The sequence below is a fragment of the Rosa rugosa genome, chromosome 5, assembly GCF_958449725.1.
Source record: "Rosa rugosa chromosome 5, drRosRugo1.1, whole genome shotgun sequence".
NCBI lineage: Eukaryota > Viridiplantae > Streptophyta > Magnoliopsida > Rosales > Rosaceae > Rosa > Rosa rugosa.
In genome coordinates, this window is record NC_084824.1 from 6,016,025 (window position 1) to 6,080,621 (window position 64,597).

Consider the following 64,597-nt stretch of genomic DNA (forward strand, 5'->3'; position numbering starts at 1 on the left):
ATTATATATACAACACCCCAAACTCTTAATACACATCCCTTTAAAAATTCAGCCAATTTTTAGTTTGAACTTCCTCTTTTGCCCCTCTCTATCCGTTTTGCCTTCCTAACACAGATGTTCAGTTTTTTTTTTCTTTCTCTTCTCTTGTCTGTTCGGCTTTTACTTTCTACATCCCACAGGATGTAGCAAAATTTAAATTACGAAAAAGAATATATATGTCAGGGAGGTTGATACAACAACCCTCCTAGATATCAAAGGCTGACTTTTCTTTTCCATTCCATTCCTTCTACTTGTTTCATCTGGCTCACAACTTATTGTTTGTGGAATTCTATAAGAAAATCTAAAAATCTTATCATTCAAAAAATCAAAGTATTTATGATCAAATCAAATCCAATCCCTTAGTTACTCGTCGCTAGCCATGTAATTGAAATAAGATATACAGTTTAGAAATTTCGTTAATTGAATCTAACTCAAATCTAATTAATGAAAATTATTGCATGTATAAAGTCGAAAATTAAGAGATGTGTATTAAGTAAATAAGAATGTGTATATAAAATTTCTCAAACTAGATACATAAATATATTTTTTTTTTTTAGTCCAACACAAAATAGTTGAGACACATTTGTCTAATTGGCCAAAGACGTACATATTGTAATTATAATATGCGGACCACCAGGGGCAAAATCGTCCGGATGAAAACAACAGTACATAGCACCAAGGTCCCAAGTCCAGTGCCTGATCGACACGTAGAAACCCTAAAGTTGGGAATGTACAATAGGAGTTGACATTAGTGTCCTTTTTGTAGCAATAAGCAGTCGCAAACAATTATGAATCCTTTCAGAAAGACTGAAAAGGAGAGAAACAAAGTAACCATATTTCATCAGTCATAAACCAGTAAAGAAAATAGGGCGTTGTGTATAGTGCGTTCTGGTTCCGAGAATCGTTAGATTGCAAGTAGCCCTCAGAATACATTAGAAATTATAATAAAAACAGTACATATTCTAACTCCTTATTCCCCTCTTATTATCCTAACCTTAATGAAAGTAAAGCCTAGCTATTTGAGGTAGCTTAGCCCCAGAGAACAAGAATAAAGGGAAAACTAAAACCTAGTACCATGTCAAACAGTATTTATATATTAATAAAATATTAGAAGCTAAGGCGGTGCTATTGAGCGAGACAAAAAGAGAGATGGGAAGAGGGAAGGTGGAGCTGAAGAGGATCGAGAACAAGATAAATCGACAAGTAACATTCGCAAAGAGAAGGAACGGGCTGCTGAAGAAGGCGTACGAGCTCTCCCTTCTCTGTGATGCAGAGGTTGCTCTCATCATCTTCTCTAGCCGTGGCAAGCTCTATGAGTTCTGCAGCGGGCCCAGGTACCTTCACACCCGCCGGCCTCTAATCTATAAATACATACTTACATTTGAGGATTAATCTTCGGGTTTAAGGGTAACCTATAATATAATAGGGAAATTGATCGTTTGCTTTTGGAGATGATTATATACAGGTACTGTTAATTTAAAGATATATTGATTTACTGCACGTATTGTAACTTTCCACTTTGATATTTGGGGGATTCCAATATCTGGTAATTCCCTTTAATATGTTTGTAGAGTTGTTTAACTTCGGTGCAGATCGAGTAATCCCTCTTGAAATTCTAATTAATATTAGATTTGGATTTAAAACAACATTTTAGATTAATGGCTTTTGTTATACACGAATTAATTATGTGTAATGAACCTCCAAATACTCCTGATTTTACTAGTATCACTTGTGTTTCAACCAGTGAGAAAATTTCAGTTCATAGACATTCTCTCTTTGTCAAACCACAAGTTAGAATAATCTTCAGTAGAATCATATATATTTAATTATTTGAATGTGATTATGGTAGATATAATATATATGAAATATTGTTAACTAAACCACATTTTTAGGCTTCGTTTGGTTCGCGGAAAGTAAGCATAGTGAAAGGAAATTTGTTCATTTCTTGCGTTTGAGATGCAAAAGAAAAGGAAATATTTTCGTGAAGCAAAATAAAATAGGGGAAAAATGGTTTCTTCCATACTTCAAATTAATCTCTTTTCCCTTTTTTTTTCTTACATTTATTACTCACAACACATTATTTTATTGCATTATTTACAAATTTTTTTAGTAACTTTTCGGAAAACTTTTCTTATGTTACCAAACATCGAATTGAAAGTTTTTTAGAAATTCCATTTCTCTTCTCAAGAGAAAGACAAATGAATTAATTTTCTTTCTGCGAACCAAACAAAACCTTAAATTTTATCTTATGTGACAGCTGATGTGACATTATCACATTATTTAATGAAATGTTTTAATAGTTAATAATTTATTGTGAACTTACTCGATAACTCTTGTAAGGTTTTTTATGATCATTTTCTCCTCTCATAATTTTCTACATAAGATATCAAGTTTTGAATGTTCAATGAGAAAGTGATTGTGTCTACATTCCTTGTTTTGCCTATCATATATATCTTATCAAATTTACAATATGCACAAGGATCCGTTCCATGCCCTAATCAACTGTACCGATGATTAAGATGCTTTGAGCAATTTGTAAATTAATTACTTTCCTAGCAGTGGTGCATGCCCTCATTCTAATTGTCGTACATTTATTGGTGGTTGCTTAATTTCATTTCAGCATGGAGAAGACACTTGAGAAATATCAAAGATACACTTATGCAGCACTGGAAGCGGGTCAACCTGCTCAGAATACACAGGTTAATTAGTTAGGTTATATGAAGCACTTGCCTGTTTCTTGTTCTTAGTTACCAAATCCAAAATCTCTCAATCTGTGTTAGCTGTATGTTGGTAATGACATTTCATCCACCATACAGCTTCTTTTCCAAATCTCGCATGTCCTATTTATGCCTTGTTGATTTTGATGGAACTGCTTTCATGTTATCTAGCAGAGCAGATATGAAGAATATGAGAACCTTAAAGTGAAAGTTGAGGTCCTACAACGTACGCAGAGGTAGATCGATCCTGATACCAAATTGATAGATTTGAACTCTAGCTAGGACTCTGCACATAATGCACCTTATTGATACGTTCCAAAATGATAGATCACATGAAAAAGATACTGGTCATTAGTACTAATTTGTGGATTTTCACTTGGTATTCTTAGACGCTTTCTTGGGGAAGATTTGGAAAATTTAGACACAGAGGAGCTTGGGCAGCTTGAGAATGAACTAGATTTGTCGTTGAAGCGAGTTAGGTCAAGACAGGTATCAATTTTGTTTCCTGACTACGAAATATAGTAGTTGTGAATGGCTAATCTAGTTGTAACAGTTAGTTTAAGGACAATGAGTTTCACCGATCAGTTTCTAATTAGCGGAGGCTAATCTCTTTTTGAGTACCGTCAACAGACTTACTCTTGAGACTGAAATTCGACAAGTATGCGGTTTTAGCATATCTGTTGCTTAATTATTTATTATTATACTTATTTTTTGTGCTATTTATCTTAATGCATCCAATGATTGGTGAGATTAGAGTTTCAATTATCAACCTGGTTGATTGTATATCTTCTGTGCTTGTGGTTATCATCTTCAAACGAGTTTTTGGCTGCCTAGAAACCATCATTTTCAGACACTATCTATATGAATACTTTTATAAAAGTTACCCTGATTCGTTTGCAGGGCCAACACATACTTGAACAGCTTTCAGATCTTCAGAGGAAGGTATACTAATCTTAATCTTTTGCATAATGCTAGATGAACCATATTTCTGGAACTCGTTTTCATCCTATCTTATATGACACCTAATATAGTATAAAAGCGGAAAAGCCTCCATATTAGAGTATTTCATTTATCGATGTTGTCATATAAGGTAGGATTCAAGTGGGATCAAAAATAGTAATTCACATAGCATTACTCTAATATGTTATCATCAATCAATTAATATATATACATGTATTTATATCAGGCTTGCTATGCGCGCTAAGGAGGTCCGTTCCTTAGCTAAGGAACGGATTTTCATATTTTGACAACTTTTCAATCACATATTCACATCTTAACCGTTCAGTTTTTAGACCCTAATGTATAGATCACTTATGCAAATTTTCAGCCAAAATGATGATCGTTAAGACATCCAAAACTGCAATTTACAATTATGAACACAAACTGTTCAGGTTGGACAGATTCAGTTCGTTCATTGATTTAATCGAGTTCGATACCTTAACGATCATCAATTTGGCTGAAAATTTGTAGAAGTGATCTATACATTAGGACCTAAAAACTGAACGATTAAGATGTGAATATGTGATCAAAAAGTTGTCAAAATATGGAAATTCTTTCCTTAGCTAAGGAACGGACCTCCTTAGCATAGCAAACCTACACACACACACACACAGTCCTTCTTGGTTAAGGATGTCCTTACCATAGCTTAGGAAAGGATTTCAAGTTTTTGATCATTTTTCGATCACATATTCACATCTTATCGTTCAGTATTTAGGTCCTAATGTATAGATCATCTCTGCAAAATTTCAGCCAACTTTATGATCGTTAAGGCATTCAAAACTGCAATTTACAATAGTGAACACGAACGGGTCCGGTTCGACAGATTCAGTTCATTAATTGGTTTAATCGAGTTTGATATCTTAACGATCATCAATTTGGCTGAAAATTTGCATAAGTGATCTATACATTAGAACATAAAAACTGAACGGTTAAGATGTGAATATGTGATCGAAAAGTGGTCAAAAACTGAAAATCTGTTCCTAAGGCTAAGGTAAGGATATCCTTACCTGAGAAGGACTATATATATGACTGCGCTATTTTACCAATCTAAGTCTTTCAAGAATTGCATATGCAGGAAAAGATGCTGCTAGAAGCAAACGATGAATTGAGAATTAAGGTATACATTAGCCGTAATAATTAATATCATATACTTGGTCTTTCATATATATATATATATATTAAATCATACACAATCTTCATTACTTGAGTCTTGTCCTTCCACTTGATAGAATTTTCAAACTAATATCCAAAATGGCCGGAGCCCTATACTTGAATCTGGAATTTAATCAATGTACGTATTTTGGTTCTGACTTTTCATGTTGGTCACAGTTGGAAGAAAGTAATGAAGGCCTTCAACGTTCCTGGAAAGCAAAGCAGCCAAGTATTCCAAATGGCCACCCGTCTACTGCTCAATCAGATCAAGTTTTATTTGAGCGTTTACAATGCAACAACATTACACTGCAGATAGGGTAACTACATAATTGACTTATGGGGTTTTATAATCAACAATGATTAAAATATTCTCCTTTTGATCTTTGTGTTCTACATTTGGATTTACAGCCACAGTCGTGAGGTAACAAGTGAGGTAAATGTAGCAACCTCAACCCAAACTCGTAGCGGATTTGTCCCAGAATGGATGCTGTGAAGTCTTGGAGCTATCTAATATGGTGGTTCTACGGACCAATCGATCAAACACAAGTGAACTATAGTGCTAGTGTTGTTCGATTGTATATGATTATCGAACCAGCGTGAATAGGTATAAAAGTCAAATAACCAACTTGATACTATTCCACTTCTTTTCACCAAATTGTCAATTTATCCCAACAAAAGAAAGACATTAGAAAAATCACAGAAACACCGATTGTTGAAAGACTTGCCATTATCTTTTTATCTGTCAATTTGTAGTGTTTCTTCAATATTTCATCTAAAATTCCAAATTTTGAGCCATTTACTATTTATTCAAAATGGCAATGGAACCTTAATAATGGTCTAGCGGACATCACTACGCCAATATTTGAATCAGACAACACGCATCAGACAACTACGCACATTTTTTCTGTCGTCTGAAATAGGGGCATTTCATTATACACCCAATTTCTAGAAAATTTAATGGAAAAAACCCATCTATTATTTCTTTTCAATCTACACCCAATTATTGCCAACTAGGATAAAATATTAGATTTCATTTTTCAAACAATTACACAAATTGTCATAATTTAAATCTGACAAACATAAGTCAACTAGCAAAATTAACGTCATCTTTAAATACCTTAATTGTAGATCTTTTTTATTGATCCCATTATTATCGCAATTTTCATTAAATTCATCATGATTGCTAGAACTATGGATCTTTTTTTACATAATTTTCTGAATTCAAAAGTTATATAGATTTAAGTGAATGTGATATTTACTTTTTAATAATTTAAACTTTCTATTTTAAAAGTAACTTTATGTTTTACTTGCAACCTAACCTAAAGGTAGAAGTTTAAAGTTTTTAACCCAACTAATAGATTGTATTTTTTTTTAAATTACAACCTAAAGATTAGACAGGTATGTTTAGCTAACTTGATTTCTAGAAATTTTCATATCAACAACCTATTTATTAGAATCATTTTTAACATCAACCTCTTTCTTAGGTACTCTATCCGTGCGAATTGACCATGTTTATTAGGTTGAAAGTCTCTATATTATACCTATATGCGTATACCTATATAATAAGCTAGGTACCTGATCATCAAAACACTTTTTCTAGTTAATTTGATTTCAAGTATGTATCTGATATATAGGAGGTTTTTTTTTTGTATGACACGGACACCTCTATATTACAATCATTTTTTTTTTGTATCATACCTCTTTATTAGGTTTTCTACTATATTATACCTATGATCGTAGAAGATACGATCTTTTTTAGCTTGAAGGTTTATGGTATTCAAGCATCACTTTCATTTAATTACTTAGTAGGTAAATTAGAAATGTAGTAGTTGAGAGTAAAAAGCTATCATGAGATTAATATGACAATATACCTAAAAAGAAGAAGAAAGTAATCCAAGAACAAGATACATACCTTACAATTAGAAATCTTTCGAGAATATAGAGAGGCACCGAATGTGAGCCTAGGAGTGAAAACACAATAACAAAAGCTTTTTTCCCATTTCTTGTGCCCATCTTGAATCCTTTTCTTTTCTTTAAGAACATTTCTTTAGTTCTTCTTCATAGACACAAGCGAGAAGTATCATATACCTGCTTGCCCCTCGCCCTTTCTTTCAAGCAAGAAAAACATTTTCTCCCAGTGATTGAATCAAAATCTCTTTCCATCTTTTGAAACAATAATTGACCCCATCAAGGAAAAGAAAATTGAAAATCTATTCAAAAAGAAAATACCTACATATAAGGAAAACAAGAATTGAAATTTGTGCTGGAAATGAACTACTATTGTAATGAGCATATATAGAAATATATACTCAAGTCAGTAATCAAAATATAAAGTCAGGAAGAAATTAAGGACGTAATTGATTATGATAAAGTCAAAATTTTAGCTTAATATTTCAAATTCAAATGGATGATAAGTTTAAGCAAGATACTTAATTTAACTCTCCATAATCAGAAGGGCATATTAGATATATCAAAGAATGAGAAAAACTATTAATTATAGACATATACTCTATATGGAAGGTTTGCTTATGTAGAATGGGTGTAAATTGAAAAAAAATATATATGGGTTTTTCTCAAAAGAAGCTTATATTTTTGGATTTATATCTAATTTTCTCTCTGAAATATTCAGACGACAACAAGAATTATTCTATTGTGTAAGATTCAATCATACAACAGTTATTGTCAAATAGGTGTGATGTTGTCCGCATTTCTTAAAGGGACAACATATTTTCAGATTGCTGTTGTTCAAATAGCTAGTTTCAGATAACATAATAAATGTTGATGTTGTTTCATTGTTATTCAGACAATGGTTGAAATTTGATGTTGTCTGAATGAATTTACTCAGACAGCTCTTATTACATTGCCATTGTGCAGTTACTATTAATACAATGGTTGAAAAAGATGTCGTCTGATTGTTTTGATTCGCGCAACAGTTTTTTAGTTGTCTATTGTGCCACTCTCTTTCAAACAGTGTACTTAAATTGATGTTGCATGAGTTTTAGGATTCAAAATGTTTGTGCGCTCAAGTTAAGTTTAACACTTAGCCAAATTTTTAATTTTCACTATTTCCCTCCGTTCGACCAAATTTTACTTTGATGTTGACTAGTATTTAAAGGAACTAACTCTAGAAACCCAACACACTCTCTCTCTTCCTTAGCCGCATGACTAATTCTCTCTTCTCTCTCCCTTCCACTTCTCTTTGACATCATCGGAGGCCACCATTTCCGGTCACCAATGCACGACACCGCCACCACTGATCGAACTAGTGACTCAATCTGATCAAAACTCAAGCCCAGCACCACCGTGCACCCACTCCTGCCTCCGCAAGTGATCTCCAATCCGCGACGCTGCTGCTCCCTAGCCTTTGTCAGTTTCGGGCGGCCATCTCGCAACACCTCCACCATCGCTTTGATTCAGTAAGCTTTGAACTCTCTTTTTTGTCAAGAAGCTTCAGTTCTAAAGATTATGGATTTTGATTTGCGCTTTCTGAATTTAGAGGTCCTGTGGATCTTATCATTCATACCCATGACCACTTGATTTTATTATTCAAGCGTTGCAAGCTCACCCAGCATGAGCGCTTCTTGATACGTCTTTCTTTCATTCTCATTATTCATACCCATGCCCACTTGATTTTATTATCTATTCTATGATTCATAGATGTAATAGTAGATGTCTGGCAGCTTAAATATGTTATCAAGTAATAGAAACTAAATATGTCATGTTTGCAGTGATTGGGTGATTTATGAGAACTTGAAATTGTAAACATGCCTTTCATAAGCAAGCATGGTTCTTTTTAGTCTTTAGGGCTGCCAGAACTCCAAATGTTATGGTTGGTGTCCTCAGGGCTGGTATAACAAGTGTATTTGAGAAGGTACTGCAGCCATCAAAGAAATCCCTCAGTCTTGCCTTTGTGCATCAAAAGGTAGTTTTGTCATGCTTCTACATTACTCTAGGCAAGATTCTGTACAAATTGTAGTACTACCTCTTATGCTTTAGTCACTCAGAAGACCCAAAAAGAAACATCATGACATTAAGACTATCTGGAAAACACTGGAGAATACTATTAAATTGAAATTTCGATCTCCAAATGAAAATGCATTGAGTATGCATGAAAAGGTTTTATTGTGCTGAAGTTAGATGCTATTGAAACATGATGGATTTTGGATTGCTTAGTTTGATTTTGATACATCCAGGTGGCTTTTTAGCCACTTCATTTTGGTGGTACTCAGTTGTTGTGTTGGGGATAGCTCTGCATCCTAACATTTGTCTTGCATTTCTTTTACTTAAAAGTGAGACGATAGAATCTATGCATTTGAACTAAGTGGTTTATTGTTATTTTCTTTTGTTCAAGATCAGTCAATCTTGTGGGATCACTTATTATATCTTTTCTTTTTGATTTAGTATTGGATTTTAATCATGGGCTAAGTTAGTAATAGACAAAATCATGACCATTTGAAGCAGTGCTTCTAAGTTAGTAATAGACAAAATCATGACTTTGAACACAAATCTGGTTGTGAAGCAATACCAAAACCCTGCTGCTACTCAAGCCACAAATCATGAAAGTTTATAGCAGCAGAATGCATATTCTTTCTCCATTTTGAAAGGTCAATATGAGTATAAAGGTGTTAAGTTGTCCTCATCACAAGTAATGCAACTACTTCCGAGGAGCTGATATCGCCTCATCCCTTATTTAAAAAAAAAAAAAAAAAAAAAAAAAAGTAATGCAAGCAACAATTTTAAGAAGGATTATACTTTTTCACATATTAATCAAACTTTAAATTATCTTCCTTCAGTTGTTCATCACTAACCTAACATGTACTTGAATTGTAAGTTGGGTTGGTTCAAGTATCAATTTCATTTTGGCTTCTCGATCGCTTGTTTTGAATTGTAAAATCACTTGTTGTTGAGGTCGATAAATCCAAAAGATCGATCTTTTTTGTCATCTTTTATTGTATTTCATTTGTTTTTTTTTTTTTTATAATAAATTGTCTTTGGTTTATTAAATATTGCAGTTGCTGATGTGTTCTTGTGGAGGAAGAAGAAAATTTCTAAGGGGGTTCTTGGAAAAGCTACTGCCATTTGGGTCCTTTTTGAGTTTCTTGAATACCACTTGCTTACAACCCCATTCTGGTTGGTACCTTAGTAACTCCGGTATGGTCAAAATTCCATTGCTATTAGTCTTAATCAATTTTGGGATTGTATTTTCAACCTAATTGCAAATTGTGATTGAATTCATCCCCTAGTTGATTTCTTCTCAGCAAATTGTTTTTGTTTTTGGAAGTGTGTCAACAAATTTGGAAGTGATATTAGCAAGTGCCAGTTGTACATTGATATGCTCTCTGCCATGGTCATGGAATATTACACAGTGGAAAAGCGAGCACCCTATGCAGTGAATGCTTACGCCAAGGATGAACCATCCAAGCCTGCAAGCTGACTGCTTCCCATATATGGAACAATTGTTACATTTATGGAAGTCCAAATGTTGTTCATAGTAGTTTTATTATTATTTTTCCAATGCTATTGCATTGCCCCATGTACTCTTTAGTTTCATTTAATAAATATTGGCGTTCTTTGATACAAGAAAAAAATACATCATGATTCACTTTCAGACCACTCTCAACTAAGTAAAAACAATTGTCAGAGAGAGTTAAACACAACTAAAAAGATAACAAAAACTATTGTTGGAGCCATTTTAGCACAACGAGACATCAAAAATCATTGTCCAGTAAAAACTCAGACAACAGTTATTTAGAGAAATCTATAGTATCAAAAGTGGACAGCCAGTGCCATTTTTAGCAACCTATTGTCTTGTTTAAATTCAGTCAACAGACTAAAGCTAATCCTTTGATATAGAAGTTTGACAGAGACAACAGTAAGCATATAAGACGTTGTTTTTTCTGGTGTTAAGACAACATTCATGTTAGTCGTTGCTCTTGTGCAGAACAATCTCCGACAACAGTTACGGTGCTGTTGTCTGTTTGAGCCATCAGACAGTAGGAGCTCAGTCAACAGCAAAGAGGGTCATCAGACGACAGCGAAAAACTGTCGTCTGATCGTATTATTGGTGTAGTGATATGCGTGGACAAGTTTTCAAAATTTTACATATTGTTTCTGCATCTCTTTGTTAGGGATAAATTAGCAGTGAAAAGTTTTTTTTTATTATAATCACATGGTTTTCTCAAAGACTTCATAGGCCTAGAAACTAATCCGTACTGGGGGATCATGTCAGAACACTTCCTCCCTCTGGTCACCAAGAATAGATTGGGATTTAACTCCAATCAACATCGGCGGGATTCAAACCCGAGTGTGGGGGTTCCAAACCTGGAGCCTCTCACCAACTCAACCACTTGTGATGGTTAGTGAAAAGTTAAGCATAGAAATAAGTTAACGACTTGTGTTATGTGATTACCAAAAGAGTTCATCATTACTGAATGCTTTCTCCCCCCTCATCTTTTCAAATTTCGGAAAAGAAAGAAATTCATTCTCATATAGCTCTAGGTAACCAAACACAAATAGTGTACATATACTGGCAGCCGTTCACTACGAAAAATGATGAAATCGATGGCGTTGCCTGTGTCTATACCTCGCCTATAATTTTTATAACTGGAGCCTACTCCAAGTATATATGAACGAGGAATGAAGAATTCACCTTGAAATGTTTTAGGCCAAAAATTTCCAATTATATATGTTTTCTCTCTCTACAGATTGATTTGTTGTGCATGGTTGGTGGAGTTGGAACCGCAAGGAAGAGAAAAACACAGCTCAAATGGTGGCGGAGCATGAGGTGGCCAGAGGAGGAAAAACCCAATTGGAACCCGTTTTAATTTCTTCATTCGATGCGCCGCAGTGGAATCGATTTGATGTGCATAGTTGGTGACATTGTCACATTAGAACTGCAAGGAAGAGAGGAACACAACGTCACAACCCAAGTGGTGGTGGAGCTCGAGGTGGCTGAGAAAGAAAAAAACTCGGTTACAGCCCGTTTTACGCTGTCGTGGAACATGTTCTTGTCTATATTTGAGTGGCTATATAACCTTGGGGACAACTGGACAAGAATTCCTAAAGAGATAAGGTTTTGTGCAAGGACTGAAAAATCGATAATATCCTCGAAATATCCTTGATATTTCTGTTTTTTTAGGGTCTCGATATATCTTTGACTTACCAAGAGAATATCGTGAGAAATTTTCGAAATTTCCAGAAATATTCAAAATTTTTGAGATATGTCCAGAAATTCAGAGATTATTGTCACCTCTCGAGATATGTGGGTTGGTAAGAAAGTATTTTGACTAAAATTGAAGCTAAATTTTGACGAGGTTGGGGTTCGAACCTGATACCTCATGAAAACTAGCCATTGTCCTTATCCAATCCGACTAGACTGTATAACATCTAAAGAGGAAAACTTTAAAAAAATTATAGGGTCATGTATCACGATTTGAGTCTTTTCCCTCCATGCTTATAAATCTTCTGATTATCGAATTTGCTAACTAGTAAACATTTGGCTCTATTTAAAAAAAAAAAAGTTTTTCTATGTATTTCTATGGACCATTTTCTACTTCTTTTCCTGTTTGTTTGAAGACCGATATTCATTTTAACATATCTATTTAATTGTAAAATATTATTATAATTGATAATTAACTTTACAATCTCAAACACTTTTTTTGAAATATTATAGATAAGTGATCATGTAAATATTTCATGAAAATTCATTAATGATTTTCATGTTACTTTCTAAATTTCCATCATTTTTTTCAAAAATTTACTTAGATATAAATTTTCTCAATATTTTCATTGAAATTTTCATTTTTTAGACTATCGATATTTGATATTTTAGTCATTGATTTTGTGAATGGGAAGTATGTGAGTACTTGGACTACTCCCCTCAACACATGACTTTCCCAAGATCTCAAGGAAAACAGACATGCAAAGAATAAGGAGGGTATCTCTCCTAATTGCTCGGTGACTTAAAGCAAGGAAAAGAAGATCGCAGAATCATATCATGAAGAGAGATTCAAAGAAGTTAATTCACTGATCTTGAGATAGAGGTGTCTTTAATTCATATCATATTTGCATGATTCTAAATTGATATGCATTGATTGTACTTATGCTCAAAATCTCTTTATGCATATCCGATTACTTGTTCAAAACAGTTTTAAAAACCTTTCTATATTTATCTTATTTTGTAATTAAGATAAGATTTGATTGAGGGGGAGTTTTGCTTCCCTATAAAAGGTTTTGAAAACTATTTTCAAGGTAGAGATTTTTCGTTGCAAAAATTGTGTCTATTGAATCACTAGTATTCGTGTTTCAATTGTTTTCTGAAAACTCTCATTATGTGTTTCATATGTTCACTTGCATAATCAATCATGCTCATAAATCATTCTCAAGATCAGTGATTCGATCGAGTGCAATGAAGGATTGAAGATAGATTGTCTAGAAAGGTCTATTGATTTAGTTAGGAGTTAGAACAATTATAAATCAAGTTAGCATTTGTTGCTAAGTGAAAGTGTTTGTTATGAACAACACTACTTGTATATTGTAAACTCCTTTTATTCATATTGGATTGATTATTCGTGTTGGCTACGTTAAAAGCCACGCAGTGAAGTTTCCTCAGTGGAGAGGTTTACACTGCGTTAGCAAATCTCGTGTTGTGAATCGTATTTTCTCTAGATAAATTCATAGAAGTAAAACAATTCATCAACACTTGTTCCGGCAGGATGTGGGCCATTCTTTCCCTTATAGATTGTCGGCAGGTATGACATAATCTGTTTAATTTCTAGGGCTAGAATATATGGACAGGAATTGGATCACTTAAATTACATATCCTACACCTGCTTGGAAGGCAGGCATCCACACATGGCTTTTCTTATTAGTATAGTAAAATGTTTATATAAAATTTGTCGAAAAAGGCAAAAAGAATCCCATAACAAAAAAATTACCTGTACAGCACATATATACAGTTATTATCAAAATGTACTAATTAAATAGCACTACTCGCGTTACTCGATAGATTTTCTTTTACCTTCGAAGGCCAGATGAATGGTTTTCAACTCAAATTTTTTTTTTTTTTTGAACGATCCGTATACGTTTTGTTAGTCGTATTTCCGAATCTATCCTTTGCAATAGTACGAGTGATGAAGTGAACCCACCGAACTATTACCTTACTGTAATAACTATTCCTACTGTTCATAGTTAACCGCGCAATGACGTACACATGTCACAAGTCCGTCCGTACCAATGTGCGAGCTGTCAATCGTAGGGAAACGACTGCATAGTACTTGCAGCGAATGGGAAGTCGACAGCGCATCCTTAAAAACCACACCGGTTTTTTATTTTCCACCAAAACCACCCTATTCTCTATGAAACCGCTTTTAAGCTCCCATTTTCCTTTTCCATATATACATTCTGCACATGCTCTTTTCCTCAGACAATCCTCTCTCATATATATGGCTAATTTATAAGCTACAAGAAGAAAAAACCCATTAAATTTTTCTCACTGCCTTTTGCAGTTTTGCTAGAAACTTTCAGTTTCAGGTTAGTCTTTGTTTTTTGGTGCTTCAACTTGTTTGGGTAGTTATCAGAAAGACTGAAATCAAAAAGGAAAGTCATTGATTCAGGAGGAAGCTAGCAGGTAGCTTTGTATATCATCACTATGGGAAGGGGTAGGGTTCAGCTGAAGAGGATAGAGAACAAGATCAACAGACAGGTCACCTTTTCGAAACGAAGAACTGGGTTGCTGAAGAAGGCGCATGAGATCTCTGTCTTGTGCGATGCTCAGGTTGCTTTGATTGTCTTCTCTAACAAAGGGAAGCTCTTTGAATACGCAACTGATTCATGGTACTAATCTCTCATAACCTAGCCATCTGCTTCTTCTCCTCCTCCTGCTTCGTTTTCTTTTAGTAGTTTTATTTTTTCTTATCTGTCATTTTAAATTCAAGCTTGGTGACTATCATGCAAGTACAATGGTGCTTATTAAGAAGTTCCTATTGTCAGAAAAATAAAAAAATAAAAATAATAAGATCAAGTTCTTATTAAAGTTGTGAATTTATCATGTGGATTCAAGCTAGCTGGGAAATGATATGATGGTCAAGTGTACTTAATTTGATATGAAGCAGGACTCCAGCTAGCTTAAGTAGAAGTGTGAATGACCTAGAAAAAATCCTATATGAATGTGAGATTTATGAGTACTTCATCTGCTTTTGGAATACTCAGGCATATATGGCCTGGGTTTGGGTTGATGTGCAACTTCCTATATTAGTATATCATTTTGTTTCACTGCTATTGACACAAAATTTAACTATGGAATTGAACCCAGATCATAATTTAAAATGTTTGATAATTTTTTTTCAGCAAATTAAGAAAGAAATTATGAAAAAGGCAGAAATCTATCAACACAGAAAACAAAAATAAAGGAGTGGGAAGCTGGAATATTCCATCATCACACATGTCCTCAAGAGAACAGGACAGCACAGTCAAAAGTTAAAAGAAATTAAATGCAACTTGAAATCATGGACTGTTTGGTGTACAAATCTAAACCGTTGTTTACTGATTTTTGTAAATTGTGTAATGTTTTTTTGAGTATTAAAAATTAAATCTAAAGAATGAAATATACTAACTCTTAGTTCTTAGTTTCTTACATCATTGTTTCCTTTGTTGCCAATTAACATGTAATTCAGTGTTTTCTCAATAAATCTTTGACAGAAGTCCCTATTATTGTTCATCAAACAAAAAGAGTCTCATTTTGTTTGTGTAATGCACTTGTATAGTCTTTAAACAATAAAGTTCAAATAACTATCGGTAAGAATTATGGAAGTTCACATAGTCTATAAATTTGCCTGGGATTTATATTTCGGACTACAAAAAGGTGTGGTATATATGAAGATGCCTTAGAATAACCTTTAACAAGTAATTATACCACTTTAATTAATATAATAGATTTTTACTGACCAATCTTTGACGAGGATATTCATATGTGTTTCTTATTGTTAAGTTGAATTACCCATAGAGTGTGGGACTATATATTGATCCTAGTATGCTATATATCTTCGTGTAAATTCAACAACCAATTGAATCAACACGATCGACTTCATAATCTGCAGTGCCTCACTCTCTGCACTTATCCTTAATACGGTTAAGTACAGAGAGTGAGGCACGTAGATTAGCTCTTTTTTTTGCATATATGAGTTAAGTACTTGTTAGATATATATGGTCATGCTCCGTAATGGCTGTGCAGCATGGAGAATATACTTGAACGCTATGAGCGGTACTCGTACGCAGAGAGACAGCTAGTCGAACCTGATTTGGAATCACAGGTACTTGCCATTTTGCCTTCACTTGACTGAGGTCTTCATGCGTTCTATGCTAAATTAGTTAGGTCACTTGGTAATTAATGCAGGGTAACTGGACCTTCGAACATGCTAGACTGAAGGTGAAAGTTGAGCTTCTGCAAAGAAACCTTAGGTATATGTGGTTAATTTACTACTCTCGTAATAACTTGCCCCGACTAATTAAGTTTTCCTGTCCTGAATTGATTATTTCATTGTATATGTCTACTTAAACCAATCGATCTGCAGGCACTATTTGGGAGAAGATCTGGATTCATTGAGTATCAAAGAGATCCAAAGTTTGGAGCAACAGCTTGACAATTCTCTTAAGCAAATTCGATCAAGAAAGGTATGCTAGCTGGGTTGATTAATGATGGTCTACAGCCAGCTAGTTTGATTATAGCACTAAATATTTTCTGACTTCTTGCAGAACCAACTCATGCATGAGTCTATCTCCGAGCTTCAGAGAAAGGTTCGGCTATTTCGCATATACTTAATAACTAAACTTAATATTAAGCAAATGTTATTCATGGTAATTACTTAAGGGCTTTGTTTCATATAAGTCAATTATACATTACTTTTTTTTTTGACTGTGAAAGGAGAGGACAATTATACTTGACTTGTAAGTTGTATGCATGCATACATATATATGTATATACATCCATTAAATTGAACTTTCGCAGTCTCAGAATCTGTTCATAATTTTCTTTCTGTTCTGCACTGTGACAGGAGAAGGCAATGCAGGAGCAAAATAACTTCCTTTCAAAGAAGGTCATCAACTTAAAAATATGCTAGCAAAGTCTTTTCTACTTAATGTGATAATGCATGGCTCATCTTTTCATTAGGTTCTGAAACCCTAAACATTACCAATATAGATTAAGGAGAAAGAGAAGAATGTAGCGGAAGCTCAGGAGGTTCATAATTGGGAGCAGCAGCAACAGCAGCAAAACCATGGCCTTAACCTGGTAGCACAGGCTCCACTTCCATGTTTGAACATGGGGTAATATATTAAAACCATTCTTCATAGTTAAATAATAAAATTTTGGGCCTGTGTATAATAAGGTATATGGTTTTGATATATGCAGTGGCACTCAGCAAAATGATCAGTTCCTTCAAGTGAGGAGGAACCAGCTCGACCTTACTCTCGAGCCATCGTTGTACTCATGCCACCTTGGATGCTTTGGTTCATGAATATCATCACCAAGTAATATTATTAATTGCTAAGTGCACTAGCTTGTAGCATGATGCTAAGGTATTATATACTCAATGTATAATTGGTGAAAGGTAGATTTTCAGACAAAGCCAATGATCGATTCTCTAGCTCTGTCGATGATGCTAATTATTATGTATTGCCAAACTTTATTCGGCTTGCAAAAAATTTCACAATATCTTATTTAGTGAATTTGATGACTGATGACTTGACGAAGTGATGTTAGCTCAGTGGTTAGAGCGCTCACTACTTAGGATCTAGGTCTTGGGTTCGAGTCACCGTGGGGGTAAGAGTGAAATCTTTTGATCCTCTTTTAAAGAGAAGAACAAAAAAAAAAAAAAAAGAACCTTGATGACCTCCTATAAATTTCTACAGATTTCTGCATATCAATTGTGCAGTAACTTTCGGGAAATTGTTTTGTGACTTCTCTGTTAACTTGTAGATGATCCTGTCTATTTAAGCGAACTACATTCAGGGCTGGGCTTTTCTACATTAAGGTGACCAATCAAGGTTCTATCTTAGTGGAAGTAAAAACCCCTTGCGACATAATATATATATACCCTACGTTGTCTAATTTGGCAAATAATGTCACAAGGTAGGAAAAGAAAACAAAGACAAGTATTCATGCACACAAGTGACTATCATGAAAGAAAAAACTAATGAAAACAGAAATCATGTACAAGATGTTAGTATATTCTATGGGACTAAATGGTTGTTTCTAGTTGTTTAAAGAAAGATATTTTTTTGGTCTGAGTTTAAGAAAAATGTGTGTGTGTGTGTGTGTGTTTGTGTGTGAATGAAGATATTATGTGGAATGTGGATGGAGTTTACATACATATATCTATAGAATTAAATTGAGTTGGAATGTGTATGGAGTTTACATACATATATCTATAGAATTAAATTGAGTTGATGTATTTCCCCATGGAAAAATGAATTTAAGCCCAGAATTATTGTATTTACAGCTTCACTCTTTCTGAAGAAATGGAACATATAGAGATCATTCAAAAGGCTTCTTAATCCTTAGAATTTTGATTGCTTAACCAATCCTCTTCTGCGTTTATATACGACTGTCTCTACTTTGGTAGCTGTTGCCTGTTGCAGTTGCTGTGTGATCTCAGAGATCATTAAATGACATCACCTACAAAATCAATTTGAACTTTAGTCAAAATCAAGACGAAGCTATTTTGTTACAAAGTCAACCCCACTTTTTTCTCCCAATACTTTCACCGGAAAATGCATGAGCTAATCTGCCACTATATGGAAAATTTGAAAATGTATATATGATAAGACCCCCAACATTCATGATTAACTTTTCTCCAGCAAGAATTCATAGAGTAGTCATCAATTTGAAGGCAGTTTTATAAATAGTTATAAACAGTGCGAAGCTAGCTAGAGAAATTGGTTACCTGGCTGCAAACTGGACATGTTTGGTTTCTCTCCAACCATTCATATATACAAGCAAGGTGGAAATGGTGAGAACACTTTGCTGTTATCTTTGGATTTTCAGGTGTGTATTCTGCCGCAATTTTCAAGGAGCCTCAGCATATATTCAGCGTTGCATAATTAAGAAACCAAACCAAAGTGAAAATGTATCACCACAACCATCTAAATAGTATTTGCAACAATTCTTAAGAGAAATGCTTACCTTCAAGACATGTAGGACATTCTTCCTCTTCCATGGTGGAAGGATAGAGAAACCGGTGTCCTCCAATCTTCTTTTCGATAAGCAAAGGACCAGGAAGGGATTGAATAGTAGTATTAGTAGCAGCATCCGTGCCAGTCCCAGATTGTGTATTTCCATGTTCCATAATAACAGCATTCGGTGCTACTTGAGTAGATGAATGTGTTTCCTCATTGCCGAACCCAACCTGCTTAACCTCAAATTGGTTATCACACACTCACGAGGAAAGCAAATTAAAAGGCGAAAGTAATGGAAATTCTAAAACCTAGTTACCTTGTTGTACAAGTTAGGGATGATTCGGTTATCATTGTTGGCATTGTTAGCATTGTGCGTGTTATCCAAAGGATCGTCCGCATTAAAGCAGGAACAAAAAGAACCCATCAAGAAATCGCTTCAAATTTTGCTAGCTTCTATTTGAATTTTCAGTCACACCCTGCACAGATCGTCAAGAAAATAAAAATAAAAATATTAATAAAAATACAATGCAACAGAACAAAAAAAAAGAAAAAAAAAAAGAAAGAGGAAAACCATTCTATTAATCAATGATCAAAATCTGACATGAACCATTCTATAATCATGAACATGAACATTGTTGGATTTATAAACGCTTGAAGACTAAGACGAAACTAATCCAGAGTTCCAGACCCACAAAAGACTGAAGAAAATTGAAATTAAAATACACAGGTTGAGCTTGAAATTTAGGCAACATACTCGATCCGAGTCTTTGAAACTGGAGCAGATTGCGATGGTCTCTTTGACGACCAAGAGTCCCAGAAATATTAAACGATGATAAAAGAGAACCGAAGAAGCAGAAAGATGATCGGGTAGCAGTGATAAAGATAAGAGCTAATGAAGGCGCTTCTTTATTAATTAATTAAAATAGAAAAAAAAAAGATAGAGATAATATCAGAACTCAGAAGGGTCGAATATTGGAGTCAATTGAAATTCAAAAGTCGTAACTTAATGGGAAATCCTTAGTTGAGTTGCGTAGGGATTTACGGTGAAATCCGGAATTCGGGGAGCCCATTTGTCTTGTGGGTAATCTTTGATTACATCGAATCTCAATCTCAATCTCAATCTCAATCTCAATCTCTTGCTTCTCCTATTGCAACTTGGATTCTCCAAAACGTTTTTAGTTGATGTTTCTTCTGTTCCCTTCCTACATTGATTAATTTTTTTTTTAATTCTTTTTTTTGTTGAGAGAGTGGGCGTCAATCCATTATAATGAAACAGTAAGTAACATTACACAGAAACAGTAAGTAACTGTAATCAATGACCCACCCCAATAGGGCTACGTCAATATTGAATCACTGCCTAGACTAAGAGCTAGCCTAGATGAATGTCGCTATAAGAATAAGCACTGATAAAGTAACCAGACAAGTAGGGTCGCAATCCGAAGACGATGCACCCTACAATATTCTTGAAGAACAAAAGAACCTAGCTAGATTGGGGAGAACCTCAACCCATCAGCATCGAGCCCAGGCCCAACATCATAAGCCCATGGCCCAAGCCCAATCACATAGGAAACCAGCCCAGAAGTCCAGGCCCTAGCTTCCCTGTCGTCAGCCATGGCACCTGCACCACGATCAACCACCCGCCTGGAAGCAACAACTACTAGCCACAGCGCCATCATGATCCGTCCATCATCCCCGGCAGCACCGACCACCTTTGAACAATACCTAGGCTTGTCCCTCCTTGGGTTTGCATCCACTAAATGAGTTTGGATCATCACGCCGCCCTTGCCTGGACCAGTGCTAGATTTCCGGCAAAGGCCTAAGGTTGCCCTCGGAGCCCCGTACCGCTCAGCGCCGTACCACTAACCCAGTAGCCCTCCTCAAGAAGAAGAAGAAGACGCCAATGAAAACAGGAAGCCAAAGCGCTTGTGTGCCAGAGCACGGACAAAGCCGCCTTTCAGAAAAGAATCAAGAACGATCGGTCGAGAAATCAAGGCCGAGCCTAGGCCAAACTCTAGGCGGCGGCATGAACTAGAGGAGGGAGACTAGAGCTCTAACATCCTTTTTAATAATACATAATTATTTTGTTAACAATACTTGGAAATGTTGTTATCTCGAGCTCAATTTTCATACCCACACATAATGAAAATACAAGAATAGAACGCGTTTTGTGGAAAATGGGGATTGATAAGCATGTTTCAATCCTTATTGGGCAGAAACCAAAAATTTCACACCAGATTTTTGGTTACGCAGTGAAAACCTCAAATATGAGATTAAAAACACTGCGGGGCTATTACTCTTGAGAACCCAAAATAAAGACAATTTATTTATGATGAAGGATATGTTCTTTACAAACTCAAGTAGCACTAGCTCGGCTACAATCACTAGAAATTATGAATGAGAAGTTTGTCTTCAATCTTGAACTCCTTCACTTGAACGATCTCCAACTATTGCTCTTCTTTCTTCACAGCCTCTCTACTGATCTCAAGAGAATCTATGCATATGAACAAAATGACCAAGAACACTTAAACTTGGACCAAGTGTTTTTGACTACTGTGCAAACTCAATCTTAAGCAAACAAGCAAGACTCCCAAATCATTATGCCGTCCATGGTCACCACTATGGCCGTCTCTTTTCTGAATATTTAAGGACCAACGTGTTACCCAATCAACCAAGATTTTACCCTAATTATATTCCTATTAGAAAAAAAAAATCTTTTTGATTAAGGATAACTAATTAAAGACACCAAATCCTGAAATACCTAGGACTTCAATAATCAGAAAAATATCTTTATATAAATAAAACATATTAAACCCGAAAGATACTTTCCTATATCAAACACTCTCTTTGACACACGGGACTGACTCAAACTGACTCGGGTGACTTCTTTAGAGCATTGTATAGGAATGCCAACACACACACAAGAAACTTGTACCTTACACATAGTCCATTTAGCAAAAGGATAAGCAACTGGAATCTAATTGAGGTAATGATCATCAAAAGTGTTTTTTATTTTTCTTTGTGTGAGGGAAATTAATGTATGAATCTCGTTTCGTCGGTCCATGTGATTCAGGTTCGGATCTCCATTTATAACATATTTGTCCAAAAAATCGCTCAGTTAATAAACCACTAAGTTGTTGAACAATCCTAAATAAATTTATGACTTGTAAAAATTAAATCCATTATAAACTATAGCTAGCTTCTTCATTTTTTGTATTCTCTACAGTTTGATTTTGGTATTTGGAAAGAGAATCTGATTGAAACCATCTCTTATATAACTCTTCAGCATTAATGTACTTGTTAACTTCTTAACTTCAGAAAGTTTGTTAGTACTTGTTAATGTAGATGCTCAAACGCCTAACAAAAGAACAAGGCCAAAATCATTATGTGTGCTTATTAGGACACATTATGTTGTAAATTTTAATCAAAGATTCATTCATATTCCATAAATTTGACCTATGAATAACAAATTAAGGGACTACAAATAGAGTACAAGCTAGTCATTCTAACTAGATATTTGCAACTTTTGGCCAAACAAGAAACTACAAGCACCCTTATGTGAGGTAAATCTTACAACAAAACAGTGAACTTTAACTTCTTCAAGATCTATCAGACTATCACTCAACTTGGTTAGATACGTTTAACAACTCTGGTACTTAATTAGTCAAAAGATTCTCGTGCAAGGTATTCGGCTTTCCATTACAGTAATTCCAGCTCCACCATAACGGTACTCCATTCCGACCACATCCTTCATCTTCATCCTCTTCCGAGGAAGCATAGACGTAACGAAGTCCTCCGACGACCTCCCCCATTATCACTGGTCTTGTTGACACAGGCAGAGCTTCTTCATCATTTTCAGGATCGTATCTATGACAGCAACAAAAAACAGAACCCATCACTTACTTCGGAACGTGGATCAATCAATCACCAAGAACCAAAATTCCACAAACAAGCAAGCACAGCAGAACTATGGAATAGAGAAGCAGCAATAAGAAGAATTTATAGATTTCTCTTGAGATTAGACTCACTATTGTCCTTTTCCTAGTTGGGTGAGAAGTAGGGAACTGACACATGAATTGTCATTTAATTGTTGACAGCTGATATGGGCCTGGAGTGGGCAATAGAAAACAAGGGCGTCTCGGCTCATTTACAAAGCCTGCTTTGGGGCCTATAAATAAACGGGCCTGAGTGGCCTATTTGCAATCCTGCCTTCCAAAAGTATTATTTATTTTATATATGCAAAAAAATCATAATATATATGGTTAAACGATATTAGTGTTTAAGGAAAATTGAAATTGAGAGGAATTTGATGTCTATTCTCATTGATAATAGATTAATAGAGGTCTCTTTATATAGAGGATTACAATGCATAGAATCCAAATCATATAAGAAAAGTAATCATACATTGAATAGGAATCCAGATCCTTCTAATGTAACCCTATTACCACTAGGTCAAGTAACCTAGAGTTTGGGCCAGACACAGAATAGAGATTTACTTAAACACTCCCCCTTGTGTCGCCCAAAGGTGGTGCTTCTCTCGTTGCCTCGCTAAAAAGTAAAAACCTTGCCGAGTAACAAAAACCTAGTGGGATAAAAATAACCTCGGTCGAAGAGGAAAAAGAGCATAACACACCCTTCACGTTTCGAGACCATACATGGAGACATCTCCCCCTGATGTCTGCATCTCCCCCTGATGACTACGGTCATGGGAGTTCGGATAACTTCCGCAAACGATGCTACAAACATGTTTCTCGAAAGTGGAATTTAGGCAATGACTTAGTGAGCAAGTCTGCCATACTGTCCTCAGATCGAACCTAGTTCATCTTGATCTTGAGGAGAGTTTGTTGTTGCTGATTATTCTTGGTGTTGTCACTTTTGATGTAGCCTTGCTTCATTTGTTCAAAACAAGCAGCATTATCCTAAATGCTCGTAGGCTCATCTGTGGTAGACTTCAAACCACAATTGTTCGAACATGCGTAATTATGGATCCAATCCATATACATTCACGAACCTCTTCGTGAAGAGCAATGATCTCTGCATTGTTCGAAGATATAGCGACTAGGGTATGTTCTGTAGACCTCCAAGATATCATGGTCTTTACCCATAGTGAACACTTAACCATTTTGGGAATGACCTTTGTATGGGTCAGAGAGATACCCAATATCAGCAAAACCTTCCAAAACACATGTTGTTTTGGGATGGGGATAATGGACGCAGGCCAGTGTTGGCGGCGTTCCTGGTGTGTGATGGGTCCGAATCCATCATCTTTATGTAGGGATAGAACAAGCCTATATCAATCGTACATCTCAAGTACCGAAAAATATCTTTTACACCAATGCAATGGCGTCGCGTTGACGCAGAGCTATACCTTAGCTAACAAGTTCATGGCAAATGAGATGTCCGGTCTTGTGCATTGAGCTAGGTACAATAATGCGTCTATTGTACTTAACTAGGGCATTTCTGCCCCTAGCGCATCTTCGTCATCATCCTTCGAACGAAGAGGATCATTCTCAGGATCAAGACTACGGACGATCATGGGGGTGCTTGAAGGCTTGACCTTGTCAAAATGCCAAAGCATCTATCAACACGGTGCTCAAGTTCCAAACCGAGACATAATCGTGTTCTCCCAAAATCCTTCATCCCAAACTCGGATTTCAAGTGTTCAGCGGTTTCCCTTAACTCTTTAAGGGCTTCCAATGAAGATCATGTCCAACATGAACAGCGATAGAATCCGAAACTTGTTATGGAAACGCGTGGGCATATCTTAGTGAGCGTTTCAACCTTAGTGTAAACGCGCTCCGTGGTCTAAAGCCACTTGAGTTGGGTAAATGAAGTTCACCATGAACCTTCATGTACATTCCATATCTAGATCCCCATAAAGATACGTAGTGACCATATTTGTAAGCTGCATGTTCAGTTATTCGGAAACTACCAAACTGACAGGGTAGTGGAGTGCAATGACATCCATTACGAGAGAATATGTCTCATCGTAGTCGATTCCAGGGTGTTTTGTGAGAAGCCTTGCACCATAAGGCGAGATTACCATATCTTTTTCTCATCACGCATTCTAACGAAGACCCATTAGTCAATAGGTTTTATGTTAAGAGGTGTTGGCATCACTGGCTCAAAAACCTTCCTTTTCGTTAGAGAATCCATCTTAACCTAGATCGCATCTTTCCATTTAGGCCAAATTTCTCTACGTTGGTATTCATTCATCAACGAAGCGTGGTTCGATATCATCGGACTCAACAAACTCATGCGCAATGAAATGCGCGACTACATCATCAATTATGATGGAGTTTCTATCCCATGTCTCATGTACACTAGTGTAATTTTCAAAGAGCTCTATATTCTCAGGAATAAGTTCTGACGTTGAGGCGTCCCCCAACGATAACCATAATCCGGAAGATTCTCATGAGACGGATTTTGAGTCTTGATGATCAAATGATTGGAATGTGCCAAAGTATTCTTCGAACTCACGGGCCTCCCACGCATCCTAGCTGGGGCCATGGCCTATAATGCCAGAGTGCCACTCTCTTTGGCGTTGGCGCCATGCCTACCTCTGTGTAGGGTGGCGCTACGTCCTCTCGTAGGGACGTACTTCCTTGCAGGCATATTTGCAACTGATGTGTGATCTCTTCACTTTAGTAGGGATCGAGATGAGACATAGTGGGGACAGGCCACGACAATTCTTGTCGTTCCTGCTGAACATTTGTGTTCTTATCTCCCCCTAACGACAGGAATACTGTCTCATCAAAGTGACATCCGCAAATCTAGCGGTAAGGAGATCGCCTAGCAAGGGCATTAAGTGGCAGACGATTGTTGGAATCTCAAATCCAACGTAGTTGGCCAAGGACCCATCATAGAGCGCTGTGGCGGCGCAATTGGCACATAAGTGGCACACTCAAAGATGCGTAAGTACGATACTTGTACCTAGTCACTAGCTGTAATGCAGAGGTAGATTTAGTGGTGGTGAGTCGTAAACGAATTAGCATAGCTGCATGCGATATTGCATTACCCCAAGAGGATATAAGGAGATTGGTGCGCATTACCAATGTCCTGACTACCATCGTAGTCATTTTCGCGAGATCATTTGGGTGTGTCCATGAGAATATGATGTCCAACATCAATCCCATTGCAATATCCATTGAAAGTCTTCGATGTAAACTCTCTAGCATCGTCAAGTCCAATTGACGGAATAGGATGACCCGGGGAGTGAGCCCGTTATCATATGATATTTGCTAGGAGTGTAGCATAAGTAGCATTACAAGTGGACAATGGCACAACACGTGACCAGCATGTTTGCGTGTCAACCAACATCATGAGATATTTAAACGTCCGCAAGTTGGTTGAACTAGTCCACAGAATCCCTACGGATTCTATGTAAGAACATAATGAGTCTTTTCATATCTTTTGCATATGACGGTCTCAGTCCTAATTTCCCTATGGAACGGGTTTTGTAAAACGAGCGAGAGGTTTTAGAAGCAACCAATGAGAATTTTGGTTAGGCCTGAGCGTCTGAAACGCTATTTGAAGCAAGTTGGTGATTGCAACATCACCTAGGGAGCCATCACCATGATGGACGCCATCCATGGCGTCATGGATAGGGACTGCGCCAGCCCTAGGCTGGTGGTGGACGGAGGCGGTGCCCTAGGCAGCTGCGTCGGTCACACTTAGTCCAGAAATCAACTTTTGATTCATGCTTCATTTCGCTCGAAAGAAATGATGTCCATGTGAAGTCTTTAGTAGACGGATCATCATATCATGACTAGGATGATCTATCATGTCGTGACAAAGCCAATATGTGTCTAAATCCAAGAGATCTTCTCTCATAACTTTGATTGGATTAATAGCTCGAATAGTGACATAGAGTCCACTAGAGAGACACATAAACTTCTCTAAGATGCTCCTTTGTTCGCAATCATTAGAGGTATTGCAAATGAACTCATTTCCGTTATCTACATGCGTTTTCGCATGAAATCCGTTGGCTATTCATAGGTGCGATTTTCCCTACGAGCGTAGAGAGTTTCTGACACAGTAATCAAGGTGTCATTTGGCAAGGGGAACTTGGGCTATTTCATGTCCTTGAATTAATACTGATGGCCCAGCCATCGTAGTCACAAAGTCATATGTTCATAATTAAAATAGAGTCATAATGAAAAAAACTCAAAATTTTATTCATGAGCCAACGGAGTTACATCATTGTCTCTTTGACCAAAGAAAATCTAATCCAAAATACTAGCTAATGCAAAACAATGGTAGTCGTCTAACTTCTTTCGGTAATTCCAAAATAAATGTGACCAAGTGAGTCAAGAGATGTCGGTGGAGCAAGACTCGCTTAAGTACCACTAATCTCAGAACCTTCCTAGACATCACACTTACTTTGGGTGAGCCTACTTTGAAGAAAGACTAAACCATTGGCATCTACTATAAAAATATATGTGGCAATTGCCTATTACATCTCTTGGAAAATAAAGAATTAAACAGAATTGGCGATCTATTGATCCCAGCCAGATTTGTAGTCTTTAACCCTTCACTCTAGATCATCTTCTTGATCTTCTTGTTCCATATAGTGAGCTTCTCTTGCTTCACAATATGCTTTGTAGGCGGTGACAATTTCTTCACGAGCTCTACAAATGTGTGCCCAATGACCGGAAACTCCACATCGAGAGCATATATATCTTTGCTCAGACTCCATTGATTGATGCTCTTTTAAAGCGTCATTTAGATGGCTCTTAGTGTTGGTGGCGCCACCAACATGGCCAGGGGCGTTGCCTCCCTCTCTCTTTTCACGTTGACCTCTTCGGTTCCGTGTTTACCTATTATGGCGGTTATCTTCCCCAGTAGAGCGATTATATGGAACAGAATGTCTAGAAGTATCCCTGAGATTAGAGTTTCGCTCTTGGCGTCTTCCTTTAGGGGCGCGACTTTAATTGGACTCCGGAATATGCTCTGTTTCCACAGATCTCGAATTATAGTTTTTCACAAGGATATTGTCATGCTTTTCAGCGACATTCATAACTCCAATGAGCTCATGAAACCTTGTGATTTGTCTTGCAGTAACATTGATTCGATAGTTCTTAGCAACCATCAATGCAGAGACGGGGAAGGTAGAGATAGTCTTCTCAATCAACATCGCATCTATGATCTCTTGACCACAGAATTCCATTAAGGATTTAATGCGAAGTGCTTCCGAGTTGTAGTCAAGAACTGACTTGAAATCATAGAAGCGGAGACTATGCCATCTCACTTCTAGGTCAGGAAGCAGGGAGTCACAGACGTTGCCAAATCTTTCTTCGAGTGAGACCCACAGCCTTCTGGGGTCTTATTCATTCATACACTCGTACTGGAGCGAATCATCCATATGACGAGTCATTAGGATGATGGCTTTCGCCATATTTGCCCCTAAGGCTGCTCTATTTGCTTCCAAAGCTTGAGCTTGCTCAACAGTTAGCACGTCCTAGCTAGGCTCGAGAATCATATCCAGGATTCCATCGGCCTTGAGATGCTGGCGGACATCACGAACCCACCTGTGATATCCAGAGCCAGTTGTTCCCAATGGAGCAAAGTCCAATTTGTTCAAGTTACTCATCCTGAAAGAGAACAAGAAATTAGGGTTAGTTTCGGAGCGAAAAAGGCTACCACGAAAACAATAGAAATTTCTGAGCGCAGTCGCTTCCAAGAAATTTAGGGATTTCTGAGCGTAGTCGCTTCCAAGAAATCTGATTCCTAGAGGAATTGGATTAGATCGAAACAATGATGTGTTTGTGGTCGATCATAACATCTCAACAAACTCTAAGTTTGGAGGACTCTACAAGCTCCAAGCTTGGAGTGAGAACGAACCCCCACAGTTCGGCTATTGGTCTCCCCTATGAAGAAGAAAGGGGGGGGGGGGGGTAGAAGAAGGGAGGTTGCAAGTCCCCGAGAAAAAGAAGAGAAAAAGAGGAAAAACTCAAAATCGGGAACTTATAGTAAAACATACCTCTTAGGATTGCAGAACGTATTTGGTCCTTGTCGTAGGATTGGAGACGAGCTTCAGTCCTAGTGCAAGCAAGCAGACTTGTAGGATTGCAGCGTGGTCGCAGGGGTCGCGGAGTCGCAGGGGTCGCGGAATCTCAGAGCAGTGGGGTCGCGGAATCACAGATTCGCGTGGTCGCGGGGTCGCGAGGTCGCGGGCGAGTTGTGGTGACACTGGGGTCGCAGGTTCGCGGTTCGCTGTGTCGCTGGTGAGTCGCGGTCGCGAGGGCAGGCGAGCGCGCGCAAGGGCAAAAGGCAAGCAGGGCTTGCGGGCGCTGCAGGGGCAGCGAGGCTAACCTGGTAGGGTTAGCGTTGAGTTGCAACGCGGGGGCTGCAGGGGCAGTAGTAGCGCAGGCAAGGCTAATCCGGTGGAGCTTGATCAATTTCTGGGGTTTTGGTTTCTAAAGCTAGGGTTAGGGCTCGTGCTGATAACGTGTTTAAGGAAAACTGAAATTGAGAGGAATTTGATGTATATTCTCATTGATAATAGGGAGATACGTATAGGTTTTAGCAGAATATCATATTTGTATTAAGTTTTGTTACAAGTTCGATAAAATTATAGGGAGATACGTATAGGTTTTAGCATTGTGGTGGCAACCTTTTCAGTTTTCATATATAATTGCCTTAATTGCAAGGACATAAGCATCATGGTTGGGTAATTTGTTATGATAAGACATGCAAATTCTCCTTTATTATCTTTCTGAAATTGGGTCTGCTTTTGGAGATTGGAAGTCAAAATGGAGGTTGGCACGTCCCTTTTTGGTGCAAAGTGCTCCTGCTTGCATTTAGTTAACGAACAAAAGATATATCGTTTTCAAGGAGAACCATGCCATCAAACTTCTCTGTTACATGTCTCAATTTCTCAACCTAAATAGAACTATTCATTGGATTCCAAATTTTGATTTGAGAGGAAGCACATGCTATAGTGATTAAGAAGCCAGTACTATACAAGCAAACCCAATCAAGAGAAACTTCATAAAATTGCAGTTGGGCGATATATATGGTCAATCATTTACATGTTTTTAGGTGGTAAACATGATTAATTAGGTTTCTGTGTTCGAGTTGATTTATGGTAAAATGATAACTTTGGTTGCGTTTGGGCGAAGCTACTTCTTTATATAATGCATAAAACAAGTGCTAATCGAGCCTTTACAAAGTTCCAAATTACATAATCCAATTTTCAATCATACAGTACTAATAATTGCCCTAAGAGGATGCCAGCACAATTAGGATTACAGATTCGAAAACCTAAAAAAGATGTAGTAATATAATCTCAACTAGGAGTTAGGGCCCTGTGGCTGAAATTTAAATGTCAGGATAGTCAGCAAGTGATAATATGCTCTGTTAGAATCCATAATATAATCTTAATGTAGAATGTTCTCTCCAAACTGCAATGAATGTCATGTAAAAAATAGTACGAATATGAACATGATTAGATATTTAAATGTTCACATATTTCTTATCTTATGATATTTCTCTATGAGACATTTCATCAAACATCTATGTTTATAAGAAGAAACGAAGAAAAGTGTTAATTATATGATATTTCTCCATGTACACTGCCATCAAGAACAGAAAGCATATGATTGTTTTTGCTGTGAAGAAAATATTAACAAAACTGATTGCACTAACATGCCAGATTACTATCTGAAGTGAGCGGCTGGTTGCCTGGTTCTGAAATGGCCCTACAGCTTCATGACTAAAGCACGTTCAGTAATAGCCCCATCCCACGCAGAAAAAAAGAAAAACAAAGGAAACAAAGACGTACCCTAGCTAGCATGATTACTCCTCAAAAAAAAAGAAAATAAAGAAAAGAAAAGCAAAATAACCATGGCCCATATAACCTTCTCTAGAATAATTTGCTCACCTTCTTCAACCCTCCTCTTTATAACAATTCTGGTCCTCTCAGTCTCACTCAAGGTAGTCATCTATCTGACGAAAAATGGGGAAGATAGGCACAAAGTTGCCAAGTTTCTGCCTGAACCGAATTAGGCCTCATGTTCGAGTTCGTTCGCCGCCTATACAGTCGAAACCAGATGCTGCAGATATCACTAAAAATGGTGGGAGAGCTGCGAATTCTGACAATGCAGGAGAAGAGAAAGTTAAAGATGGTGATGGAGCTAAAAAACCCGGGGTGGTTTTTGCTAGGAAGATCATGATTGTGGTTGATTCAAGCATTGAAGCCAAGGGAGCTTTACAATGGGCTCTTTCTCACACTGTTCAGAACCAGGACAAGCTTGTACTGCTTCATGTGACCAAACCTTCAACTTCAAAACAAGGTTTGAGAACTTTTAAGTTCTTTTTTCCTCTAATTTTCTTTGAGTTTAGAAAAGTGGATTTTGAATTTGATCATTGTTTACAATTACAGGTGAGGATATTGTAGCGCCAAGGGCTTATGAGCTTGTTCACTCTCTGAGGAATATGTGCCAGTTGAAGAGACCTGAGGTGTGTGTTGAGCTCATAACTTGCAATACGTACAAGTTTTAAGTTTTTAACTTACATTTTTAACCCTGTACATCAGTTTTTACCAGGGAATTTTACTGTTTACCACCTCAACCCAAGATTAACTAAAATTCTACTTTTTTGAGCAAATAAACTAAATTTCTTCTGGGTAAGCACATATATATCTATTATACAGAGTAACAGAGACGTTTAAGCATACTGCTTCTTACATTTTTGAAGATTACTTCTTTTTTAAGGGGGTAGTTGAAGGACATCATTGACATGTATAATGTCGGGTACCTTAATTGGCATATTGAAGTCCCTTTTCTTTATGATAATTTCTAGTTTAGTCTTGTGTATTTATAATGATGAGATAATTCTGACAAGGGGATTAATGATGATTATATATGTGGTATTATAGAAAAGACAGTGATAACTTTATGGCCTAGCTTTTAAATTGTAAATTCGTGATGATGATTAGCGTTGGTGATAGGTACAAACTGAGGTTGCAGTGGTGGAATTAGGGAAAAAAGAGAAAGGGCCAACAATAGTGGAAGAGGCGAAAAAGCAAGGGGTGGCACTGCTGGTTCTGGGGCAGAAAAAGAGGTCTACGACGTGGCGGCTGCTGATGATGTGGGCGGGGAGCAACCGTGTTGGTGGCGGCGGTGGAGGTGGTGGGGCGGTGGAGTACTGTATACAGAATGCCAGTTGCATGGCAATTGCTGTGAGGAGGAAAAGCAAGAAGGTTGGAGGGTACTTGATCACTACAAAGCGCCAGAAAGATTTCTGGCTCTTGGCTTAGTAAAAATAGTACTTATCAAGCAGAAATTTACGTATGAACAAGTATTTATATGATAGTCTAATTGGATTGTAGATTATAAAAGCATATTGAACAGTGAATAATAAGGTGTGAATGGAAAAGCGTTACTCATGTCGTGTAAAAGCGTGAACGAAAATTCAGGCTATTGGTGGCTATTATTGCTTTCAGAGACAATGGGGTCCCTTGCTTATGATCTTCTCCAGATGCTGTACCCTAGTTGTTCAACGTGTAAAAGCACATGGTGCCAGCCCATACCCTAAAACCCAACGAGACTACCAGAGTATATATTTTTAGGAGGAGAAAAATGCACCACCAGTTCTTCAATTTTGGTGCACCGGCCAGTTTGATACCAAGACTTATAAAATTATCAATGTTATGCTTAAAGTTTTATATTGCTATCAACGACATACTTATATTAAATTTTTGATACCCAGACTTATAAAACTATCAATGGTATACTTAAAGTTTTATATTGCTATCAACGACATACTTATGTTAAATTTTCGTAACGGTTCCATTAAAAGAGCTGACATGACAAGCATGTGAAGAAAACAGAAGGGACAAATATGTCTTTTTATCCAAATGGCAGACTTAATCAGTTATTTTATTTTATTTTATTTTTATTGATAGAAATATTAATAAAAAATAAAAAAGAAATAAATAGCTTGAACCCAGAATAAGCATTAACGGTTTCTTTCTTCCATCATCTTCTTCCAAATATTCTTCTCTACAAGTTTCTACCACATCATGATTGCTTCACACTTAGTTTATGAACTTCATCCCTCAATTCTAGCAATTATTCATGTTCTTGAACCCAGAATAACCATTAACCAAGACGCCAAAATAGCAAAATAAAACCCAGCAATTGTTCATGTCCTTGAATCCAATCCAGACTAAAAGGAAAAAAAAAAAAAAAAATCAAAGCAATAACCCATATCATCTATCATCATCAACTCTGCCTTTCTCCACAGTCCACACCATCATCTATCATCTTCTTCACAGCTATAACCCTATATACATATTGTTATGCCCAATAATCCCAGGGACATCAAAAGGGGAAGAAATAGAACGACCTTAATAATAAAGATTATGACTTTAACAAAGGTGATTGGTTGAACAAAATAAAACAAAACAAAACAAAACCAGGACATATCAACAACAACAAAAATCAATTGCCAGAATTGGTGTACGAAGCGGTACTGAGGATCACATAACCCTATCCAATAAAAAAACCCAATAAACAAATTTACAACGGGGAGGTTCGCTTCGTCTTAAAAATTGGACTATTTATATGTCCAACACCAAAGAAACCGTCCAGATCCAGCTAATCGGCAAACACAAAAACACACATTAAAAAATTCAATCTTTCCCAAAATCATTAAAAACCCTAAAGAAAGTGAAGAGGTGGGGAATTCAAATTTGGGATCTACATCTACTCTCTTAATTCTTGGTCAATCGGATCTAGCAGCTACACCACGAAAGCTAGGGACCTCGCGGATGGATTCAGATCTCTCAGTCTGAATTGTCTTTCTGGGAAGAATGAGATCGCAGCAAGTAACAAAGGGAGAAGAAGAGGAGAGTAGATGCTACTGCATTATTATGCAGGTAGTTTCTCCTCCCTCTCAAAGAATAACTTTGACGTAATTGGTTTGTATCGTATCCCCAGTCATGTAACGTCATTTACTTGAAAGCTTGAGTCTTGTATCTCGTAGCAGACGAAAACTATTGCTGCATTTAAAGCTAGATTTTGATGTTTAAATCTTTCAGATCAAATGCAATTCCCACTTCCCAGGTTGTTACTCGGAGAATTTATCTGTTTAATAATAATAATAATAATAATAATAATAATAAAATATAAAATAAAAATGAGGAGAGAGAAAATTTTAAAAAATCATTTAATTAAATAATTAATTAAGTTGTTGGTAGAAGTTGAGGGTTATTTTGGTCATTTGCCCTCTCTGTTTTCTCCACGTGCTTGCCACGTCAGCTCTTTAACGGAACCGTTACGGAAATTTAACGGAAGTATGTCGTTGATAGCAATATAAGACTTCGGGTATCCATTGATAGCTCTGTGAGTCTGGGTATCAAATTGGCCGGTGCACAAGAATTGAGGGACTGTTGGTGCATTTTTCTCTTTTGGGACAGGACCCCTTGTAGACCTCATCAACGGGTCGGGTCGGGCTTTATTATAAATCGAAGGATCCAAGCCTGTCCATATAAAGCGGGCCTTGCGGGTTTTTTCAGGCTTTTGCGGGCCGGGCCTTGCGGACTTTATTTACAATAAATCTTTAAAGACACTAATTTTTTTATAAACTTGTATTTATATATCATACACTCCAAAGAGCAACGTCTATCAATTCAAAGAAAATAAAAAAACTAACCGTTGGATGTGATCATTACAATAAATTATGAGTGTGGTAAAAAATTTAACCAATTTCACCATATTTTCGAATCCGATCGAATTGGTCAACCGTCATCACTTCTATGTCTTCTTGGTTGACCGATGGCGTAACAACCACGAAACGTGCTTATTTTTCTACATCACGTCTATAAATATTCCATCTATGGATATGCGTGGACATAAGATAAAAACTTCAATTTTAATTATAAAGACGTTGACGTATACCAATTTACCTCCTAAAGTTGTATGACTTATATGTTGCATTTAAATTGTTGAGGTTCACTCTAAAGCAACTATGAAGTGGAAAATGAATTTAGAGAAACCAACCGCTTGATAGAGAGATTGTAATGTTTTATGGTGGTTGTAAAAAATCCAGCCTATTTGGTTCTCGTTTCGAATTCAATCAACTAGGTCAAACTTAGTTACTCTTATAAACCTATATTTATATATGGGCGAAATACTGTTTAGTCCTTAAGGTTTTGACTAAAAAACACTTCAGTCCCTGACCTTCTAATTTCACACGTTTAGTCCTTGTACTCTCAGAATTTGGACCAATAAGTCCATTCCGTTACTATCCGTCCGAAAATTCCATTATGTTGCTGACGTGGCAATCCGTCTGCATCAAAAAGTCTATTATACCCTCACATTCCTTTTTTTTTTTTTTTTTCTGTTTACTTTAATATTTAATTTTTTTCTTTCACCTACTTGATAAGTTGGACTTCTCTCTCAGCCCCTCAAATCTCTCCACCCCCAAACCTTGCCGCCCCAAACTCTGAGCCACCATAGGCAGTAGGGAGGTGAAATGGAGATGGAACTTATCTCCATTGATCTCACTTCCGCTCGAAGCCCGAGGAACCTACCAAGCTTCGCTCAACCTCCAGCTCCTCGACGCCGACAGTTTGGAATTGGTGAGGCGAAGGATGCAAGGAAAGGTCAGAGAAATCGAAAAATTACCAGGAGATTGCCAGATTTTAGTGTTTTTGCAGAACACTCGAAGATCGAGACCCATATCATTCTTCTTGATCGAAAACCCAGATTGAAAGCCAGCCAGCTGGGACTTGATGGTTTGTGCTCAGATCGGGTCTGGAAATATGGCGTCGTTTTGCTTCCCGATTTGCAGCAACATCTCTGGCCAATTCTTCGAGGCCAGCGCCTCGATTCTCCACCCCAAGAACTTCCACGCTGTGAACTACACTAAGCTGCTGAATCTCACAGTCAACAGTCCGTCGAATGATTCTGAGGGTTTTGGAATTTGGGATGGGAACAAGTCTATATTCAGGACATTGAGCGTGAAATCCAAGCTTTTTGTGGACAGGATAGTTGGTTTGGTTGTTTGATTGTGATTTGATTTAGTTGTTTGATTGTGATTTGATTGGTCGAGTTTCGATCTTGGTTAGAAGTTGGGTTGTTTGATCAATTCTGGAATTAGAATTTTTGTTCGTTGATTTTAGAAGTTTAATTTGAAGTATGGAGTGGGGTTTGCAAGTCGCCATTGGAGAAATAGGGGATTTTCATTTCGGATAATGGTTTTAGGCGGCAGAGCAGTGGCGGTGGGGATGAAAAATTTCTGGGTTTTGAGGGTTGGGAGGTGATGGTTGGTAGGGAGAAGAGATTGGGGGTTTTGGAGAGAGGGTAAGCAGAAAATAAAAAAGAGATAAAAATTAAAAATTAAACCCTAAAAAAAAAGAGAAAAAAGAAATTAAGGGGAAAAAAAGGAATGTGAGGGTATAATAGACTTTTTGATGCAGACGGATTGCCATGTCAGCAACATAACAGAGATTTTGGACGGAGATAAACGGAATGGACCTATTGGTTCAAATTCTGAGAGTACAAGGACTAAACGTGTGAAATTAGAAGGTCAGGGACTGAAGTGTTTTTTGGTCAAAAGCTCAAGGACTAAACGGTATTTAGTCTTTTATATATCATGCACTTCAAAGAGCAACCCCTATCAATTCAAAGAAAATGGAAAAACCAACCGTTGGATGAGATTATTACAATAAATTATGAGTGTGGTAAAAAATTTAGCCAATTTCACCATATTTTCGAATCCGATCGAATTGGTCAACCGTCGTCACTTGTATGTTTTCTTGGTTGACCGATGGCTTGACGACCGCGAAACGTGCTTATTTTTTCACATCACGTCTGTAAATATCCTATCGATAGATGTGCGTGTACATAAGATAAAAATTTCAATTTTAATTACAAAGACGTTGGCCTATATCAATTTGCCTCCTAAAGTTGTATGACTTGTACATTGCATTTAAATTGTTGATGTTCATTCTAAAGCAACCATGAAGTAGAAAATGAATTTAGAGAAACCAACCGCTCGATGGAGAGATTGTAATGTTTTATGGTGGTTGTAAAAAATTCAGCCAATTTGGTTCTCGTTTCGAATTCAATCAACGAGGTCAAACTTAGTTAATCTTATAAACCTATATTTATATATCATACAGTCTAAAGAGCAACCCTTATCAATTCAATAAAAATGAAAAAACCGACCGTTGGATGAGATTATTACAATAAATTATGAGTGTGATAAAAAATTTAGCCAATTTCACCATATTTTTGAATCCAATCGAATTAGTCAACCATCGTCATGATATGTAGAATATGCACATATTCTATATAGAAGTATGAGAACTTCACACACACACACACACACACATATATATAAACATTATTATGGATATATATATATATACACAGCAACGTTCCAAAGAGGACGTCTGTGAAGAAGAAAAAATGCGGACCGAAACGTGTCATTCAACCAATCAACCTTATTTTCACGCGGGTCCCACCCACATCTCCTCCTCTATCTCTAACACTATCTTGCTCCTGATCCTTATGCTCCTCCATCTATTCAACCTCTAAATCCAGAAACAGAAACAGATTAACCAGAAAGAATAAATCTTGAAATGGGCAGGGCCTCAGTATACAATATGGGATATTAGCCATCTTCATATTCTTGCAGCACCAGCCAGATATCTTCGCTAAATCTCACTCTGTCACATCCATCGTCAAATTCTTCGCCAAATCTCACTCTATCACATCCATCGTCAAATTCTTCACCGTTACCGGATATAGAAACCCTGTTCTGGAAATTGATACAGGAATGATCTGAATCAAGTGGGGAATTTGATATGGGTGCTCTTGATTTTCTTAAATTTTGACGGACTTGGTGCTAGGAGGACTGGGTTTAGAGGATTGTAGAAATGGAATCAATTGATAGGAACAAGGAGTTGGATGCGTTAATTAAATACTTAGACTGTAGTGAAATTAATCAACAAGGTTCTTGGCAATATGATTAAATGGTGAAGAAATTAGCCAATGCAGGTTCAACCCAAAGAGAAACAGATTTGGATTGCTCATATGGAATGTTATCAGAAAGTGCATCAGAATTGCGGTTGTTGGCAATTGATTCAAGAGCTGTTTCTTTAACAACATCATCATAAATCGAAAAGAAGCGGTGGTCAATTGCGGTCAAGTACTGAACAAATTGATAAGGAGAGAGGCACATGTGGCAAAATTGAAAGATTCAGTGGTTCGAAAAGAGCCGGCGTCTAACTCCAGCGAAGCCATGGTTGTGCGGTGCTGGTAAAAGTGAACTTAAAGATTAGAGGAGATGGTGTGGGTGGGAGGTAAGTAAATCCAAACATGAATTTCCAATTAATTGAGTAGAGCCCAGAAACTGATATCAAAAATTAGAATAGTCATTTATCTGAGGAACAGATCCCATAAAATAGAGAAGTAAAATCCTTGATTTTGCGATCGAAGATTAAAACTCAAAAAGGGAGTAGCTGTATCTGAGAGACAGAGATTAGGAGAGAAGTCTAGAGGAGATGAGCACCAAACTACCAACCCAGAAGAAAAGAAAAAAGAAAAAAATCTTCTATGTCGAGCTTCATCAGTGAGATGCGACCATGGAAACTTAATCGCTGGTAGGAAGGACTGAAATTTGAGATGAGTCTGCTTTTTTCGCCGCTTTGTCTCAAGAAAAAGACCGAGATCGAACCGGCCACCATGCACGAGTCCCCTCATTCTGGATCCTTCAAGAGGAAGAGGAAGAGAGACAGAGAAGTTGATATGGGTGGGACCCACATATAAGCTTTGAAAATCAAGTTGACTCCGTTGAAATTTCAACGACCAACCAACGGATGACACGCGTTTGATCCGCACTTTTCTTACTTCACGGACGTCCTCTTTGAAACGTACCTCTATATATATATAAAAGAATATCTGTGTGTGTTTATATATATATATATATAAAAGAATATGTGTGTGTTTATATATATATATATATATATAAAACACATACATATATAATAGTTTACGGGGCTTTTACGGGGCCGGGCCGGGTTTTTCGGGCTTTTTGACGGGCCGGCCCTCTACTCCTTGGTTAGGAGGACACTGTGGTAATCACTCTCTACCTGAACTGTCCTTGTTGCAAAGCGGCGAGTTAATAATTGTTTTTTTTTCTTTTTATCCCCACTGTTTGATGCTTTATAGCAACCCCTCTATTTACGCATGACTCTTTACTTGAAGTCTCCTTGTTGAAGAGCGGCAAGTTATTGATTGTTTTTTTCTTTCTTTTTATCCCCATTCTTTGCCGCTTTAGAGCAAGTTCTCCATTTTGTGATGCAAGTGAATTTAATTCCACGACTTTTTCGGTGTTGATTTTTTCCAAATAAGCAATATAGTCGAACTCACTATCAGTGGCAAGTTAATTATCGATGACTTCTACTCCACACTTGTAACACCTTTATTATCGTTTGGAAATTGCAATTATTCACAATGCGTTTAATCATTAAAAATTTAAGCAGAAACTCCATACATGTGGTTTTAAAAAGATTGAGGCTGAATTGTTAGAGAAATTATGATATACTATAGGTTAACGGTTTAAGTGACTATTTTAAAAAAAGATTAAATTCAGTTTAGTCCCTCGAATTTTAGGGTTAAAATCAGTTTGGTCCATGAGTTTTTGTTTTTAATCACGATGGTCCCCACACTTCCAAATTGCATCAGCTTAATCCAAAATTTGACTTTGACTCGACATGTGACGTCAGATGCTGAGTTGGACCTGACATGAGGGCTCGTTGTCCAGACTCTGACTCTCAGTTTGGACGAAAAGTCCAAACTACCCCTACTTCTTCAGATTTTTTTCTTTCTTTCTTCCTCTTCTAGTTTTCTATTCCCTTTCTTCCTCGACTATGCTTTTAGACCTCAGAAACTTACACAGATAAAACTTCTCGATTCCATCAATTCCAGGCCACATCCTTTTTGTCTTCTTCCCTTTCTTCCGACCCTCTTCCTACTTCGATTTCTTCTTCTTCTCAATTCAAAATTCTCCCTAGAAACCCTAATCTCTAATCAAGATCTTATCTTTCATCCCATTCCACCGCCAGTTACACGACCGGCTCACCAGAGAAAAGACCGGCCCCATCTAAGAAGGTCTTAGCGATCACGAACGAGATCTCGGACTTACTCTGCTTGAGGTCTCGGACCTGACGGAGGTCCTGAGAGAGGAATTGGGGATGAAGCCAGCAATGATGATGATGATGATGATGATGATGCCGGGGATGAGAATTGGTAGGCTCCGGGGCGCCGATAAGGGCAGCGGTGCGGCATTGGGAAGGCGGAGGAGAAGAAGGAGAAGATGTGTTTGATGTGAAGCTTGATTCTTGTGGGCATTCATAGGAGGTGATGTGGAGAAGCTTTGTGGAAAAGATCTGACTGGGTTTCTGACTGGGTTTCAAAAAAGATCTGAGCTTTGTGGAGAAGCTTAGGTTTCGACCCAATCTATTTTTGATGAACATGATTTTGAATTTGTATGCATTGTGTGGGGAAATTAAGGATGCAAGGCTGATGTTTGATAAAATGCCGCAGAGGGATGTTGTCACGTGGAATATAATGATGACTTTGTTGATGAAGATAGGTGATATAGAGGAAGCTTATGATTTGTTTTCGGGGATGCCGGATAGAAGTGTGAGGTCATAGACGCTGATGATTTCGGGGTTTGGTCAGTGCGGTAAGCCTAAGGAGGCGGTTCGTGTGTTTTTGGAGATGGAGGAGGCTGGTGTGAGGGCAAATAAGGTGACTGTAGCGGCAGTTCTTGCGGCTTGTGCTGATTTGGATCGAAGAGGAAGATGACGATGGGAGAATGAGATTATGTAAGTGCAAGGACGACGACACTAGAATCGATGTCGTTGTCTAGGCTGTCGTCGACGGTGTTGAGATCGTGCAGAGAGCTGCCGATGAAGGAATTGGGCGGCGGAAGAGTTGCACCGGAACCCTATTCCCCATTTCAGATTAACCCCTACTTCTTATCTCTTCTAGGGATGAAGATGGTAGTATCCGCGTTGGAGTTCGGATGATGTGGAGGAGGTGGTGGAAGAGGGCGTGCGTTGGATCGATTTGGCTTTTAGGCTTGGGAGATCTGAGAGAGAGGTAAAGTTAAAAGAGAGAAAAAAATACAGGGAAAAAAGGAAGAAAATTAGAAATTAGAATAAATTTTGGTAAAAAGAAAAAAAAAAGATTAAATTAGAGGTGTCCATTTTGCCCTTCGTGGGAGTTTAAAATCTGAAAAGTGGGGCCCCATATCGGTTCCACCTCAGCGTCTAACGTTATTTTTCAAGTCAAAGTCAAATTTTGGACTAGGCTAATGTAATTTTTTTTTTTTGAATAAAGGGCTGGTGCGGCTGCCTTCAAGCCTTGATTAATGAAACTGTAGAATACAAGGGGGGGGGGGCATTGAGCCTGAACCCCTAAATACAATAAGCATATAGAGAACGATCTGAAATGATATCAGAAGTCTCTACTAAAAAAATGTATTCAACTAGGCACCAACTAGCAAAGAGCGCTCTACTGGCGACTCTATTTGCTTTAACATAGTGGTGACATAACGGAAAAATAACTCGATATGTAACACGATTACAACGTAGCATAATTACCAATAGCACAGCTTTTCTAATGTATTCACCTAGGCACCACGCATGTGTCGAACGACCACCGCGGATCCCATCGCCCTTTCACCGACGCCTCTCCGACCCGCGACTGAATCCTGCAAAAATCAAGCCATAACCTCCCAGCAACTCCGATCTCACCAACCACGAGCCACCGACCCGATCGATCCAGAGCGAAACCACTCCGATCAAGAGAGCCGTGCTCACTCAACACCAAATCCCGTCCGACGACAGCGTCCATGGACGCGCCGTCGGATGGAGGCTATAACACTGTCTTCGAAACCCCTAAAGCAGCGGCCCTAGAGAGAAAACCTACAGGCGAATTTAGGCTGATGTAATTTAGAAGTGTAGGGACCATCGTGATTAAAAAAAAAATCAGGGACTAAAGTAATTTTAGCCCTAAAGTTCAAGAGACTAAACTGAATTTAGTTCTAAAAAAATGTACTTATATTTGTTGTATATTCTTTCAAGAGTTAATCTCTGATAATAAAATATTTTTGTTTGACAAAAAAAAAGTGATGATTAGGGATGGCAAAAATCCCCAGCGGGGCGGAGCTCCATTGGATACCCGCCCCTAATGGAGGGAGAATTAGGAGACAAATGGGGAATGGGGATGGGGATCCCCAATCCCCGCTATTTAAGATTGGGGATGGGGCGGGGATGGTATTGTGATCTCCATCCCCAAACCCGCCCCAATAATATATACATATATTTAACTTATATATATTTTAATTTATTGTTTATAATATAAATCGCAAATATATACATTTATTACTTTACTTTAATATCTACACTTTTATTTTAATGATGTTTTGACTTTTGCACTCACTGAATTATGATTTATGAATTTAATCATATTTTAAATTTATTTGTTGTAGATTTTGATTTTAAAAAATGCAATATGAGAAAAAATTATTTTATTTATTAAATTTTTATTGGGGATTTGGGGCGGGTTTGGAGGCTTAGTCCCCAGTGGGGATGGGGACGGGGAATCCCCAATATATTTTTATTGGGGAATGGGGCGGGGATGGGGGTAGAGAATGACCCCGGGGATGGGGATGGTATTGTGATCCCCATCCCCAACCCGCCCCATTGCCATCCCTAGTGATGATTGCAGAAAATTTAGATTTTAAAATATAGGTTTTATAATTCCAAAAAAAGAAAGAAAAAAGAATATAGGTTTTAAGGTGGGCAGACCGTTGGACCTTTGGGCTCAAAACGAGTCAAACCAAACCCGATTTGATCCGACCCAACTCCCAACTCCGAAAATCCCTGCAAAACCCTAAGCCTAAGGCCTTTCCTTCTTCATCCATAAACCCTAACAACGGCCACCTGCTCTCTGCCATGGCGAAGAAGAAGTCCGGCCCAAACGCCGTAGCCATGAAGCACCAGTCCCCAAAATCCAACCCTTTCGCAACCAAATCGCCAAAGCTCAGTCGCTCCGACGACAACGCCACCACCAAGGAGACGAAGAAGAAGAAGAAGAACAGTAAACTAGGACCCAAGGCGATGGCTATGAAGGTCCAGCCCCCGAAACCCAACCCCTTCGAGACCATATGGTCCCGGAGGAAATTCGACGTCCTCGGAAAGAAGCGCAAAGGCGAAGAGCGCCGTATGGGCCTCGCTCGCTCTCAGGCCATCGAAAAGGTACCGATTCAGACTCTTCGTCATCCCTCAATTTCATTCAAACTCTGATTTTTTAAATTAAAAAAATAATAATAATAATAATCTGGTTTTGGTGCAACAGAGGAAGAAGACACTGTTGAAGGAGTACGAGCAGAGCGGGAAATCTTCGGTTTTTGTGGATAAGCGAATCGGAGAGGAAAATGATGAGCTTGATGAGTTTGATAAGGCCATTCGGCGTACTCAGCGCGAGCGACAAGTGAGTTCTACTTTTATATTTTGATTTGTTGAGTTTAGTTTAGTTGATAGGGATGCTTATTGTTTGATCTTCATTGGTACTGATTGTGTTCGGGCTTTTCGATAGTTGAAGCAAAGCAAGAAAAGCAAGTATAACTTATCAGATGGAGAGGAGGACGAGTTTGAGTTTCAGAGTCTTGGTGCATTGTCTCAGAGGGATGATTTTGAGGATGATATGCCGCCCGAAGAGGACGAAGATGATGACGGTGGAGAAAGTGGTAAAAGTAAGCATATGTATGATGACAGTCTTAGTATATGATGATAATTAGTGTCGTAGGTAGTTTGTTTGTAATGTTGCAATATGCAATGTCTAGTTGGTTTTCATTTTCTGCTGTGTTGGGCTACTGGAACTGCTTATGATTTGGTTATTGATTCTTTTGATCTATGTTAATGGGATTAATGGTATTTGTGTTTTTCTCTCTCTACAGAAAGTTATCAATTTAATTCCGAGGATAAGGACGGGGATCTAAGTGACGGAAATGAAAATGTGAGAAATTTTTTGCTATCTCACTTGCGTTGCATTATATTGGAATACAAGATTATTTTAGGTTCATAGGTCAGCAAAGTAGTTTTCTTCTTTAGATTATAGGTACATTAGAGCGATAAAAATGTGGATGGGTTCTAATGCTTGTGATTGGTTTCATTGTTTTTTGTACCAGAGGCATAAAAGTGACAAGGAAAGATATGCTGAAATGATCTTAAAGTCCAAAAATTACAAGGTGAGGGTTCTTATTTCTTTATGTCATTGAAATGGCTTGTGATCCTAAGTCTCTTTCTTTATTTATCTATTCCTTCCTTATTCTTCTCATCTATTCCCAGGCAGAAAAATCAAAGGAGAAGGATGAAAACAAAGATTTGATGGAAGAATTGGACAAAAAGTTCACCTCTGTAATTGCCTCAAAAGCTCTTACAAACAAGAGCTTCTCAACCGAATATATGAAGAAGCATGAGGTTTCTGCTACTCAAATCTTTGGAACTTCTGAGCAAGTATGATATTTTCAATAGAGTTTCTATTTTTTTTTTTTTAATGTTCTGTAGAGCGTAACTATAGTTAAACCTGCATAACTTTGAGACTACGGTAAGTAAAGTAGTTTCCTGTTTTTGGCAGGAGAAATCGGACTCTTATGATAAACTTGAAAGAGAATTGGCAATGGAAAGGCGTGCTCAACCCTCAAATAGGACAAAGACTCCTGAAGAGATAGCACAAGAAGAGAGGGAGCAACTTGAACGATTGGAGGTATCTCATTCAGTTATATGCGTGCTTGAATGCAAATTTCATGTGCAGATCCAGCTGTCTTTTCTTTACAGATACTTGTTATTAGTAGATTTTGTGTTCAACATGTTGGTACGACTATTATACCAAAATTGAGAAGGAACTATATGGTACATTACATGGGTATATGAAAGGATAAGCTGTATGTTTAAACTTTAAAGGATGTCATCTTTGGTTTCAATTTGGTTTATTATCATTTACTCGATTCTGGTATGGCACATGGTAACATGTTATTTCAGGATAGCTTTTTTAACTTGGGATTTCCATGTCATTGGAACTGATAAGTTTGATAAAGTGAATGTTTGTCTCGCTTGTACTTTTTATCATCAAGTAGTGTCCTTAATTGCTGATATGTTGTTTCCCAATTCAGGAAGAGAGACAGAAAAGGATGCATCCCACTGATGACTATAGTGATGAAGACATTGAAGACGCTGAGAAACCATCTACGCTGAGGCCAAGATCTATATCTGGAGATGATCTTGGTGATTCCTTCTCGCTTGAGGAAGAACCAAGGACTAAAAAGGGTTGGGTTGATGAGATTCTCGAACGAAAAGATGCTAGTGATTCTGAGAGTGAAGGAGATGATTCTGGTTCTTCTGAGGATTCAGAAAGTCCTGAAGATTATGGTGATGAGGGATCTGATGAAGATGATAGTGAAGGGGAAAGAGATATATTGAATAAGGACTGGGAACAGAGTGATGATGATAATCTTGACGTAGACTTCGATGATGAAGAAGAAGACTCTGACGAACATGAAAAGGATGACGAGGCTTATCAAAAAGAGCTGGAGCCAAGAGATCTGAAAAGGTTGAAAAGAAATGATGCTGTTCAAGCTAGTAAAAGTGATGATAAATCTTTAGGTGCAAAGAAATTACCAGCCAATAAACAATCTTCAACTCAGTCAGACCTCCCATACCTAATTGAAGCTCCAAAAAGCATGGAAGAGTTGGATGCTTTATTGGATAATCTTTCTAGTGCTGACATTGCCTTGATAATCCATCGAATCCGGGCAAGCAATGCAATCAAGCTTGCAGCAGAAAATAAGAAGAAAATGCAAGTATGGAATCTATGTTGTGTGAATGAATGTTTGACTGCAGTTTGTGTGAAACATGTGTTATTCTGTATCGCTTTCCAGTTAAAGTGAAGTGACTTAAGATATACTTACTCTGTTGTGATTGCATCTCATTTTTATTTTGGTCGAAAGATTGCATCTTTTTGGTACTCATTCTTATTTATTTCATTTTCCAGGTATTTTATGGTTTACTTTTGCAATATTTTGCCACCTTAGCAAATAAAAAACCGCTGAATTTGGAATTACTAAATTTGCTGGTTAAGCCCTTGATGGAGATGAGCATGGAGACTCCGTATTTTGCTTCAATCTGTGCTCGTGAGAGGATACTACGCACTAGAACAAAATTTTGTGAGACTGTTAAGAACCCAGGTAATCCACAATGATAGTTTTATTTCCTGTACGAATTTACGAACTTGGTTGTGCTAATCTATGCTAATTCATGCTCCTCTTGTTTCGTTTTAGCAGAAAGTAGTTGTTGGCCTGCTTCAAAGACATTATTTCTCTTGAGGCTTTGGTCCCTGATATTTCCATGTTCAGACTTTCGTCATGTGGTCATGACTCCGGCAATATTTTTAATGTGTGAATATCTGACGCGTTGTCCCGTCTTGTCTGGTCGTGATGTTGCAGTTGGCTCGTTCTTATGCTCTCTGCTTCTTTCTGTATGTATATTTACAATAACCTTTTTCTATACATGATGCTTTCTCCAAATGGAGGCTGAATTCACATGAGTTTTGTCACATGAGCAGTCTTCTTTTTCTATCTTACATGTTCGTAATCCTAATGTTTGAACACGTGATACAAATTGATTCAGTGTGTGCTATGTGAATATAATAAATAAATCTAAACCTGTCACTCTCAATCATTTTAACTGTTCACTGCTGCTTTTCAGGACATGTAGTTCGAGCTTTATGCATGCCTGTGTGTTTCTTTGCACCTGCTGTTATTACTTTAAAGGTTATTTAATTAGTGAATTTTAATGTAGATCACTAAGCAATCTCGGAAGTTCTGTCCTGAAGCAGTCACGTTTCTTCAAACATTGTTAAGGGCGGCCAAAGAGAGAAAGCCAAAGTCAACTCAAGATTCTGAGGTAAGAACATGCCTCAACATAGTCTTTCTAGTAGAGAATGCCTTATGAGGTAGTCTAGTTTATGGTTGCTTGATGAATTAACCATACTCTTTATATTTTGGCAGATTGATCATCTTATGGAATTAAAAGCACCCAGACCCCTTCTATATATACATGAATGTATAAATCGGATTGATCCACTTAATTTTCTCACAATTATGGACCTGCCAGAAGACTCTTTATTTTTCACCTCCGACAATTTCAGGTTTGGAGTTTGTCAGTACTTGATGATGCATTATGATAATAAGTGCCCATGTGATGCATTAGGCTTTAGGCTGAGATGAACCCTTAAGTCACCTCAATTTGATTGATACTGCCGTTGAGTATCAATTCTGTAAAGTTTGCATATACTTTTCAAGTTTGTTTGCAATATTTTTATGTTGAATTAAAAATTTTCAGGTCTAGTGTGCTGGTGACTGTGATTGAAACTCTACGTGGATATGTCGGTATTTACGAAGGATTCAGTTCTTTCCCCGAAATGTTTTTGCCGATTTCAACATTGGTGCTTGAATTGTCGGAACAAGAAAATATGCCAAGTGCATTAACTGACAAATTTAAAGAGGTTGCTGAACTGATTAAGACAAAAGCAGATAAACACTGCATGCAGCGGCAACCACTTCAGATGCGGAAGCAAAAGCCAGTGGCTATTAAAATGCTTAATCCAAAATTTGAGGAGAAGTAATTTATTTTAACCTGTTCCCTCTAGTGTCCTACTATATGTTTAACAGTCATCTTTGAATGGCTGGGCTAACCATCATTTGTTCCCTGCAGCTTTGTCAAGGGCAGAGACTACGATCCAGACCGTGAACGGGTTGAGAGAAAGAAGTTGAAGAAGCGTTTGACACAAGAAGGTAAAGGTGCTGTTCGTGAACTGCGTAAAGATAATTATTTCTTACAGGAGCTGAAGTCGAGGGATAAGGCTCTGATGGAAGAAGAAAGAGCTGAGAAATATGGAAAAGCAAGACTTTTCCTTCAAGAGCAAGAACATGCTATGAAATCTGGGCAATTAGGAAAAGGCAGGGGGAAGAGAAGAAGATGAGCTCAACTTTTGTTATGTTGGTTGCCATTACGTTGCAGTTCTCATTCGAGGTTCATACAAACGCAATACTAGTCTTCTCATCTCTCTGCTTGTGTTTTGTAACTTTTGTTCATAGTAATGTTTTGAGCTCGGTCTCACTCATACGGATATCTGTTCAAAAGTTAAGAATATGGTCTTGTATTGGGGAATTGGCCAGAGAAAGAGTGGCAGTTGAGGCCAATTTTTGTCAGACTTCATTAATATATGTATTCCTTATACTGAGATGCATCAATAAAACTCCAGAAATTCTTCACATTTTGTGGGCTTAGAATCTCAAGCTCTAGTTTCAGGCTTGCTATCCAATTTTGTCGGACTGGTACAATCATGTCACAATTTTGATATGGAACCAAATCCCATGCTCGTAACTATAGAGATGGAAGCAGGGACATTTCGATGAAATCCCGTGCTGGACGAAATCACTGAAATGGAGCGATGTCTGATTCAGTGATTTTGATGGGGGATTGAACACACTAGCGAAATTGCAATTGCTGAATATCAAGAACGTTCATCAACTGTGATGGACTTTGGTTCTCTCTGTAATAAGCCAGTTTCCATTCGTTTACATTGTTACTCCATTCAATTCAGTAAAAGAATGTTAGTGCTATTACCTAACTGAATGTTGTCTGCTTAATTTATGAAACATCTTCATTTTCACATCCATAGAGAAGATTGAAAAGTTAAATCGAAAGATACAGACAACATAAACAGGAACAGATCCAACACAACAAGGCGATCCTGATAGAAAATAGCTTTTACAGAAAGTAGTAAACAAGAAGAGGATTTTCTGGAATTCAAAAGTGCCTTTATTGACTGATCAACATGGTTTAAATAGTAAACCTACAACCAACTCTACGAAAAGAAATCAACAGCTAGTCCATTACAATATGACTAGTCTACTCAACTGATAACAACAACTAAACTATGTCTCCTAATCTTTAGGGATATTCCTAAAGAATTGGTCTTCCTAAAGACTGGGTCATCACAAACCAGATTAGGATTTCCACAATTATTCAAATAAAACAAACTCTTTCACTCTCCCTTAAACTGAAGTCCTAGGACATCAGTTTACAAAGAAAACTCCAGCAGCTCACTTCTCCACCACAGACTCCATAATCCACAGCTTCTTTCCAAGAACACATACCCAGCTCTCCACGTAATTTCACAAAAACAGCTGATTTGAGAGGCTTAGTTAAAATATCTGCCACTTGATCATTACTAAGACAATACACCAGTTCGATTGCTCCTTCCTTAATAAGATCACGGAGGAAATGATACCTCACATCAATGTGCTTGCTTCTCCCATGTAAAACTGAATTTTTTGAGAGTTTAATTGCTGAACTGTTGTCACAATAAATAATGGTTGGACTCTGCTGCTGGTTTTGTAAAACTCCAAGCATCCTTCGTAACCAAATAGCCTGACATGAACTCGAAGCAGCTGCAACAAACTCAGCTTCAGTAGTTGACAATGTCACTATTTGCTGCTTCTTTGCTGACCACGAGATAGCTCCTGAACCCATCATAAACACAAACCCAGACGTACTCTTTCTATCGTCCATATCACCCGCATAATCACTATCTGTGAAGCCACACAAATTTGAACTCTGAAACTTCTTATAAAAGATTCCAAGATCAGCAGTACCCTTTTCAAGTAGCGCAGTATCCTCTTCACTGCTACCAGATGATCCTCCATAGGTTTCTCCATGTACCGACTAACCATACTCACAGCAAACATAATATCTGGTCTTGTGGTAGTTAAATACATCAAACTTCCAACTATTTGCTTGTAGAGTGTAGCATTCACCCTCTTTCCTGACCCATTCTTTGTAAGCTTCAAACCCACTTCAGTTGGAGTGCAAACCGAATTGCAGTTCCCCATTTTGAATCTCTCTAGAACCTCCAGTGCATACTTCTTCTGTGAGATGAAAATCCCAGCTGATGACTGTAGAATTTCTATGCCAAGAAAGTAACGCATTAACCCCAAGTCTGTCATATCGAACTCCTCCATCATGGACTTCTTGAAGGCATCCAACATAAGGCTATCATTACTGGTATATATGAGATCATCCACATATAAACACACAACAAGTATTCTGCCATCATCTCCTAATTTAGTATAAAGTGTGTGCTCATAAGGACATTTGCAAAACCCTTCTTTGACAAAGAAAGCATCAATACGGCTGTACCAAGCCCTTGGTGCTTGCTTTAAGCCATATAATGCTTTCTTTAGTCTATATACCTGATTTTCAAAGCCTTGCTTCACATATCCAGGGGGTTGATTGATGTACACTTCTTCTTCCAGCTCTCCGTGCAAAAATGCTGACTTCACATCAAGCTGATAAACCGGCCAAGAATTCTGAGCAGCCAAACACAACACCATCCGCACTGTATCAAGCTTCGCTACTGGCGCAAACACTTCTTGGTAATCAACACCAAATTTCTGCTTGTAACCCTTTGCAACGAGCCTCGCTTTATATTTGTCAACTTCACCGTCTTGCCTCAGCTTTGTTTTATACACCCACTTCACTCCAATGGATTGTTGACCTTTTGGGAGTTTTGCCAATTCCCATGTATCATTTTTCTCAATTGAATTCATCTCTGCATCCATAGCTTCTCTCCACTTTGTCTCCTTAGCAGCTTCTTCATAAGTTATCGGATCACAATCAAAAAACAGAGCTAAATGAGCAATTGCTTCATCATCTGTTAGGTCACCTCCACTCTCATAATCCATCATCCAAGCAGGCCTCTTCCTCTCACGTTGAGCTCTTGGACTTCGTGGAGATACTGGCTGGACCTCACTTGGACTTCTTGCTGCCACAAGTGATGGACTTTCATTTGGCGCTTCCAACTCATGATTTGTCTCACTGTCAACTCTTCCTTCATCAGCAATTAGCGGAACTTGCTGCTGTCCAATACCATTCCAATCCCATGAAGTCTCCTCATCAAACACAACATCACGGCTAATAATAATTTTCTTGGTAATAGGATTAAACAATCTGTAAGCTTTAGATTCTTCACTTACCCCAAGAAAGATGCACTTCACTCCTTTATCATCCAGCTTCCTCCTTCTCTCATCCGGAACATGGGAATATGCTACGCACCCAAACACTCTAAAATGATCAACTGCCGGTTTACGATCACTCCAGGCTTCCTCAGGTGTCATGTGTTTCACAGCAACAGTTGGGCTTCGATTGAGCACATGAACACTCCAATTTACTGCCTCAGGCCAAAACTCCTTTGGAATCCCGCTGGTCTTCAACATGCTTCGCACCATATTTAGAATAGTGCGATTCTTTCTTTCGGACACGCCATTCTGTTGTGGTGAGTAGGCTGTTGTCAGTTGCCTGCGAATGCCATAAGAAGCACAGAAACTCATGAATGCACTTGAGTTATATTCACCACCACGATCAGTCCGAAGAATCTTAATTTCCTTCCCAGACTCTTTCTCCACTAGAGTCTTAAAACTTTTAAACACACCAAACGCATCAGACTTCTGCTCCATGAAGTATACCCATGTCTTTCTACTAAAATCATCAGTAAAAGTAATAAAGTACCTTTTGTTTCCATTTGAGACTGGATGGATGGGACCACATATGTCTGAATGAACAAGTTGCAGTACCTTTTTGGCTCTCCATGCTCCTGCTTTCGGAAATGGGTCTCGGTGTTGCTTCCCAATTACACACTCTTCACACACTCTAGTAGAACAAGTGATATGAGGAAGACCTGTCACTAAACTCCTTTGTTGCAGCGTTCTCAAGCCATTGAAATTAAGATGACCATAACGCATATGCCACAGCCATGATGCATCTGACATTTGCATAGTGTAACAAGTTTGAATATCATGTTGGATGTGTAGAGGAAACATACGGTTTGTTGTCATGGTAACCTGAGCTATCAGTCCTTTTTCTGGATGCATGATTTGGCAGCAGCCTTTCCTCATAATGATCGTGTATCCCTTTTCTTGCAACTGCCCAATACTGATGAGGTTGCTCTTCAAGTCTGGGACGTAGAAAACATCACAGATTTTAACAACATGACCTCCAATTTTCAGTTTGATATTGCCCTTCCCCACAACAGTCATCTTAGCATCATTTCCAAGCTTCACAGTATCTTTGAAGAATTCATCATAATCAGAAAATAAGTACTTGTTACCGCACATATGATTGCTGCAACCAGAGTCTAAGTACCACACATCTGTATTTGTCCCCTCATGATATGCCATCAACAAAATTTCCTCCTCATTCTCTTCTTTCTCTGCAAAATTAGCTTTCTCTCCTCTACCATAACGCAAATTAGAGGTGCATTCAGATTTGAAGTGGCCATACCCATGACATCGATAGCATTCGACATTGGACTTATCGAAGCCTCCTCTGCCACCATCAAAGCCTCCTCTGCCTCTTCCTCGTCCTCCCCGGAACCATCCTCGACCTCTACCAGAATTTCTCCAATTTGTGGATACCTTCAATGCTTGCTCCTCCAGGTAATTGCTCTTCATTCTCTGTTCATGCACCAAAAGTGAGCTGTGCAATTCCTCAATGGACATCTCTTCAACATTTTTCGACTCCTCAATTGAGCAGACCACATAATCAAATTTTGATGTCATGGATCGCAGGACCTTCTCCACCACTGCTACATTCTCAAGCTTTCCACCATGAACACTCATCTTGTTGGCTATTGAAAGTGTTCTTGAAAAATACTCATTAACAGATTCTCCTTCCTTCATGTGGAGAACCTCAAACTCCTTGCGAAGAGCTTGCAGCTGCTGCCTTTTCACTCTTGTGGACCCCTGATATTTCTGCTTCATGGCATCCCAAATCTGTTTTGACGTGTCCTTTTGGAGAATGGTCTCCAAAAGATCACGATCAATTGCTTGAAACAGATAGTTCTTAGCCTTGAGATCTTTCAACTTCAGCTCCTCCAATCTCTTCTGTTGAACCTCTGTCTGTGCAACTCCAGCTGCTGGTTCACTGACTCCATTTTCAACAACACACCAGTACTCCTTTGACCGCATGAAGTTTTCCATGAGCATACTCCAATGGTCATAATGACCATCGAACTTTGGGATCGAAGGCTGCACAAAATTTGATTCTGTGGCCATGATATTTGCTGCTGCAAATTTAAAGCTGCTGCTTTCTCCCGACCTCAGGCCCAGTAGGGGCTCTGATACCACTGATAGAAAATAGCTTTTACAGAAAGTAGTAAACAAGAAGAGGATTTTCTGGAATTCAAAAGTGCCTTTATTGACTGATCAACATGGTTTAAATAGTAAACCTACAACCAACTCTACGAAAAGAAAGCAACAGCTAGTCCACTACAATATGACTAGTCTACTCAACTGATAACAACAACTAAACTATGTCTCCTAATCTTTAGGGATATTCCTAAAGAATTGGTCTTCCTAAAGACTGGGTCATCACAAACCAGATTAGGATTTCCACAATTATTCAAATAAAACAAACTCTTTCAGATCCAAGATTATGGTCACAAGAACACAGATAAAGATAATGCATAAAGATTACAGGTACACGAACACAGATAGGGACAGTGCATGCATAAAGCTAGATTAGGGTTACATGAACACAGAAAAAGCACGAATTACTACTAGTTTATTCTTTTGCGTCATTCTACAGGGTTGATCCACACGCTTCCATCCCACATATCCTATTTGCGCAAGTCTTTGAAATACTGTTTAGGGTCACGCTCAAAGTCCTTCCTGTAAATCCTCTGGTCTCTTCCGGGCGCCTTCATGGTTTTCTTCTCCTCTTCTGAAGACGTTGAACCCGAAACGAGTTCAGCTACGCCCAAAGCCACAACAGCTAGTCCCGCAATAGCGCCGGTAGCAATTGCTGCTTTGGAGAGCCAAGAGTAACCGGACGATGAAAGAAAAGGATATTTGGCTAGAATTCTTTTCATTTTATTGATTATAGATATTATATACAGAATGGTATACTTGAACAACACGAAGTCTCCAACAGTTTAGGAGACTAAATGAGGAAAGACATCCTATACAACCTATTACAATCAAAGCAGAATCCTATACAAATCAAATCCGTTTGATATTCAATTAAGGTAGATATTCTTTCTAATACTCCCCCTCAAGTTGGAGAGTGTATGTTCATAACTCCCAACTTGCATAACAGTGACTTAAACTTTTCTTTTCCCAAAGCCTTAGTAAACACATCTGCTAATTGTTGAGATGAAGTAACATGTCTAGTAACAACCTGACCTTGCAGAATTTTATCCCTAATAAAATGACAGTCCATTTCAATATGTCTGGTTCTTTCATGGAACACCGGATTTGCAGCAATATGCAACGCCGCTTGATTATCACAATGCAAAACAGCAGGAACCGAAACAGGAAAATGTAAGTCTGCTAACAAATAACGCAACCATGTGAGTTCACAGCATGTACCTGCCATAGCCCTATATTCGGCTTCGGCACTCGACAATGAGACTGTTTTCTGTCTCTTCGTCCTCCATGAAATTAAAGAATCACCCAAGAACACACAATATCCCGTGGTCGAACGACGGGTAATCGGACAACCCGCCCAATCTGAATCACAAAATGCTCTCAATGTTAATGAACTATTTGAGTGAAGAAGTAAACCTTGGCCTGGAGCAGTCTTTAAGTAACGCACCACCCTGAGTGCAGCCGCCATATGTTGCTGACGAGGTTCGTGCATAAATCGGCTTAGAACATGCACTGAATATGTAATGTCGGGTCTGGTGATGGTCAGATAAATTAATCGGCCAACTAGACGCCGATATGCTGCTGGATCTTTAAGCTGCTCACCCTTATTCGAAAGCTTGCACTCCTCCATGGGAAATTCAACTGGTTTGGCTCCCAAGTAACCACTGTCCTTGATAATCTCTAGTGCATACTTTCTTTGGGACAAGTAAATTCCCTTCTTTGAACGTGCTATCTCAATGCCCAAAAAATACTTTAAATCACCAAGGTCTTTAATACGAAACTGAGCATGAAGGAACTGTTTGAGAGCATGTATGGACTTCTTGCAATTGCCTGTAATGAGAATATCATCCACGTATATTAACAGAGCAGTAAGAGAATTACCATCTTTGCGAACAAATAAGGAATAATCTGCTTTGGATTGGGAAAAACCAGCACGAACTACTGCTTCTGTAAATTTCGAAAACCACTGCCTTGAGGCTTGTTTTAAGCCATAGAGGGACTTGTTGAGGCGGCACACAAGGTTCTCCCCCTGTCGCCGAAGTCCAGGAGAAGGAGTCATGTAAATTTCTTCAAGGAGGTCACCATTGAGGAAGGCATTGTTAACGTCTAGCTGATGCAAAGACCAACCGTGACTAGCTGCAATTGCAAGAAGGCATCTGACAGTAACCATTTTCGCAGTGGGAGAAAAGGTATCGTGATAATCTATGCCAGCAGCCTGAGTGAAGCCTTTGGCCACAAGGCGCGCTTTATAGCGCTCAATCGATCCATCGGCATGGTACTTGATTCGATATACCCATCGACAATCAATGAGACGTTTTCCTGGAGGCAGAGGAGCAAGTGTCCAGGTGTTGTTATCAATAAGGGCCCTCAATTCCGAATCCATGGCCTGCTGCCATTTCGGATCAAGTACTGCCTCATCATAAGAAGAAGGCTCCGAAACTTGACTGCGATTAGTCAAATAAACCAAGTGTGCAGGAGAACATCGATGGTAAGATAAATAGTGATAGAGTGGGTATCGCGTACCTGGTGAGGGACTTGGCGAGGTCGATGAAGTGTGGTGTGGAGACAGCATCACCTGCGAGCAGACGTAGTCTGTAAGGCGGACGTTGGGCTCTCGGGGACGCTGGGAACGACGGAGAGGCTGGATAGGAGCAGCGGGAACGATGCCCAAGCCAGGGGCATGATGAGGTGCATCGATTGGAAGAGATTCTATTGGAAGAGAGTCGATGGGAGGAGAGGACGGTGGTGGTGGAGAATCCGAGGTTGGGGCTGGAGCGGAAGGAGAAGAAGGGATAGGAACTGGTGCCGGATCGGTGCTGGAGGATGGCGGAGCGGAAAGGGACGGGGCACCACCGGAATAGGATGGGTCACCGTCGGACGGCGGAGGTGGGGTCGAGGACAGCGAATTGGGGCTGGAAGAAGATGGAAACGGCGTTTGGGAACGGCCTGTCGATGTGTTAGGTGCGAAAGGGTCAGACGAATGAGACAGATCGGGTAGAAGAAGAATGGGAATGGATTGGGCCTGTGAAGAAGGCTCTGCAGGCTGGGAAGTATGGGAAGATGCTCTGGGTGAATGATGGAAAGTATCCTCTAGGAATATCACATCCCGATTTGTGAAGATTTTTTTGGTTTCAACGTCGTATAATTTATACGCCTTTTGTCCCATCAGATAACCAACGAAAATGCACTTATGGGCACGGGGAGAAAATTTAGAGGATGGGTTGACCGAAGTTGCATAAGCAACGCAGCCAAAAACTCGCATTCTTGAATAATCAGGAAGTTTGTTAAAAAGCACTTCAAATGGAGTTTTCTTTTGAAGCAATAAAGTGGGAAGACGATTTATATTATAAACGGAAGTGAGAACGCATTCTCCCCAGAAAGAATGTGGAAGAGAAGATTGGAAAAGGAGAGCACGAGCTGTTTCAAGAATGTGTCGATGTTTTCTCTCGACAACACCATTTTGTTGAGGTGTATACACACAAGAGTGTTGAAAAATGACTCCTTGGTCAAGAAAAAAATTTTGTAAGGAAAGAAATTCGGCTCCATTATCAGAGCGAAATTGTCGCACTTTGGTATCAAATTGAGTAGCAACATAAGTGAAAAATTGACGGAGTAAATTTTGCGTCTCACTCTTGTGACGCATCAAAAATATCCAAGTAAATCTGGAAAAATCATCAACAATAGTCAAGAAATAGTGGGCACGGGAATGAGAAGGAATTTTATAAGGTCCCCAAATGTCACTATGAATAAGGGAAAAACACTTGCTTGTTGAGATAGAACTAGGAAAAAAAGGTTGACGAGTTTGTTTCGCCAATGGACAAACGTCACATTTATGACTAGAATCAAAAACAAAATGAAGATTATTATTTGCTAAATGTTGGAGACGAGTAGAAGAAGGATGTCCTAAGCGGCGATGCCAGAGACTGGATGAGATGGTCAAGTTGCAAGCAAAACGATGGGATGAAGGAATGGAAGCCAACGCCACAAGATAGTATAGGTCACCACGTCGCTTACCCACACCAATCATCGTCCTCGTATCCAAGTCCTGCAAAATACACCAAGATGGAAAAAAAGTCACTGAACAATGCACATCATCAATTGTCTTACCAACAGATAAAAGATCAACTTTAAAGCTTGGCACACATAAAACATCATTAAGTTTGAATGAGTCTGTAAATCGAATTGATCCAGTCTTGGTGATACTAGCTTTATCCCCACTTGGCAGAAGAACTTGTGGTGTAAAAGAAGGACCATTGATATCTGTTAATGATTTAGGAGATGAAGTAATGTGATGGGTTGCTCCGCTGTCAATAATCCAGCGGTTGGGTGCAACAGGAAACAAACCTCTAGAAAATTCTGAAACAGAGGTCGATGCAGCGTTGGCTTGATGGGATTCAAAGCAGCAATAACTTGAACATATTGTTCTTCTGTGAGGTTTGGTAAGGTCTTTTGCAACTCTTGAAAAGTAGGAACAGATGTATTGGAATCAACAAAATTGGCAAAAGGAGTTGACTTAGACCTGTTCTTGTTGTTACCAGATTTGTAGCTATTGTTTCCTTGATGTGAATTGCGACTCTTATTGCTGGTGTTCCCTTCTTCAGGCTTGTGCTTTGGATGCCCGGGTGGATAGCCATTTTTCTTCCAACATGTTGCTTCTCTGTGATATTCTCCTCCACAGTAAGTGCACTCAAAAGGCTCCTTGCTACGATTCCCTTGATAGTTTCCCTTTGGTATCATGTTGTTGTTGTTGTTGGTGCCATGAACCATCATTGCTGCCATGTTTGACGGCACAGGAATGGACGAAGCCAATTCACGTTGTTTCTCTTGTTGTGCAATGGCCGCATAAGCTTGACGAACTGAAGGCAAAGGGTTCATTAATAATATCTGACCACGCGCATCGAAATATGTTTCATTGAGTCCCATGAGGAACTGCATCAATTTGGTGCGATCTTGTTGAACACCACAAGTACATGAATTTGAGTTGTAAGAAGAAAGCTCATCCCATAACCCCTTCAATTTCGTATAATACGCAGCAACAGACATTTGGCCCTGCTCAATCCTATATATGTCTCGTTGGATCTGAAAAATATGAGGAGCATTACCAAGAGAAAATCTCTCACGAAGGTCCTCCCAAATAGCACGAGGAGTATTGCAGGAGAGAACTGAATCTGCCAAGTCTGGTTCTAAGGATTGGAGTATCCATGAAAGCACCATATCGTTACACCGTTGCCAAAGAGCATGTTTATTTGGATCATTGACTTCATCAGGCTCCGATATTTTTCCGGTAATAAAACCAATCTTATTCTTAGCACTCAATGAAATCCGCATAGCACGGCACTAGGAATAATAATTGTCACCATTCAATCGCTTTGAAACAAGCAATAGACCTGGATGGTCTGAATGATGAAGGAATAGAGGATTGGATGAATCGAGGGCAGAGCTTGAATATTCAACATCGTTCTCAGTCATGATGCTGATGAAGGAATGAAAAAGAAATCAAGGACGCAACAGATGCGTTGAAAAGGAAGAATAAAGAGCTAGGACGTATCCTGCTCTGATACCATGAAAGAAAAGGATATTTGGCTAGAATTCTTTTCATTTTATTGATTATAGATATTATATACAGAATGGTATACTTGAACAACACGAAGTCTCCAACAGTTTAGGAGACTAAATGAGGAAAGACATCCTATACAACCTATTACAATCAAAGCAGAATCCTATACAAATCAAATCCGTTTGATATTCAATTAAGGTAGATATTCTTTCTAATACGACGCACCACCTTTCTCATCCTGTCCAGAGCTTTCCCTGCTTTAGTTAGCTCCCATTTCGTTGTTCATCATTTTTTTTTCAAGTGAATCCAATTGATTTGGCAACTGACATGTACTCAGACAGTGCTTATATACAGATTCTGTAACCTGTAGTAGCGTTGGAACATCACTACTATAAATAAAGTCACCTCCACTTATTGATCGGAGTTGCTTTGGCAAAAGGGTAAAAGGAGTCACCGATAGTGGGGAAATATAGTTTTCACCGAGAGGGACCTCAGTTTCCCTTCCTAACCAAGGTTTCAAGCAGATTAAAACACATGGCTAATGTCATATCCAACGGTCTATATCTCTTTGGTTTATGAATTTTTCAATCATACCTCTTTGGTTTATGGATTTTTCAGTTATATCTCTCTGTCCCTACTCTCTCTTCTCTATTCTTTATTGTTGTCTTCCTCACTCCTCTTACCATCACTGCTATAGATTTGAGCAAAAGTCACCTGCACTTATTGGTCGGCGTTGCTTTGGCAAAAGGGTAAAGGAGTCACCAATAGTGACCTCAGTTTCCCTTCCTAACTAAGGTTTCAAGCAGATTAAAACACACATGGCTAATGTCATATCCAAAGGTCTATATTTCTTTGGATTATGGATTTTACAATAACATCCGTTAAAAGATTTTGTCCCTACTCTCTCTTCTCTATTCTTTATTGTCGTCTTCCTCACTTTTCTTATCAGCTCCAAGTCGTCTCAGTAACTCTCTCTTCTTTTTTATCATATCAAATACATGGACATACTGCTAATAATTCAACCCCAACCTACAGTTTACCTACTCACCACAAAAATTACCCTTTATCATCTTCTGTAATTCTTGATAACATGACTGCCATAGACGCTTGAGCACATGCAGCGAAAGATGAAGGTAAACGAAGAAGAAGAAGAAGTAGAGCTAGAGAGAATTTTAGAAAAGTAGCCGAGAGTTTTTCCAATCAATGCAACATCACCAAAATTCTTACAAGCCAACAGTATTTATAGTCGCCACTAGAATACTCTAACAAACATTCTAACAAACTTATTACAGCCTGTAAATCCAGCTAGGCATTCAATAAACTATGCCACATCATCACCCTTCTAATAACATCATCAGCAGCCAGCCTTGACTGTGAGTCAATGTAGTGACTCGTCAACACCTCCCCTCAATCTCAGTTGGAGTTAACCAAACTGAGATTAGAGCTATGTGTACTGAATACTGAGCTTGTGTAAACCTTTAGTAAGAATATCTGCAGTATGCTCAGAAGTAGGAACATATTGAAGTACAAGATAATACCTTTACACTCTTTCTCTAACAATGTGAAAATGCTTTGTGATGTAGGACGAGAATGGGTCCGGTTTAACCAGAAAACCATAAAAGTAAAGAAGCGGCATAGAATCAAGAAAAGTGATTGGAAAATAGGTAACTCACGTGTAATAAGGTTACTAGCCGCTGAAATATTCAAGAAGATTTGGTTTTGGACTTTTCGGGTTACTCGTGCAAAAAGTCGGGTTCTAAAAGCTTTAGTGCTTTATAGTTCAATGCAAGTTTTCAATCATAGCAGCATCCATCATATGTAGGAAGAATCCAGCAAAACACACATGTATAGCATTGTAGATACTCCAAATACCAGTAAACTAGGTAAATTGAAAAGATAATACCGTGAATTTGCAAACCACAAGAAGAGAATGACTGAAATATACTTTGTCTAGAAGATGGTTGATGATAAGCCTGATAGAATAACAGTCTCTTCAACATGAAAAATTAGACAATCGAGCCTCTAGAATCCATATCCAAAATCAAATATGTACAGCGGAACCACTTGTTATCACACTTCACAGATTAAAGATCTAGATGATGCATGAACAACAAGGAACAACTACAGTACTCATATCCAGAATATCAAAGTGAAAATAGGCGATCTGTAGTGAGAATTGAGCTCACCAGTAGAAGACATTACTAAAATGAAGCGTAGGATGAAATTGATGAGCTTGATTCACAGAAACAAAGTAGAAATCGCAAATCTAGGGTTTTTCATCTGATGAAGAACAACGAAGCTCAAATGTGGAAGCTAGAAGTCGACGAACACTTCTACATATGAAATAGTCCACAGGATCAAGAGCCATAGCTCTGATACCATGATAACATGACTGCCATAGATGCTTGAGCACAGTGAAAGATGAAGGTAAACGAAGAAGAAGAAGTAGAGCTAGAGAGAATTTCAGAGAAGTAGCCGAGAGTTTTTCCAATCAATGCAACATCACCAAAATTCTTACAAGCCAACAGTATTTATAGTCACCACTAGAATACTCTAACAAACATTCTAAGACCAACTCCAACAGCTTCCCCATATCTTGATTTTTCTTCATTTTAGGGAAAAATTTGGCTGTTTTGCTCCAATAGATTCCCTATAATTATCCCTAAAATAGAGATAGTGATGAGAGAGAAAACAAAATTCCCTATATTTACAGCAATATGTAAAATTTTATGGAAGGATTTAGGGAAGTATAATGGAATCTGTAAAATAGAGAATCTGCTGGAGTTGGAGCATAATTTTTTTTAGAGATTTTAATTTTTGTTTCCCTATAATAGAGAAATTATAGAAAAACTGTTGGAGATGCTCTAACAAACTTATTACAGCCTGTAAATCCAGCTAGCCATTCAACAAACTATGCCACATCATCACCTTTTTGATAGCATCATCAGCAGCCAGCCTTGATTGTGATTCAAAATGTAGTAACTCGTCAACAATTCTTGTCATCACTCTGGTGGTTATTTTTATTTTAGGATTAATTTCAGTTTACCTACTCTAACTTTAGCTCAATCTTCATGTTAGTCCTTGTTCTTTTAATTTCATCAAGATCAACCCTATACTCCTAATTTTAATCAGCCGTGTCCAATTTTCCAAACTCCATCCAAATCTTCCGTTAAGTATGACGTGGCAGGATAGAGAATGTTAAATTTCGATATTACCCCTTGAAAGTTACAATGTTGGGAAGCAGGGGTTTTTAATTTCCTGGCGGGTTGCTATCCAGTGTGGCAAGGAACCAGAAAGCTCGGAGAGCAAGAAGAAGACTCTGTCCAGATTAACTTGGTTTGGCTCCAAGAACAAACCTTCTGCAAGCTTCATGATGTTCGCTTGCACGGCAGTGACTTTCTTTCTGTTATTCAAGTATGCATATATACTCAAAAGCATAGTTGAAAAAAAAAAAAATAATAATAATAGTTGTTCACCGAAACTATTTTTCTTAGTGAGATTCAATTTCAAGAACATATAGGAGATTAGTTGTCTTCAAATAGTACAAGTTTGAAGATGAGAGTCCATCAAATTGCCATGATAAACACAAATTACTTGTAATTCAAATACCCAATTCTCACGTGAACAAATTCAAAAATCAAACCCTTACCTTGAAATTGCAGCTAACCCATAACTTGAAATAACAAATTCAAAAAAATCTAGAATTGAGATGAACTAAATTCTCAAGAACAGAAGCCAAAACCCCCAATTAGAAACGTTGCCATGAAGAGAATCGGCAATTCACTAAAAATTTCATAACCCAAATGGACATGACCACATTCTAATAACAATAGATTCTACCAACTCCCACCGAGAACAGAGGAGGCAAATTTCTCTCTTTGTCTTGTAGAGCTTTTTCTCTCACCTCAACTCTCTCTCTCACACATGAACCCAGAAACGTGAGGCTTGAATATTTGATTAACAGGAGAAGGGAGGAGCTCTTGACGGTTCTATGCCAGAGGTGGATGAGCAAAGAGGAAGGTCGCGTACCCAGAGGAGATTTGGGGTGTCCAAATCAAGTCTGGGTATCGGCGTGTCGTCGCGTGAGTTTAACTCGGGGCGTCGTCGGACGTCATGGAGATCAGGCTCGACTCGACGGAGGCCGTGAGCACGATGGTGGTGGAGGTGAGTCACGGTGGTGCTAGAGACCAGTGGTGGAGGAGAGAGAGAATCCTAGATTTACTTTCTCTCTCCTCGAACTCTATATGAACAGAAACCCAGTAGATAGCCAAAAATGGCTTGACTTTGATGTTGGTTCAGAAATATGCGATGGGAAATCCGAGAGGCGTGGTGGGTTCAGAAAGACACGGTTGAGGTTAATTTTGAACAAGAATAGAGAAGGCAAATGCGTTGTTGAGGTTGTTCCCTCATATGATCGTGGCTTTTTGGGTTTGGGTGTGAATGTGGTCAACAACAACGGAAGGAGGAAGAATTAGTGCAATTGTCCATTTTAGCCCTTCATGTGGGCCTGTAGGAATTTTTTTTGAATTATGTCTCCTGCCACGTCATTACTTGACAGTAGATTTGGATGGAATTTGAAAAATTGGGCACGGTTGATTAAAATTAGGACTATAGGGGTAATCTTAATGAAATTAAAAGAACAAGGACTAACATGAAGATTGAGTTAAAGTTTTTTTTTTTTGATGAAAACAGGTCAGCCTATTATATATATTCAGCAAGCAGTACAAAAACGAAACACCCGTAAGGGGTCCTTAGGGAACCCTAAACACCTATTCTATTACAAGAACAAGCCCCAGGCCACCCAGAGTACACCCACCTTTTGAGGAAAATAACGCACCTTTATTTCAAACAAAGATCAAACATCCTCCGAAGCAAAAGTAAAATGAACCCTCAGAGAATGTGATCTTTGCGACCTGATAAAAAACTAAAAACTAGGAATGGAAGATGACAAGTCACCTTCCATCCCTTCCAAAATTATGCAAGCCCAGGCCCACCAGCAAGCATCAGCCCACATGGCAATTACGAAGGCCACCCCCAAAAGTACTAAGGGCACCCCACCACCACCTCCGAGTTGCCTCGCCACTGCAAAACTCGGCCACACAACCACTGCTAGGCCACCACTACCAAGCCGATTACCACCCTAGCCGCCGGCAGCGCCAGCGAAAACAGAGCGGGCCAAATCACCTTCCTTCACCATCTGCAGGTCGCTACCCTCATCTCCAAGAGGAATAGATCCCAACCAGAAGCCGTCACCGCCTCCAGGCGAAGGCTGAAAGCCAGCCTTGCGTTCAAAACCACCGGCAGTTGTCACAGCCACCTTCGATCCAGAAGAACGCATCGGGTAGAGATCAGCCCGAACCGTACCGCCTCCACCATCGAAGACCACCCTACCCTTGTCGGGCGAACGCCACCAGACATCACCACCGCCAATAGCAACCATCTTACCACCGCGCTGGTCGCTATCACCACCATAGGTCGACGGATCAAGAGCAGATCCATCATCACCACCAGACCAGATCTAGTCACTCAAGATTCTAGGACCAATCCCACCAAAATCAGCACAATCGTCTTCTGTAACCGAAGATAGAGCCAGACGAAGAGGTTTGTCACCGCCGCCATTAGAATAGAGAAGCAAGCGAGAAGTTTTGTCACCGCCGCTCACCGAATG

General features: G+C 38.5%; 5 protein-coding genes across 8 annotated transcripts; 4 read left to right on the forward strand and 1 right to left on the reverse strand.

Annotated features, from left to right (window-relative positions):
* The first annotated feature begins 931 nt into the window (after window positions 1-931).
* On the forward strand, window positions 932-5,671 carry LOC133712357 (MADS-box protein CMB1-like). 2 transcript variants are annotated; one of them, XM_062138468.1, is made up of 8 exons: window positions 932-1,373; window positions 2,660-2,738; window positions 2,928-2,992; window positions 3,146-3,245; window positions 3,657-3,698; window positions 4,831-4,872; window positions 5,085-5,224; window positions 5,316-5,671. In XM_062138468.1, the coding sequence occupies exons 1-8, from the start codon at window positions 1,189-1,191 to the stop codon at window positions 5,398-5,400; spliced, it is 738 nt and encodes a 245-aa protein (XP_061994452.1). In that variant the 5' UTR covers window positions 932-1,188; the 3' UTR covers window positions 5,401-5,671. The 2 variants fall into 2 exon arrangements, with proteins under 2 accessions (XP_061994452.1, XP_061994453.1); XM_062138469.1 differs by having other exon boundaries at window positions 959-1,373; window positions 2,931-2,992.
* An 8,618-nt stretch (window positions 5,672-14,289) lies between these two features.
* LOC133712355 (truncated transcription factor CAULIFLOWER A-like) lies at window positions 14,290-17,638 on the forward strand. Of its 2 annotated transcripts, none has more exons than XM_062138467.1 (9): window positions 14,290-14,438; window positions 14,510-14,741; window positions 16,138-16,216; window positions 16,300-16,364; window positions 16,478-16,577; window positions 16,659-16,700; window positions 16,958-16,999; window positions 17,104-17,228; window positions 17,314-17,638. In XM_062138467.1, exons 2-9 carry the CDS (start codon window positions 14,557-14,559, stop codon window positions 17,417-17,419), a joined length of 744 nt encoding a protein of 247 aa, XP_061994451.1. In that variant the 5' UTR covers window positions 14,290-14,438; window positions 14,510-14,556; the 3' UTR covers window positions 17,420-17,638. The 2 variants fall into 2 exon arrangements, with proteins under 2 accessions (XP_061994451.1, XP_061994450.1); XM_062138466.1 differs by having other exon boundaries at window positions 14,303-14,438; window positions 14,522-14,741.
* A 749-nt stretch (window positions 17,639-18,387) lies between these two features.
* Window positions 18,388-19,973, reverse strand: LOC133708723 (uncharacterized). The gene is made up of 5 exons (XM_062134230.1): window positions 19,834-19,973; window positions 19,396-19,555; window positions 19,087-19,309; window positions 18,848-18,957; window positions 18,388-18,579 (listed from the first exon to the last, which is right to left on the reverse strand). Exons 2-5 carry the CDS (start codon window positions 19,501-19,503, stop codon window positions 18,556-18,558), a joined length of 465 nt encoding a protein of 154 aa, XP_061990214.1. The 5' UTR covers window positions 19,504-19,555; window positions 19,834-19,973; the 3' UTR covers window positions 18,388-18,555.
* A 10,915-nt stretch (window positions 19,974-30,888) lies between these two features.
* Window positions 30,889-32,522, forward strand: LOC133710256 (uncharacterized). The gene is made up of 3 exons (XM_062136279.1): window positions 30,889-31,372; window positions 31,462-31,538; window positions 32,029-32,522. Exons 1-3 carry the CDS (start codon window positions 31,036-31,038, stop codon window positions 32,335-32,337), a joined length of 723 nt encoding a protein of 240 aa, XP_061992263.1. The 5' UTR covers window positions 30,889-31,035; the 3' UTR covers window positions 32,338-32,522.
* A 10,457-nt stretch (window positions 32,523-42,979) lies between these two features.
* LOC133709978 (uncharacterized) lies at window positions 42,980-48,439 on the forward strand. Of its 2 annotated transcripts, none has more exons than XM_062135950.1 (14): window positions 42,980-43,362; window positions 43,463-43,597; window positions 43,703-43,859; window positions 44,064-44,122; window positions 44,295-44,354; window positions 44,455-44,622; window positions 44,744-44,872; window positions 45,279-45,965; window positions 46,157-46,349; window positions 46,443-46,639; window positions 46,963-47,067; window positions 47,172-47,311; window positions 47,506-47,784; window positions 47,878-48,439. In XM_062135950.1, the coding sequence occupies exons 1-14, from the start codon at window positions 43,060-43,062 to the stop codon at window positions 48,143-48,145; spliced, it is 2,880 nt and encodes a 959-aa protein (XP_061991934.1). In that variant the 5' UTR covers window positions 42,980-43,059; the 3' UTR covers window positions 48,146-48,439. The 2 variants fall into 2 exon arrangements, with proteins under 2 accessions (XP_061991934.1, XP_061991935.1); XM_062135951.1 differs by having other exon boundaries at window positions 42,982-43,362; window positions 46,446-46,639.
* Window positions 48,440-64,597: the final 16,158 nt, after the last annotated feature.

Bases quoted from the DNA above. Each gene is read 5' to 3' on its own strand.
- LOC133708723 (XM_062134230.1), bottom strand. From the start codon at position 19,503: ATGGGTTCTTTTTGTTCCTGCTTTAATGCGGACGATCCTTTGGATAAC. The intron at 18,958-19,086 runs GTAAGCATTTCT...AAATTGCGGCAG, and splicing joins ATGTCCTACATGTCTTGAAG to AATACACACCTGAAAATCCA. The intron at 18,580-18,847 runs GTAACCAATTTC...TTGATTTTGTAG, and splicing joins CATGTCCAGTTTGCAGCCAG to GTGATGTCATTTAATGATCT.
- LOC133712355 (XM_062138467.1), top strand. From the start codon at position 14,557: ATGGGAAGGGGTAGGGTTCAGCTGAAGAGGATAGAGAACAAGATCAAC. The intron at 16,217-16,299 runs GTACTTGCCATT...TAATTAATGCAG, and splicing joins AACCTGATTTGGAATCACAG to GGTAACTGGACCTTCGAACA. The intron at 16,578-16,658 runs GTATGCTAGCTG...GACTTCTTGCAG, and splicing joins AGCAAATTCGATCAAGAAAG to AACCAACTCATGCATGAGTC.
- LOC133710256 (XM_062136279.1), top strand. From the start codon at position 31,036: ATGGGGAAGATAGGCACAAAGTTGCCAAGTTTCTGCCTGAACCGAATT. The intron at 31,373-31,461 runs GTTTGAGAACTT...TTACAATTACAG, and splicing joins ACCTTCAACTTCAAAACAAG to GTGAGGATATTGTAGCGCCA. The intron at 31,539-32,028 runs GTGTGTGTTGAG...CGTTGGTGATAG, and splicing joins GCCAGTTGAAGAGACCTGAG to GTACAAACTGAGGTTGCAGT.
- LOC133712357 (XM_062138468.1), top strand. From the start codon at position 1,189: ATGGGAAGAGGGAAGGTGGAGCTGAAGAGGATCGAGAACAAGATAAAT. The intron at 2,993-3,145 runs GTAGATCGATCC...TGGTATTCTTAG, and splicing joins GTCCTACAACGTACGCAGAG to ACGCTTTCTTGGGGAAGATT. The intron at 3,246-3,656 runs GTATCAATTTTG...ATTCGTTTGCAG, and splicing joins AGCGAGTTAGGTCAAGACAG to GGCCAACACATACTTGAACA.
- LOC133709978 (XM_062135950.1), top strand. From the start codon at position 43,060: ATGGCGAAGAAGAAGTCCGGCCCAAACGCCGTAGCCATGAAGCACCAG. The intron at 43,363-43,462 runs GTACCGATTCAG...TTGGTGCAACAG, and splicing joins GCTCTCAGGCCATCGAAAAG to AGGAAGAAGACACTGTTGAA. The intron at 44,123-44,294 runs GTGAGAAATTTT...TTTTTGTACCAG, and splicing joins TAAGTGACGGAAATGAAAAT to AGGCATAAAAGTGACAAGGA.